The following is a 60948-nucleotide window of genomic DNA, read 5'->3' as shown; positions in this document are numbered from 1 at the left end:
AGATTGAAACATAAGCATATACACACATACTCAGGTTCATAAGAAAATTTCTTAAAGATTTTAGCTTTTTTATTTTTTTTTCCTTAAAGGATAGAACAAAGGCAAAAAGGTATTAATAAAAATACCTTTCGTCTTAGTAAGTATGGCATTAAAACCATTGAGACTGCCAAAAGAAAGGAATGTTTTCAGAAATGTGATCTATCTTGTAATTTCTAGTTACAGTTACATGAGAGCTCTGCAAATCTTTTTTTACAAATTGTTGGTAACGATTTTCTACTTGAGACTATCTTTGACTTAATCCCATTCAACTCATAATTTTCAGTGGGCTTGACTGAGACATACCATCCTTTTAAATTAAAAGAGGGTAAATTTAGATTAGATCTAAGGAAGAATTTCTTCACTGTATGTGTGTGGTGAGGCAGTGGAACAGGTTGCCCAGAGAAGCCGTGGGTGCCCCATCCCTGGCAGTGTTCAAGGCCAGGTTGGATGGGCTTTGAGCAGCCTGGTTTAGTGGGAGATGTCCCTGCTGATGGAAGGGAGGTGAAATTAGATGGGCTTTAAGGTCCCTTCCAGCACACATTATTCTATGATTCTATGATTATATCCTTTTTAGGGAGGAAAAAAAAGCCATCTGAATTGCTCATCAGAATGCCAGTAACATGGGATTTACACTCACATAAAATGTTTAAGACATTGCCTAAGCTGATTTTTCTTCCACTTTTTAGTTGCTTTATTGCCTTAGTTGCTTGTGGGGAAATATCTACAATCATTACTTTTGCTAATAAAACTACTGAGTAACAAAAATAAACTTTTCCATGGTAGCTCCACACAGTCTGAGGTGTCCGTACAAGTGTTTCATAGCTGTCAGCCACTTGGGTGTGGAAACCATGGAAAATACTAGGATGGCATCTGGAGCCAAACTGCGGGTATTTCACTGGTGTCATTTACAGCTCTGAGCGAGTAATAAGAAAGGAGCTGGTCCTCTCAAGGCAGAATCAGCATAGTGGCTGCATTAGTATTTCTGTGGCAGTATACATTTTGTGGGGTACATTTGCTTTTGCCTTGCCTGGCAGTTTGTACTGCATTATCTGTCATGGTAACTTTTCTACAAAATACATGTTCACTGTTGGTAACTCAAACATGCGCTGCTGTTTCAGGAAATAGCAATGCTGTAATTAATAGGCTTAAGGCGTTGTGGCTGCAAGACATGGAACAAAAAATATTCTGTCATTTTGTGCCAGTTTTCCCATGATTGAAAGTGCCACTTACGTGCTGTTTATATTATTAAGCAAGCTATTTATAAAGCAAAATGTAGAGTAACAGCAACATTATGAGCAATATCAGGCTAAAACAACTGAAGATAGTTGTATTTATAGCTGTCTGATAAACACGTCAGCAGAGGGACTGTGATGTGTTTTTGTTTGAAGTTTTGGTTTGGAAAGAAGCAGCTTGAATGAGAGAATGTTTGTGCCTGTGACTACTGGTTGGAAATGAAGAAATCATAAAACAAGTTAGCATGGGGATGATAAAGTAATGATATCATGAATGAGATAGTTTACTACTGGGTAAGAGCCAAGACAAGTAATGACAGCAACAGAGCCTCCTCCATTTCGAAACCCATCAGCAAGCATTTGTTTGCAGTTTCCTTCTTGTGGAACTCAGACATGAGAGATACTGACAGTAAGATTGTCATTTTTTTACACTGCCACCACATGTAGTCCTGGTGTGAAGTACATAACACTTCTTTTTCTGGAGAAGATGCTTTGACTTCCATGTATGCAGCTGCTGATTTCTTCTGAGCTTGCAGATGCTTGCATGAGAAGCAGACGATGGGAGGAAATAGCAGTTAATTAGAGGGATGAGCTGAAGCTCACTTTCATGCCCGAGCCTGGGTTTTTGAAGGAAGGGATGGCTAGAAGGTGTAATTCCCTTCCCAAACCCTTCCCCTCAAGGGCCTCCCAGCTCCAGCTCCCCTGCCATGCTGCTACAAAGGCATGAAGGCATATGCCCACGTGCCTAGGGAAGAACTCCAGGCTGCCCGGCCCTCCTGGCTTCACCCAGCAGGTCAGGGAGCATGGAGAGGGTCTGTGTGTTGTAATGCACCTGTGCCTTCCTTGGAAGCCTTGTGTTTCAGGCTTCCTGACATGTGGCATGGGAACATAGCTTTGCAGTGTGACATAAATGGGACGTGGCCCTCCCAACTGATGGGCCTCAGAGGCACCTTGCTCCCATTTTCCAGGATTGTATCTGCAATGGCCTTATAGGCACGAGCGTGAAAAAAAGAAATAAATAACACTGACAAAGCCTTCCTAGCTTGAGAAGGGGAAATCTAGTGCTACTATATCAAATTAAAAAGTAACAGCACTATGGAAAGTTCTCAGTGTTCTCCTTAAGTGTGGCTGGGAGAAAAGCCAATACAGAAAAGCTTCTTCAGCTCAGTTTTGTGCAAAAAGGCTTTTTTTTTTTTTTTTTTTTTTTTTTTTTTTGTACAAATCTGCCTGTATTTCTGTTTTGCTGTGCTGCTGAAGGAAGTAACATGGTCTAGCACAGTGCTACTGAAAAGCCAGCCTTGCTCTATAATGGTGCAGGGTTTGTAGCACATCAGCAGGAAGTAAGAGTTGGAAGGTGAGTTTTGCCTGAAAACAGCAGAAAAAATGTAAAGCAATTTAATCTCTACACAGTTCATTCCTTTATTCTTCTCACTGTTTTAAAACTGTTAAAAATTCTCCATCCCAACAATTACACTTGCTTGGAGTGTGCTTTTGATCAATTCAGACATGCTCTTCTTCACACTGAAAAGAATTAATTTAATTAATGGTATAAGAAAAAAAATCAAAAATGATTTAAAATTATTATTTTTTAATTATAATTAAAAATGTTATTAAACATAATAGTCCAGTCAGAGACTAGCTAACTAGGTAAACTGGTAATAACTGGTAAACTGCATCATCTACTATCCTGAAATAATATTTCCAAGCACATCATTAAGAACCTATTAAAGAAGGCAAGCAAATGAATGTAAAAGATTCATAACAAGGCAAAATTATGTATGTATTCAGTATTCTCTTGCTTTCCAAAGATGTGGGGGAAGAAACAAAAATTTCTTCTAGAATTTTAAGAATTACTCTTAATTTGCATAAAATTATTTCTTCCAGGGCATAGAGGACCAAAAATATTCATTTGAGAGCATTGCAGAAGACACTGTAGACATGTGTAGGCAAAACAGCTCGTGGCTGCCAGTTACGTTATGGAGATGATGCAGACCTGGGACATGGAGGCATTGTTACTCCGGTTTTGAAACCAAGACAATGTGTCTCTGGACTTGATCTGCCAAAGGGCTTGAACACCTTCAGGTACCAAAAAAGTCACTCCCAGATGGGCCTTTCAGAGGTAGGGCTGCCATAGAGACTCCGTTCTCTCAACTCTTAGCATGTAATCTGAAGAGCTTGGTTGGGAAACCAGGTTCCTGGTGGTTTACGCAGAGCCTCAAAACAGGACCCAGTAGAGTCACATGCTGAGTGAGTAGCTGCTCAGAATTTAGTTTCCTAAAGGTATTGTAATCATTTACTAGGATATAACCTAAGTGCAGTCATCGTACCTGTGGTATGCAGACTGACATATGGCAGACAGCAGCCAGATTCCGGCTCTTACCCACCCCACACCAAGCACACAAGGGAGCAGAAAGCTCTGAGTAACCCCAGGCAGGTTTGGGACTTTGTTTCTGGTTCCTGTAAAGTTCCTGCACAGCACAAAATGCAGGAGTCCAGCCAGAACAGGACCTGCAATTCTGGCCCAGCCCATGGGAGGAACTCCTGAATAGGATGGGAGAAGGTGCAGGGCTGAATAAAGAGTGGTAGGGCTGCAGGTATGTGAGCATGCAGCATTTGTTCCCAGCTCAGGGAAGTGAATGGAGACAGGCCCTCTCCTGCATGTGGGCATGAATCAGTACTGAGTCAGGAGCCACCCATGCCACTGATGCCAAAAGTGGTGCTTGCTGCCACCAGCTTTGCTGTTCAATAGCATTGTGGGGTGTTTCCAATGCACATATACAAGCAGAGCAGAAAAATGTTAACTCATGTAGGAAAATCTTTGGAGGAAACTTTGGAAGAAATGGTTTCTGTGAGGATTACCTTTCAGAGTGTCACCTTACACATGCATTTCTTTTGGATGACTCATCTTGTTTCCTTTCAGCATATGAATCTGTAGGAGTTTACAGCCCTATACAGTCAACTCTAACTCAGGGGGTTAATTGCAGTGGATTAGCTGCATCATGAACCAACTACAATGCATGCAAAAATCATGTTCATGTGGTGCGTGGACCTACAGTTCAGGCAGCTCAAATTCAGGTATTGCTGCACTGCATGATTAATGGTGTCACGTTCTTCCCCTTTCTTTTCTTGCAATTACCCTGCCTTTATGCAAGTTTTTCATAGAGTTCTCTCCCCCACCTCCAGCTCTCTGCTCCCTCTGGTGCTTTCAGTAGCCCCTGGGGTGCCCCTCAGAGGAAGACATAGGGAGAGGGTCCAACAGAGAAGCTAACACTTTAGCAAATAATCTCGGAGCCCTCTGCAAAGTAATCCAACACCCCCTGAGGCTAGGAATTTCCTCTGCACTGGGATTTTAAGGAACGCCTGAGGCTGCATTTCTTTGAGCAGCTGAGCTGCTCTAACAGTCTGCTGCTTTTGAAAGGAGTGCTCTTATCCCCTGTCCCCTTCATTTTGTGGCTGGCCCTTCTTTCCATGGATTTATTTGGCTCATTATCCCAGAAGACAGCAACCTGCTTTCTTTTTCCTAATTATTTTTCCCCTGTGCTAATGAGGTCTGTCAGCTGATGGAGCTGGCAGATAGCACCCGGGTGGGATGGGTGGTGAGGAACAGGGCTGGGGATGCACAGACAGGGTGACCTAGGGCTGAAGCTTGGCCCACAGGGTGGGAGTGCATCCTTCTGCGCTGCTTTGGACTACAACTTGATTACCTCTGAAGGGTCATTCTTTCTGCAGTGATACTCTGGAGCTGTTGCTCCAGGGTGAGACAGGGATGGACCTTAACTAATGGGCAATTTAACACTGAAGGAACGAGCAGTTTTTCCAGCCTTCCTGTCCTAGAGCAGCTAGCTGTGTGGTGGGAGAAGAGCCGGGCCAACACAAGGGAGCAGGCAAGAAAAGCAACCAGGGTGGTGGGACAGGAAAAGAAGACCCTGCCCAGGGCTGGCCCCAGTAAGGCTGAACAACTGGCTCACTGGCAGCTCCCCCCAGCCCCACTTCCCAAAGGAAACCTACTGCTGGCTTTCAAAAGACAATCCTGAGCACCAAAGCACCTGCTTCTGCAGACACTAAGGACTACAAACTCTACATACACATTTCACAGCACAATGAAATCTGCTCCCCACATGCACTTCAGGGTGCCACAGGCACTCTCACCCCATTGCTGCTCCCCTGGCCAGCTGCCCCTGCTGCCCCACAGGTCTGAAGTGTGGGACTGGTTGGGTGAGGGCCGATGGGTGAAATTTGGCTGCAGAGAGGCTGTCCACACCCAGGCTGCCCCAGTGCTTTGCTCGGGGCTAAAGAGGCAGTGGCATGAATGTGATCTTTCTCTCGTCAGCAGATTGGTTGATCTCTGAGGAGCTCTGCCTTTTTGATAACCCCTGCCTCTGCTTATATAATTAGTTATGCAATGGTCAAAGAGCAGCCTTGGATGATGCAGGAAGTGGAGCCTGCTAATGAGAATTGGTGTAGATGTGTGATCGAGTCGAAGAGTCAGCTTTGAGCACAGCCTCCTGGGGCAAAGCGGGCAAGGATTGGTGCCCTGTTAGCATGGCTGGCTTAGGACCTTTGCTGGTGCAGGTATGTTGTTTGACCACCTACTTTGGCAGAAAACATCTTGATTTTTATTTCTTCCTGTGCTGAATACACTAGCTTGAGGGTGGAGCTGTGGATAGGTCCTGGGCCTGCTGTTATCAGTGGTGTGGCATTAGGCTGTGAATTGGTGCAATTTTCTGGAGACAGCGTTGCAGGTGCAGGAGGAGACTAAACCTCCGTGAAGGCGGATGTGTATGTGACTCTTCCCTAGCATGCAATTTTGGGGTGGAGGGTTAATTTGTGCAGCTGGAAGGAAGAGATCTCTAATCTGTGCATCACGTATAGAACAGATTGATAGCAGCTAGCATTTCAAATGTCAGTGATACAACAAGTTTTTTGTTCATGTCTGGCTGTAGGAACAACTGAGTGCATGAGACCATTCATAAGCTGCTTTTGAGGACAGAGTCTCATTATCAAACACAAGCAGTCAAACATTATGAGTCAGTATCTTCTGCCTTCTTCCCCATCTGTCTCCCAAATCAGGAGCAACTTAATCAGAATTTATTAAAATGTAGCACTGGGTTATCATTTGCCTTTTGATTGTAACTTCACATTTTCCCACTTCCCTTCAAAATACAGTGCTTTCCTAAATGGACATGGTGATTGTGACTCAGAGATCTGACCATATAAAAAGAAAAAGTAATGTATTTCCAAGAAAAACATCCAGCCCCACTGGCTTCTGCTTTACAATCAGTCTAAGCAAGTCTCAGAGATATTCCCTCCTAAACACCGCTCGCCCCAGTGCTCTGTGTCTGGGCTTGGAGCAGTCACGGTTATTTGTCCCAGCAGAGGTGACAATGTGGCCTCACATCTATGTCAGAGCAATCCCAGTTGCCTGAGCTCTTCTCCACGTGGAGCCAAAAGAGTTGCCTGACGTTGATGAGGTGGGCTTGGTGAGGGTATCTGTAGGCACTGATTACATTGTGGGGCCCTTTCTACAGGGGACAAGGAGCAGAGACAGGAGCCCTGGTTTGGCTGCCCCCGTGCTGCCAAGGGAGCGCCCCAGAGAGGTGACAGGTGCTGCCTGGTGGGTTGAGCAGGAGAGAAATGCATGATGATAGGTAAATGGTACTCAAAGGGCAGAAAATATGGGAGGATTAAGGCAGAGGTGAAGAGTTCAGGGAAGAGCTGGTGTAGAGGGGACCGGTGCAGCAGCATTGTCACTTTATTATTGCCTTTGCTCTCTGGGGCCCATAATTAACATGCACAGGGAATTGCACACAGTCTGCTGTGCCAACAACACAGCACTGAACCTTGTAACTTGAGCTGCTACAGCATCCCGAAGCTCTTCAAACTCACAAGTGCTGTCTGGGCAGGGGACACCAAGAAGCCCCAGGCAGGTGTCCCCAAGGCCAGAGGTGACTTCTCTGCTGGGCCCAGACTGTGTTTTGGGGGAGGACACTTAGCAGGTGCCAGTCCCAGATGTGCCTCCAAGTTTCCCTAAGCTTCTCCAAGCACAGTGAGGACAGGCAGAAGACAGCTGCCCTTCACAGAGGCTGCTCAGGGAGGATGGTGCTACCTCTTGCTGCCTTGAGACAGGCAGATGCTAGGGCTGTGGTGTTAGGCAGGAGCTGCTGCTGTGCCGTGGCATGTAGTGCTGTTACACAGAGGTGAGCCATGTATAAATCCACGGAGAAAGATTCCCTGGGTGGAGAAACCTTACTGTCCCCTGCGAGCCCATGGCCTGTCCCCTGGCATGGTCTCACAGGGGCTGGGGACCACCATGGATCCATCCCCAGATATAGGACCACTTTGCCCTTCAGCCCCTTGGAGGAGGGTTGTCACAGCCATGGCAGGGAAGGCAGAGGAGCAGGGATGACCACCCCTCCATGCTGGGGCATGGGTGCTGTACCCCCCCACCCCTCATCCTCCTCAGTGGCTGCAGGGTTGGCTCATGGTGGTGCCTGCAGTGATCTGTCTTGCAAGGCAGCGCTGCCCATGGCACAGGGTCCCTCAGTTGCCCAAGGAGGGACACCAGCACCAGAAGCGTGTCTGCCCCATCCTTGCTGCTGGTGAGCCCTCAAAACAGGCCTGTAGAGCTGAGGGGAGTGAGAACAACAGGGGCATCAGGAGGGGTGAGGATGGGTGCTGTGTCTGACGTGGTCTCCTCAGCCTCGCTCTCCATGTCATCCAGGCTCTCACTGACAGAGGGGATGATCTGCACCACCTTCTCCTGGAAGTGAACTTGCTTGCGAGGAGCTGGTGGGGCCTCTGGTTGGGTAGGGACTGCTGGTGGCAGGCTCCTGTCCTTGCTGCCTTTCAGGATGCTCTTCATGTGTCCCAGCAGCGAGCGGTGCTGCTCTCTCTGGGCTCCGTGGAACGTGTATGTCTGCTCGGTGTCACCAGCAATGGTGGAGGCTGCTGTGGTGGCTGTAGGATCCACATATTGGCCCGCCTGGGGATGTGCCTCTTTGTGCTCCGGGCTCTTGCTCCTCTTGCTCAGCAGAAAGTAGGCCAGGGCGGTGAGCACCAGCATGGAGCCTGGGGAGAAGGGCACAGCAGCTGAGGGCTGGCCCAAGGTGAAGTCCTAGCCAAGCAGTGTTTGGTCCAGCTAGCTCAGCATCCCACACATCCCCACCATCTCTGGTCCACTGCCCCCAACAGACCATGTTCCTCCTCCATCTGCACTCCTCCCCACCCCAGCACAAGCTTCTCACCGGGTATGGTGACGTGCCAGACGAGGACGGGATGAAGGAAGCATGCCACCGAGAGCAGTGTGTACCCCAGGAATTTCTGGAAGCTCCCCGGGCGCCTAGCTTGCTTCCAGCAGGCGTGTGCCAGGGAGTCGGGCTCATATCTGGGGAGAGAAACAGAAGTCCTTGTGGGATAAGGCACCGAGTGCATGACAAGATTTGGGCCTAACCATGACCCACCTAAAGGTTCAGACCCTTACTCTAGTTCACCAGGAAACCGGTGTGCAACTGGTGTGTTGGTGAGGGAGGGTAAGTAAAGTCTGAGACCTCCTTGTGGTGGGCAGAGGCCAGGGGCCTCATCTGCCAGAAGTCCGCATCTCAGGTGACCTCTCCTTGGCACGCTTGTGCCTACTATCTGGTAAGGTGTTGCTTCCTAGCTATCAGGGCTTTTGAGTTTATGCTACAAGACAGCAGAAGGGCTCAGCCTCTGAGAAGTGCATAAGTATTTTCTAGATTTTAATTTAAACTTCTGTGCTGTCCCTGGAAGGGAGCTCTGGGGATCTGTCTCTTTCTTCAACCCTGGAGCCTTTCAGGAGTTCACACTGCGTGCTAAGGAGACGCTGCAGACTAGGGTTTGTTGTGCTGACGCTCAGTGGATTATGGCACAAACTCAGGTTAAAACACAGGTTTAATTGGCTGCAGACAAGTCCCCCACTCACCTCCCCCCTGCCTGAGTGTGCTGGCCATGGCAGTAGGGGCAGGACCTTTGGTGTGGCACTTGCAGCTTGGCTAGGTCTGGTGCTGCCTGTAAAGGACGGGTTTCCTTAGAGAGGGCCCACCAAGGCTGGAGAAGACTGCCCAGAGGCTACTCACGTGAAACACATCTCCAGGAACAAACTGATAAAGAAGAAGCCTTCACAGACAGTGACTGCAACCCCTGAAAAACTGAAAGGTGGATCTGTCAGGGGGGCAGGGCTGGGCTGGATCATGCTCTGCAGATGGCAGAAGGAGCATAGGGGTCTGGGATTTACCGCCCAGTTCACAACACAGACTGTGTGCTGGGCTCTGAATGCTCTCTGCCCGGGTTTGTGGAGGAAAGACCAAGACCTTCCACCCAGGAGGGGTCAGCTTGCAGCCAGTATCACTTCTGGCCTGCTTGAGTCTGAAGTAGCACGGGGAGAGGATCACTCTCTCTAACAGGATCAGCTTACTCTTCTGAAACCTAACAAAGATCTCAATTCCCCAAAGCCTTGGATATTGCTCCCTGCTGCTGTTGTAGGCTAGTTTGACACTACATATGGTGGAGGGGTTGAGTGTGGCACCCCTACCAGATCTGTCTAGAAGGGCAAAAATACTCACAGCAGATAGAAAGCCAGGCTTTTGAACTGCCCTTGCTGCAGAGTTTCTACCCCCACGCCGATCAGCACTGGAAGAGAAGGCAGGAAAGATGCTGAGTTCAGTCCCTGACTCCGGTGTCCTGGTGGCTGCCAGCATCCATGCCCCAATTTCTTCTCTGCAGCGCTGGTGACTCATGCTGACACACGAACCCCGGGGTCAGAGCCGAACACTGGCCTCGACGTGCAGCCCAGGAACCCAACCCAGCGTCACTCCTGCCAGGACAGCCTTGCGGCTGCGTGGGCTGGGGAGAGGTGCTCTGAGGATACCAGCTTCTGGCACCTACAAGAGGTGAGCAACGGTGTCCTGTGTCTCTCCCACCCCCAGCTCCAGCACAGCTACTATGGGACTTCTCTCCTACCACCCCATCCATCTGCCCCTCATCCCCACGTTTCTCCTACGCTGGGGAAATCTGCGCCCAGGTCCCCACCATGCCCACCAGTCCAGCACCCCACCTCTCCTGCTGCACCCCACACGTGGCTGTAGGGCAGCAGCAGGTCAGGGGAAACGTGCCAGCTGCATTCACGAAGGGCCGTAGCCATGGCATTAAAATCCTTTGCTAGGCAAACAGAAAAAGCTATAACAGGAGCAGGCAGATTAAAAATGAGGAATGAACATCCCCTCAGTGCCCCAGCCAGCACAGCACACTGGGGGGTCATTTTAAGGGGGATTAAGAGTGTTAGCAAGGCTAAAATCTTCCCTGGACTGGCCGTTAGGGGCCAATAGCTTTATGGGATGGAAGCTTTCCTTCAACATCCTTCAGGAGTATTTACAAAATGGCACAGAAATGAAGTGCCTTGTATCAGCTACAGAGAGCTGGTTCACCACTGATCCTGCTCAATGCATGTTGGCCACGTCCTCAGGAGCCAGTTCGCTTTGACTGTCTGAGCTATGCCTTCGCCCCACATGGAGCAGGGGCCATGCTCACAAGTGGGGAGGCAGGTGCCAGTGATGCTGGGTCCCTCAGCCTATGGGGTGGGTCAGTGCCGAGGGTCTGTGCCTGAGCACACAGTGCTTCTGGCCCAGCCAAGCAAAGCCCCACCAGGATGCTGTCATCATGTTGGTTCCTGTGGTGCCACCTGCAGCTGCTGGTCCCCGAAATGCCAGGGGAACACATGGGACCCACGTGCTGCCCTTCTCCCCAGAGGCTGCCTCTCCAGCCCCAAGAAGAGGCAGGGAAATCAGCCTCATCAGAGAGCTGTGAAGGGACCAAGCTGTGTAATCCTATGTGCAAAGAATTGTCCTTTGCTACCCTGTGATTGAGGAGCCTTTTTTATACTCTCCCCTACAAATGCAGAATTCATTCGTTCATTCCTTTCCTACAGACAAACACAGAATTCAACAGCTTGGCTGTTGTGCTAGAGTCCCTGCTCTGCCTGGGGAGGTTTCCTGATCTTGCACAGCTTCTGCTTTATCCTCAAAGCTCTTTGGGTGAAGTATCTGCAAAAGCAAAGGGTTGTTTCCAAGGTGCTTGTTTGGGCTCGTTGCTGCCTTGATTTGGATCTTCTCCAAACCATGTGGCTGAAGGCACATGATTGGGAATTAAATGGTTGAAAGCCTGAGAATTAAGAAATAAGTAAGAACTCTCTCCCTAGATGTAGAAATCACAAGGCCTAAAATCTCTGAATTACAGATATGCCCCAAACATGGCAGTGATTTGTGAGGCTGTTTGATTATTCCTCACTAACTAGCCATGGACAGCAGGACTGTCTGATGTCTCCCACACAACAAGCCCCATTGCACTCCAGGGTCCTGTGGGAAGAGGGGGTTACATTTTGTGGGCAACCTTCAGTGTTTGCAAGCAGCTTATGGAGTTGGCCAGGCCTTCTCAGGATCAATTAGTGAGGCTGATGCACTCTCCTCTCCCTTTATTACTTTTATTCCAGCAAAGCCTGTGGGATTCTTTTCTGTATGGTTTCCATTTCATGCATAAACCTCATGCACCTCATCAGGCACTAAACACTGCATCAAGCTGTTTTCTTCCCCCCTTGAGACAGACAGGAATAAAACACAGGCACCTCTCATTCCTTTGCTGGCCTTTTGGGAAAACCAGGTGGTACTGGGAATGCATCAGAGTGGAGATATGGAAAAGTACAGAGACCAGCTGTACTCTGTGGTGTGTGATGTCTGTGGTCTGGGAGGCTCAGCTGAGAGGGGACTGTACTGCTCATTTCAAGAACTACAGAGAGATGTAGATGATGCACAGTGAGGAAAATAGAGAAAACATATGAGAGAGATTATATTCCATTAAGACACTTCCAAATTTTAAGCTACTTTCAATTTTTGTGTTCTAGCTTTAGTTTTCTGATTGCAGCAAGCTCGTGTTTTCTCTGAGGAGCTTTAAGAGCGAATATGACCAACATGAGGCTCATGTGGGCCAGAGGGGGATGGGGACGGAGAGGTTTACATTTGCTGGTTAAAGTTGTGTCCTGGCTCCTGTCTGTTGCAGCTTCATCATGATGTGCACTTATCTGCTGGGCGTTTGTACAAACTCCAGAACTCAGACCTCAACCTCTTATCAGCCCTCCAAAGTACACTGCAGAGCACAGACTCCAGCATTACAGCTGGGCTTCAGCTGTCCTTGGAAACCTGTGCTCTCTTCAGCAGACCTTTGTGCTTTCTACTTGGCCCCTGACTTGAGCAAAGTGCAGCTGATAAAGGAAATGCCATGGTAGGAAGGCCTGCTGTGATCTACCCTGTGCTGTCTGAAATCTGAAATTCCCAGAGTCTGACACAGGTACCCCAGACACCTCTCATCAGGAACCTCTGGCTCACACCTCCAGCCTTGAGGCAAACCAAACCCTTTGATCCCTGCTTTGCTGATGGGGAAACTGAGGCAGAGAGTGCTGCCTGCCCTGCCCTGTGACAGCTAGTCAGCAGCAGAGCCAGCACACTGTGCCTGTAGCCTCTGCCCTGCCTGTTCACCACATCCAGCCGGTGGGTGAGATGGTGATGCTGGCACCGCTGCTGTGACCCCAGCTGCTTCCTGAGCTGGGCAGAGAGGGCAGAGGCTGTCCCACCGAGGCTGGGACCTCTCCATCCTGCCTGGCCCCGGGGCACAGAAGAAATCCCAGCACAAGGAGCTCCCCCTGCATTTTTGACTCCCACAGAGCAGCCTGCCTGGCTTGTGCAGCCCTGGGTATTTTGCTTTTCAGTCCCACTCACATCATGCTTGTCCCCCTGCATACAAGTATATAATTTATTTTTTACAAGCATATCATTTACAAGCATATCATTTAGTTTTCTCTCCAATTTGTGCATTAGCTTGTTCTGACACTTACTTGGTGCCTTAAAAGGCAGCAATGAAAAAGAGAGCTTGCTCCTACCTGCTGCAGTGGAGATGCCCAGCAATCGGCAGGCATATTCCAGGGCACTCCAAAACGCCTTGTGCCGCATGGTGAGGAGATGAAGGCGGTGATGCAGGCCAGACAGAAGCTCCCTCCTCAGACCTCCTGCCGTGTGCGGCGCCCAGCCCAGCGCCCAGCGGCAGAGCCTCCCGTGCACGGGGCAGGGTGACCTTTGTGAAGGACCAGCCACCTCCACGGGGCCTCCGGGGGGAGAGCAAGCTGCCACCACTGGGAACCGGTCAGCACTGCTTCCAGGGCTGCGGACACTTGGCTTTTTCCTCCTCGCTTGCCGGGGTTGCTGGCCCGGGGATGATTAATGATTGGTAAGGGGGGGTGCGGCTTTCGGAGCATTTGCACCCAGGGTGCACGCGTGGCCTTTCCTGCTTGGAGGCAGCAGCTTTGGAAGCCCAAGCTGATTACATGCATGTGAAGTCATTAGTGCTGTGCGGCTCCTGGCAGGTTAACCATTTGTGAGGATGGTGGTGCTTGCTTTTGGCAAGAGAGCAGCAGGCTCCTGGCAGATCGTGGGGCTCCCAGGGTGCCCTGGCCCCACTGTCTCCTGCTGCTGATCCCCTGCCATGGGTGCTGCTTGCCAGCCTGTGAGTGGTGCTGTGTCAGGGCAGGTGTGCAACCACAGGAACGAGGAGGTCAGACCTGTTCCCAAGGGTCCTATAGAGCCAGGCTGGCCATGGCAGGAGAGATGTCTATTTGTCTTTTTGGAAACTTCATTATTTCTGTACTGCAGTCACCCAGATGTTCAACAGCCCCACAGCCATTTGCAGTGGGGTTCCACGACTGTCCTGACTCATGGAGTGGGGGCAGAGGAGGAGGGCTGTGCATGTACACTCTGACCTTTTTGTTTTGGCTTTAGTAGGTGGCATCAGGGTCCGTGGCTCGCCTCTTCAGGACACTGCCTCTGGAGAGGGGCAGCCCTTGGCATGAAGACTGGGATGGGACAGTGCTGGCCTGCTCCAGACCCTTGCTACATACAGAGATCATCCCGGCCCCTGTGGGCAGCACGTACGTCTGGTTCCTGCGGGGCTGCAGGCTCACAGGGCAATGAGTCCACCTGCGGGGCCAGTCACTGCAGCCCCTGCCCTCGCCCTGCCTTCTGCCCGTGCAGACTCAGCACCGGCCCCACATGCGGGTGTTCCCCTTTCCTCCCCTCTGCCCACACCATGGCGCCTGTTTGAAGGAAGTAGGGCTTTAGGGATTTCACAGCTGATGGATGACTCAGTGGTGTGCCTGCACTTCCTTTTCAAAAGGGATGGACAGAACAAGGGCACACCAGAGGCGCCACCCCCTTAATCTGAGCAGACCCCGCTGGGGTGTCCCGTTCCCTCCCCAGTGCCTTCAGGGATGCCCCCTGCACTCCTGCTGCCGATGGCTCCAGAAATCACCAAGCTGGCTTAAAAGCCCTGAGACTGTGCAAAGTGTTTGGGTGCCTTTTTCTTTGCTGTCTTCGTATTGCTTTAGTTTGTTTTTTAACATCAATGTGTTGAATTTCAGGTGTTTATTTACAAATGCAAAAGCTAGAAAATGGCTTAGGTACATAGACCATAGGAAGGCAATGAGTCTTTCAGGATTGTGGAGAGCCACTAGCCCAGGCTTGAAGAAACTGCAGCCCAGGGAGGTGTCAGCAGCCGCTGGCTCTGCAGAGAGGGGCTCCCTGCCCACCCTTCTGTGGTCCCTGGCACCTCCCCTGGTAGGAGACCTGCTGCCAGTGCCCATGGTGGAGCACACTGGGCTCGGTCACCCTGGAGGTCTCACCCCGAAACAAAATGACTTTGAGTGCCCTCGACAGCAAGGTTTCCTTTCTTGCCAAGAACAAGCCCCAGGGTTTAAAATAAATGCAAATTTGTGGGCGGGGTGGTAATGGAGGAACAGAATCCATTTGGGAGAGGCATATTAATACATTAACAATTTAAACCTTCCATCATTCCCTTAGCTATTGCCCAACCTCTGTCATGGGATTGGGCTTAATCAGCCTTCCTGAGGGTCCTTGTCCACTGCCCGAGGAGTCTCCTGGCCCAGGTGACTTCTCCACTCGCTATTCAGGGGTGCACTACTGCTTCTTTCACTCAAGTGCCCAGGAGGGGGCATGGCGTGAGCAGGACAGGCATCCCCAGGTGGCTTTGTACCAACTTTCCTCTAGCGGTTCTTTCCCTCCATTTAGGAATTTTTTAACTAGTTCTCCTGTGAAGCATCCTCACATGAACCTGACCTTTCTCAGTAGAGGTGTCTCCGGTCCTTCTGCCTCCTTTCCAGTGGGGAGATGGTACCCTCAGTGAAGCTCTGAGCCATTCGGGGGTTTTTCTGTGCGGCTTTTAGGAGTGAGTTTATGCAGTCGGAAGAGGACTGAGAACTTATGACCTTACAGGGGATTAATAACCTGTAACCAACAGTGCAAAGCCTATGCACCAGCACAGCCTGTTCTGGGAGGCTTGATAGCAGAGGTCCCCACTGCACATTAAGCCACTTTCTTTGCACATAGGCTTGCCATTTGCACACTGGCTGCCAGCCAGGATTCACATTTACAGGCTGCTCCCAATGATGTATGGGTTGAGCTGTAGGGTTTTATGTCAGGGTTTCATAGCAATACTAGTCCCCACCTTCATCTCTCCCACCCCACACTTCGCTTTAGAAATTCAGCAGTGGCACAGCCACCACAGGCGTTCTGTGACCAAGGCCACTGTTCAGCGTCTGTGCCATCGGCAGGCACCTTGGCCTGTGAAACTGCGATGCTGCCAGAGCTCTGCGGCAAGCCGAGCTTCTGTCAGGGGGCCTGGGGGCACCACGGCCTCTGCCTACAGGGTTTTGTGTGCTGTACCTTCAAATATTTGTCCCTGCTGGGAATCAAAGAAGGTTTCTGGTTCGCTTTCCCTCTGCATCACCCCTGGTGGTGTGACGAGGTGACCTGCCTGTGGTGCCCCAGGGCCTGGTGCCACCCTGGGGCAGTGCCACGAGCCATGCAGGATGGCTGGATCCCACCCCCAAAGGATCACTGGCCAAGCTGCCACAGGCTCCATCTCCCTTTTTCCAACTCCTCCATCCCTCTGGCTCCCCCTGCAGAAACGTCTCTAAGACGACCTGTCCCCTAGGGAGACAGCAATGCCTGGCAGCCCTGCAGGAGCCCTGAGGGGTGAGAGGGTGATGGCAAGGGATTGCTTGCCCTAGGGGAGCGTGACACGCCACGCCACGGTGTGCTGCATGTGACACCCGATGGCATTGCCAGCAGGAGCACTGTGCTGACATGAAGAAATGCTCCTGGTTTTGTTATTGCTCCGACACATCTCTGTTCCACACAGGGAAGCCGGGGCACGGAGCAATGCCTGAGCAGCTCAGCCAAGGGCAGCGAATGAATTTGGGACGCCTGCCAGCAAGTCGGCACATCCCAATGGTACCTCCAGTCAGGCAAGTTACTCAGCTAAATTGTAACCTAAATAAACATGATTTGCTCACAGGACATGGGGTAAATGCTAAAAGCTGTGCTGTGATGCTGATGAATAAAATCCTCCTCTGCAGAGTGGGTCTGTAACAGGGCTGATGCCCAGCCTTGGCACCACAGAATGGGCCTGATGCTCTGTTTGTTCCTCTACAGAGAGGAATTGCACCAGGGGGAAATGCAGTAGTGGAAAAGGAGCTCACAAAGGCATCAAATATTCATGTGCAGTATTTCATAAAGATAGATGGAGAAGGAGTGTTTTATCAGCCAGCAGGAGGAGGGAGTACTAGTAAGTCTTAGTGTAAACAAGCTCTGCGCAGGAGGCTCAGCCCACAGACGTTTATCCATCCATCAAAACCGTTTGACTTTTTGCCCTCTTTTCTGGCAAAGGGGACCGGTAACTTCTCCCTGCGTGGGAGCAAACAAGGTGTACGCAGCAGCGATTGACTCACCTGGTGCTTGAGACACACATCAAACAGCCTGCTTGCTGCATTTTGGGGCCCAGCGAGCAATTTATAGAAGGGTTTGCGCAGATAAATAACCAGAGAGATTTATGTAAGGCAACACAAAACACATGTTTTTGGCTACAGAGATGAAGAAATGGATGAGGACTTGCAAGCTGTGTAGCTGAGGTTATTTATGTAAATGTTCCTGTTTGGTAGGATTTATTCTGGGTCTACAGCTTACTTGGCACTGCCTTCAAAAGGCTGCAAAGCAAACAAGCACAGCAGGACCCATCACCTCTTTTACTGGGTTGTCTCAAAGGGGTTCGAGCGTACAGGTTTAAAAGAGATTTGTCACAGTATCCACGGGTGGGGGTACTGAGTACTGCAGGATACTGAGGAACTCTGAGATGACATGAATACCTTTACCTGACACAGTCCTACATGTGTCTTCCCTTTAAGCAGGCACAGCCTTATACCGATTTACTTGGTTTTGGCTACCACATAGGCCTGCCCAGAGCCATATCTGAGGTTTCTCGATGCAGGGCTCTTAGCGATGCTCTCCTCGTGTGAGTCCCCAGGAGGTTTGCTGCTGCTCCCTCAGTACAAGCCCCCTGAGAAGGGGAAGCTGCCCGAGCAGGAGATGTGATGACAGTTGGGAGCAGATTGTGCATTCTTTTTCCTCCCACACCCGCGTGTCTGGTATGCATTTGTCTTCTTTCGTTTACTAGAAACACACTGTGAGGCAGTGTTTGCTTTCGATTGGGAACACTTATTACAAATGAAACATCGGGCGGGGTTGTTGCTCACTAGCCTGCCACGAGCATGATGTGACTGCTGGTTGTCCTACCCCCTCGCTGGCACTGTGCTGCTCATCAACAACAGAATGGCAAAGGTCTGGACTGCCCCTGGGCAGCAGGGTTGATTTTGAGGAATGGCTTCTGAACAGGCTTTGGTGCCAAATAGGAAGTAACTTGTCTCATTTTCTCCTTTGTCTTCCTCAAAGGAAATGTTTGGGTAAAAATGGTCACAGTATGTGTTGAAAATAATATCATTTTCAGAAATTTGCAGCTACGATCTGGTGGCAGATGGACAGGCAGCAGCAGATGATCTTCTCCCGTGAATGTGGTCCAGTTGGGCTTGTGCTGCAGCTCATAGCATACCTTAGAGTCAAAATTGGAGTGAAAAACAGAATAAAGATGTATGAAGTTTTCTTATATCTTTCTCCAACTCCACCACATGCTTTTCTAATAATCTGCAGTTGTTTTTTTTTTTTTTTTTTTTTTTTTAAAAAAAAAGATGAATGACTTTCAGCCTGTGGATTGTTAACAAGCTCTTTGCTTGGACTGCCTCACCTCCGCTGCTGGTTGTTTGGGGAATGTTACAAACCAGTGCTCGTTGCCTTCTTTCAGGATGGCAACTGTTCAGAAAGGAGAAGCATTCTTATTAATTCAAAGGACAAAGCAATAACTTTCTTTGTGGTACAAAGCTTTTGACAGATTGTTCCAGTTAAGAAAAAAGCAACATTTCAGGCACACGGTTATGCAAACAGACCACGTGCCTGAGCACAACGTATTTGTATCTGATCACAAACTTTATTTTGTAACGTGCACTGCCTCAGCTTGCCCAAGTACAACTTGCTGTTGTGCCCTCCAGAAATTTTGTTGTTTTGGGGTTGTCCCAATACTCAAAGCTGTGATCTGGGGCCACAAATAGATACCATCACTCATCTGCTAGCTAACATGCATGTATTTGTTTCTTCCCTGGCCTTTTTCATGGCTCCCAGACTACACCTGGAGGCATGGTGTTTAGGATTTTATAAGCCAAGATAGGCTCCACCTGGGAGAGCCAGGTGCAGGGTGGGCTTGACTGGTTGTGGTGGCCTATGGGAGCACAGCAGGATGCTTAAATATCAATGGCAGGAGGTGGGTAAGGTTTGCTGGGAGATGTCTGGGATTTTTTCACATGGAGGCAGTACCTCTAAACTGCATGCTCTTTGGGAAGTGGGCTTTGAGATGTGAGGGGATAAGTCCTGCTTTCCTACTGCTGCTGTCACTTGATGCCTTGGTTGGAGGTATGGGTGCATGCCCACAATGGCTGCATTGCCTCCTTTTTGCTGCTGGAAGTTCCCATCAAACTGCCCACCTCAAGAGTCTCTTTTTTTCCCCCCCCCCATGCCAAAAGAGCACCTTGCAAGTAGGACCTGGAGATGTCTGGCTCTGAAGGTGAGTGTCCTGTCTAGAGAAGAGTGCTACCCTAGGGTCAGAGCACCTGGCACAGCAGGTGGGAGTCCCCACTGTGCCTGGCTCAGTGGGGAGCCTGGGACTTGGGCAGGCTGCAGTGGGACCCTAGTGGGATCTGGTGACCCCACTGAAAGACTTTTCCTTCTATTAACATGTTTGGTAGGAATGCTAAGTTCAGTGTATCTCATTCCTTCAGCTATTATGACAGAGCAAATGGGGTTTTCATAGGCCTGGTGTCAACTCCCCTGTGTCCCAGGCTGTCCCACGGCAGCGAGGACTGTGCTGGGGCCTTTGGGGCCTGGAGCTGCCCTCCTGTGCTGCAGGTGCAGGCTGTGCTGAATTTGTGCTCAGCAGCCTCATCCTCAGCAGACTTTGTGTAGCTGCTGATCTGTGCAGTTCATGAGTTTTGCTCTCTGAGCAGCAAGGTCAGTGTGCTGCTTACCTGCCCTGGCTGGGATTGCTCCCTAAGCAAACAGCCAGGGCTCGCAGACCACCTGTTAGTCAGCAGCCTGTTCCCATTAGCTGAGTGCTAGCAACCCCCACGCTGAGGAGGCAAATTGCCCCTGTGCCCTCTGATGAGAAGAGCTTTAATTATAAAGAGAACAAAAAGCACTTTCCCCCCAGACTTGGTGGTGCAGGGCTCCCTGGCTTGTTTTGTGTTTTGCTGGCAAATTGAGGGACATGAGCAGGGCTTACAGCCCCTTTCCATGGGGCTGCCAGCTCGCCTGCGGTGCTTGGAGGGGTGCCTGGGCTGGGCCAGTGGGGTGCTGTGGTGAGGAAAGGAGCTGATCCCCCAGCTGCAGATGAAACCCCAGCACTCTGCAGTGGCTCTGCTCTCCTGTGAGGAGCTTTTCCCTTCATGTTGGGGTATCTGAGCCCCTGGAGGAGCTGAGGCTTAGGGTACTGCTTTCATGGCCTGCGAAGGCTGCATCTAAGTAGTGTCGGCAGATAGAAATTTTGCTTACTGCCACTGTTTCAGTGGCTTTAATACCTTCATGGGTTGGTGTGCCAGCATTTTCAGCTAGCAGTTATGAAATAAGTTGTGATAGGATTGTGAATCTCTTGTAGCCTATGACAAAATTTGATTTTAAAAGCCGGATTTTAAACTGTAGTGCAAAATTCAAAGAAAACTTTAAACATTCAGAAAGTCTGGCAGAAAAGGGAGATCTTAGGTGGGAGGTGAAATTATTTTAATGAATTTGAGCTCTCTATATAATGGAATAACTTCAGTTAAAAGTTAAACTTACTTTAGATTCATGGCACTTTGAAAAACTCTCAGCTTTAAGAAGGTAACATCACATGAGAATGATGTGCTATCCTGCTCTAGTCAGAAGCTACCCAACATTAGCTTCCAAAATGTAAAGTGAAGTGTCAGAAAACTATATCTTTTAAGTGACCTAAGCTATGCTGGTGAGATGGACTTGGGGGGGATTAGCTTCTCATTGGCATGAGGAGAAACAGAAATGGAGACAAGGTTTTGTTTGGTGCTCTGTGACCTTGATAAACCAGGCATCACAAATCACTGGTTCTGATCCAGGACTTTGCAACCCTTAACAGGCAGGAGGTGGAAGTGCCCTATCTTTTGAGGAGATCCTCCTGTTTCTTAGTTGCCTGTTAAATTATCAGCTCCCAAAATAGCAATGTATAGTAGCCACATTCATAATTCATAATTAAAACTTCTACTGGTGTTCAGGCCCCACTGTTGCTTTGACCTTTCTGTCCCTCCATGGGCATCTATTTCAAGGGATGTGTGCCCTGCTCCTAGGGGAGAGCCCTGACACTCATCCTATCAAGCTAACAGAAGGTCATACAATAGTCATAAAAATATTATGGATCCCTCCCACATACTTCACCCATGGCCAAACACTGTAACAGGGAACAAGCAGGCTTATAGCAGGGCATCCAATAAATCTGGAGAGGTATTAGGCAGAACTGAAGCTGTACAGCTGTTGGGGTGGAGGGTAGGTACATAAGAAAGGTTATGGAAATGAGCCCTATCTTCCCTGTAGCAGTATGGAAGCAAATCTGTACTTCAGGAATATCTGTAAAAGATGTAAATGTTTCATTTGACAAAAGATATTGCTTGCTATTTATTCATCAGCTGTATTGTGTAGTGATCCCCTAAATTTAGTGAAGTAGGTTTGTAGCAATGCTGTTCTGCTCATTTGCTTTCTCACTAGTGGTTGTATCAGTTAAGGGGCTTATTCCATATCTGACCTATCTCACAATGGTATCTCTCCTGAAGCCCTGTGCTCCTCCTTGCCATGGTCTCACTGCTGCCAGAGGGGCAGGTTTTAGCTTTGTCACCTGGATCCTGGGAGCAGTGCATAATTCAGCCTTTCTGTACAGAGGATCTGCAATGTGTCCTATGGGCTGTCCTTTTGCTGCACAGCTCCAGCCCACCCTCCTGCTGCTTTGTCCTGGGCTCTGCTTGCAGCAATGAGTGGGCCTGCCATACCTGCTGGCATTGCCAGCCCAGCAGGCAGCCAGGGCACATCTCAGCCCCTGTGGCAGGTCTGGGGGGATTGTGACCTTTCTTATGCATCCCCTATCTGCTCTGGGCTGTAGCCTGCTTTTGTCCTGAGATTGGGTGATTTGGGTGAGTTGTACCCTGTGGGGTGACCCTGGTTGCTGCGCTGACTCCTGCAGTGACACTAGCTTTCAGGCTGAGAGCTGATCCTTACAAGCTTGTTTGAAGTACATTTCCACTGAAAGGATGGTCATGGATGTATTTCCCAATGAGTTCTGTGTGTGGTAATTAGCTGGAAGTTGAGGGTGTTGGAAGTGTCTACAGACAATTTACAGTTCTAAGAATTTGGTGTGCTTCTGTCATCAAGGGTTAGAGTGCTCATGTGGGCATTGCATGAACAGTGGAGCAGGCTGCCAGGCTGGGGGTGCTGGAGGTCAGGACCTGTTAAAACTTCATCTTGAAGTAAATTAAAGTGTTGGTAATGTGCTGCAGGGTTAGGGTCACATGCAGTCACTAGATTTTTCTCAGGGTTATTTTGCTGCTCTCACACTGAAACTTTGTATACGGGGGAGGGTATGATGAGACAGGATTCCAACTTTTCCCCTATGAGCCTTTTGGCTAAACGTCAGGGGCTGGGGTGGAGGTGTCAGCCATGCTGTCTGGGAGGAGGGGAGTCTGATTTCCTGCATCTGTATGCTGCTGGGAAGCCCTGGTGCAACTTTGGGGTGCAGTGTGTAAATGAGTGAGTGCTGCAGTGGTTCTGGGTCCAGGCTGGCCTGTGAGAGGGGGTCCCTATGAGCCCTGCTCACCCACAGGCTGGGCATGAGAGGAAGATGGACTGTGAGGAAGCAGCTTCCCCAGGGAAGTGCCTGCAGGGACAGAAACCCAAAGCTCCTGGAGCAGAGCCAGGCATTGATGAAGAAAAAAAAGCTAACTTCCCATTGTGGAGCTCATAGTACAGGAAGCGTGGCCGCCTGGGATGTGTAAATGTAGGCATGCTAACTCAGTGCTGCGCTTGTTTGAGAACTCCCCAGATCCAGGGTCTCTCTGTTAAGGTTGGTGGTGGTAGTGGGGAGTGGACTGGTCCTATGGCTTCTTCCACTCCATCCCCCCAGTGTGCTCCCAGTATGTAGGTGAAGGGCAGTGGTATAAAATAACTGGCATGAGCTTTCACCTGGTTCCTTTGGCTTTCCACATGGCCTGGGATGGTCAGCATGGTTCTGTGCCAGTTTTCACAGGGGTATAAGCTATTGCTTCAAACTTCTGTGAAGCAGTTTGGTGTAGCCAAGTGAGAAAAGATATTGGGATGTGTCAATGTCAAATACTATTAGACTGTCACTCACAGCTGTGATCTCTAACTGCTTATGGTGCAATATGCACACAGCACTTGGCATGGACTTGCTGGTGGTAGGAGTCTGCTGGGTGGAAATTGCTTGAAGAACCCATATGGCTCCTTAGGCTTTATTTGGCTATTCCAACAAGAGGTCTGTGCCTTTAGGAAGGTGGTGCCAGAGATGTTCCAAGCAGATTTAAGTAAATAGCTTTCTTGCATGAAGAAAACATCTGGAGTAGAAATCCAGAAGACCCCAGCTGCAGAAGTAACATCTAGGATATATGCAAAGTGTTCTGCTTTTATTTCCAAGAGTCTTTTGTCGTGGTAATTGTTATTCAAGTGTTTTTTTCTCACCATGCTTTGAGGAGTGGCTCAATGCAAAACACTGTCCTTCCAAATAAAGGAGCAGCTATGTGTGCTAGCTGGGTTGCTTGGTTTTCTGTTCCAGGAAAAGGGGGACCCTAGTGCTCAGCTGTTCCTAAAACATTGCTGCTGAAAAAAAAACTAAAAGACACAGCAGGACTTTTGAAGCAGACAACTGTGGGGTTGAGATCTTTTCCCTCACACAGCTCAGTACCTGTGTGTTCACAGCTGGCAAGGCAAGGTCTCAGCTGTGCTCAAACTCAGCCCTGGTGAGTGGCCTTGTGGCAGGGGTGGGCCAGTGAGAGCCAGGAGGAGCTGGGTCCAGCCAGGACTGGCAGGGAGCTAATTACTGCTCAGGTTAGGCTCACTGTTTGCAAAATTAGGGATCAAAGGGATGTTATCTGTAAGGCTTGTGAAGCTCAGATTAGAACCTGTCCCACCTTAGTCTATGATGTTGCAGCATTGTCCTGTGAAACCTCAATGAAACACAGCAGCTGATGTGCTGATGGCAGAAGATGTGTGATGCTCAGTTGTGAAGGCTTGTTTCACTTACTGCTGAAAAGCTGCCAGTCTCCCTTCCTGGACTAGTATCCCCCTGGGAATCAGAAACACTGGTTTATGTATTGGCCTGAGTGCCTGTTGGTTTTGTCAGCCCAGAGCCCTCATGCTGCTCTGTCGTGTTCAGCTGGAGGAGAGCAGAAGTGGGTGAGGTGACATTGCCCAGACCTCTCTTTTGGGCAGCACCCAGAGATGCAGGCAGCTCTACACTGAAATGAAGCTCTTGGTAGCAGACTGAGCATATCAAGCACTCAGTGCCCTGGCAGCACTTCTGAAAGCCAAACTCGGAGTGAATGACAAAGTGTTTTTCCGTTCCCTGGAAAGTGCATGCTCCCAAACTGCTTTCCTTGCTGCCCTTCTATTCACTGCGTGTGGAAGATTTGTTTATGTTAGGCTGTGTAAGAAATATCTACGTGTTATCTCAGAGCTAGGCAGATAAATCCCAGGGAAGATTTACTTGAGTGTAAATCAAAGGTTTTGTTTTCTTGGATAGTTCTTTAGTGTCTTGAGTTGAAATCCATCATGTTATCCCTGCAGCACTCCAACATTTTAGGGGAATTTGGAAACTTTGCCATCTACCACAGTTTGTAACAAGACTGGAAGTAGTGAACATATTGCTGTCTTTTCTACTCCTAGAGCTTCTGCTCTGCTGTCTTCCATGAAACTTATTAATAATGTTTAAAGAGCTCTGAAGCCCAGATGAGAACTGTGTAAATGAGATATAACCCAAATCCATGACAGGCACCCCTAGTTGTGTGAACAGATTCTGTAGCAGCCCTGAGCTAAACCTGTTTAACTGTATGCAACTGATGTGCTCAAGGATGTATTAAACCAGCTTTTCTGTATAGGAGCAGGAAAACATGCCCATGGCTGCTGTACTTTACTGTATTTTCCAAAGTGTTTCAGGCAGGAGTTATAAGGACTTTGATTTAAATCAATGTAAAATGCAATTGTTCCCAAATTTCTTGCTGAAGTGCTAGATTTTCCTGCATTTTATCATTTACTTATAGGTACCAGACAGTGTGCTGTGCCACTCCATCTGCACCTGACATTTGAGGAGGTTTTTGGGAGCCACAAGCTTCCTACATGCTCAGATTTCTTACCTGGGTAGAAAGAACAAGGAGCTGTTTCTTGTCCTCCTACCTTGTAGGTACATCTGTGCAGGTAATGCTTTAGAAATGGGTGATGCTTGTATCTCCAGCTTCTGCTTTTTAAATATGCCTGTAAGCAGAATATAGGTCTCAGTACATTCCCAGCTGGAGATGGGCAGTCCAAGAAATGCTGCCAGAACTCTGGAGATTCACCAGAACAGTATGGGTCTGGGTTATGTAGAGAGTTGAGCAGGATCAGTTCTGCGTGTTGACAGACGGTTTATGGTTTGTGTATAGCAGCTTGGCTTCCTGGGCTGATCCTTGTGTTCAGTGTGATTTGGAGGCATTCCTGTTGAGAAATTGAGTCCTGCCTCCAATGCTGCATCCATAGGGCAAGCTGTAGGCTTGCTGCTGTCTGCTTTTGCCAGCAACATGAGCACCTCTCAGGCAATCACACATATACAAGTCAAATCATTTTCAAGTATAACCAAATAGTTGGTAGTTGTTGGTGCAACCCTTCAGACTGAAAAGTGAAGTGGCCCTGAGGCTGAGCTCTGCATCTGGCTGTTGGGCTGGGGTGAAGCTGAGTGCATGGGGCTGGTCTGGAGGAGAGGGGAACTGAGATTCTCAGCCAAAGGTGCTAACTAGGATCACAGGGAAGGATGGAAAACCAGGTGCAGGATCAAGAGTGGTGTTTTCATGGTGTGATTCCAGCAACAGGGCAGAGAGCTTAAGAGATAAAAGGTTAATTAGCTAGAGCCCCGGGTGTTGTTTGGTATGTGCCTTGTGTTAGGAAACCAGCATCTTTAAGGAAGAATCTTCCTTTGGGATTTAAATGCTGGGTTCAAATAGCAGTCAGGACAAGGAGAAGTTGTTTCCCATGTCACATCAAACTGGAAATGGCAAGATATCCAAACCAATTGGATTCTTGCACTGTCAGGTGCAGAAGGCTGAGAATTGCTAGCCAATACTTTCCTAAGCTGTTTAATTCAAGTTGCTGGTGTGTAAAGCTGCTGCCTTCATTTTTACTCAGAATCCCTAAGGATCACCTTCTCTTCTTTTTGGCTTGGGGATCATCAAAAGCAGAGCTCAAATGGCCAGTCCTCTTGCACAGCACCTTTGAAACGAGGCAGCTTTCTCAGGATTTGTGCAGCTGCAGGCCACCAGACACTCACAGATTTTTTTTTTTTTTTTTTGCTTTTGTCCGTGTTTTGGGCTCCAGCATCAGAGCTAGACAGTATTGTTCCTGCACTGCTGCTGGAGGTTTTCTGTCTTGGTGCTGATGCTGACAAGGTTTCCTGTTGGCATGAGACTCCAGCAATCAGCACTTGCCTTTGCATCACGAAGTATCCTGTCAGTGTATTGCTGGTGCTTATAAAGGATATAGCTTGCAGAAGTGAACTCGTCAGGAGTTTAAGGTGCCCTTTTCTACGCTGATGGGATTGCCCAGGGATTTAATGTCTTCTAAGCCCCTTAACAAAATGAGTCTGCTGCATTTGTCTCAATTGCACATGAGTATATTTGGGGGGCACTGTTAGTGTCCATTATCAGACAAATCTTCTTCCAGGGAATTCCCTTTTCTGTGATGCAAGTCTGTCTCAGAAGTCAATAGCAATTCAGACAGCTCCTATGAGCAAGTTCAAATTAGTTAACTTATGTTCAGATTAAAACATCTTTGGCAACTTTCTGGAAAGTCTGGATAAACAAGACATCTAAAATCTGTTATGGAGACACTACTTTGTCAAAGTTTTCTTGGAAGCAAGTTAATTCTGGACAAGAAGCAGCTTTGAACTCATTAATTTAATATTTTAGTGTTAAATGGGGTGAAAATGTTTCCCATGCCAGAAGGAGTACAGAATCAGTTTTGCTCAGAGCAGAAATACATTTCTTTTGGTTCTACCTGAGACACAGACAGTGTGGCCGTATGCCTACTTCAGTTTGTTACTGTTAAGGGATCCAGCATGTTATTACCTTATTTTGTTCTTCAGGGTTCATTCAGTTTCCACTGTGGACTAGGGGGTGATAACTTCAGAGCCTTACATTCTGCTTTTCATGTTGTTTTTCAGAGCCATTTTCTGTCCAGATCTCCCTGGCACAGCTCTGTGCTTTGTTTCTTTTCACCTAGTTCCAGGTAATCTCTAGCAGACATCAGATGAACAGAGCATTTCAGAATTCTGCCTTTTTGGAAAGGCCCTGCTATTACAATCTAATGTAAAATTCACTGCTCTAATCCAGTCTTCGCTTCCACAGGCTGATTCATCTGTTTCTGGAGTCACCTGCACAGATGCTGCTCCCCTGGATGTCCTCTTGCATGGTTATAAGACCTAAAAAACTATTTGCACTTAAAACTGGATGACATGACATGGCCTGATGTTTTAGTTGTGTCAGTCTTAAAACCAGATTCCCATCTTGAACCTGCCAAAAACTGAAGAGGATAGATAGTATTCCAGCTGATGGCAGAGGCAGGAGGGGGCTGGGATAGAAAGCTTGCTGCTCTCTCCAGCACTTGTGATTAGCAGTGTTCATGAACAAATACCTGCAGCCTTTTTGCAGACCCTGTATGAGAAGCTGAGGATTTCATTAAATCTGTAATTCTTTGCATATCTACGACTGTGCAGAAGCAAACATGAGATTTCCAGGGATTCCCAGTTCTTGGAAGCATTTACTTACAGGGTAAGATCCATTTGAAGGAAAAATGTCCTGTTGTCTGATATTTCTTTGAATTCTGGGAAAGATGTAGTGCTTTGTAAATGTCTTAAACCACTTGTGAGACACCCCCCCCCCTCCCCCCCCCATAAGCAATTCCACTGCCAGGGCTAATCCACAGCCCCTTTCTCAGCCCCCATTTGAGTTTTCCTGGTCTTCCCTTTCCTTCTGGCTTTTTTAGCTAATCTCCTATTCAGCCTGTCTCTGTGTAGTTGTCACTTTGGCCCATCTATTGATTTTTGATGTTAATTTCTCCAAAGCAGTGGACAGAGCTTGAGTGTATAGAATTTTCTAGGGAATTTTAGAGCTCAAAAATTGCTGTCTTGAGACTCCTTTTTGAATGCCATGCTATTTGTTGTCCTCACTAATGCTTTATCCCTTCCAGATGTTTTCTCAGACTTCTTCCCCTAGGAGGTGCTCTGAGATAATTTCCCAGTGTTGATAAACTGGTGAGTGTTCTCTGAGTTTGTTCCTGAAATCCTTGTTTAAACCACACCAGGAGAGCATGCTAGTTTTTTTGATGTTTTTTTTTTTTTTTCTGCTATAATCTAATACTTGACAGCTGAGACTCTCACCATGAACAGAATCTGTTCAGCTTAGTTATTTTGTAATCAAAGCCTGGGAAGGAGAAAAAAGAAAAAAACTCACTGGAAAGAGTCGAAGTTGCATCCTGGGCCTGCTAAAACAAAGAATAGTATAATGCATTTTTTAAACTGTAAATCTGAGCAAATATCCTTTCAGAATGTGCTCTGGGATTGATGCTTGGCAGAAGATCATGACTGAAGACAGGGATATATTTGGCCCCAGTTAGGATTTCCCTTCGTTTTGTAGCCAAGTGCAAAACCACCATCCAGCTGCATTACTAGATATAGCACTGACCTTTTTACCTTATTGGACTGTAGTTTGACTCTTAATTGAAATTGCTCTATAATTACACCTTATGTCCCAATGGATGCTTCTGTCTCATAAAACCAACACAGCATATTGGAACAATCTGCTTGCAAGTGATACAGAGCAGGCTAAGAGGAATGACTGCCTCTCATCTTCAATGGTGGTGGCTCCTCCTGGATGCTTTTCCATAGCAGCTCTGGAAGGAGATGTACACCTGGGTTTTACACAGGTCAGGGAGGTTGTGGCTGGTTCCAGGGGAGTCAGTTCTTCACTTCAGCTGACTGTCCAGAACATTCCCATGAAAGAAAAGCAAAGCCCCAAGGCTGTTGGAAAAATTTCCTTGAGATCTTATGGCAGGAAGAAGTTGTCTGTGGAAATAGCATGGTCCTTCAAACCTGCAGTGAAACTAGAACAGATGGCATGTGCAGAAACACCCCAATGCTGAGTGGCAGGAATGTGGGGCTTCCTGGCTCCAGCACTGGCATCTTTGTCCTGGCCATGTTTCAACCGCGTAATAAGGAAAGTACTTGATTTCCATCAGCCTCACTGCTGCCTCCCTTGCAAAAACTTCCTGTGGGACAGTAAGTGCCAGCTGCATGTTTAGCTATACTCCTGATCAAGTTCCAGGAGAATGAGGGCATAAATGTACTGCTAGGTTTAACATGTTCACTCTTGCCTCCTCTGGTTCTGATGCCTTCTTATTGAAATAAACTGCAACTTTCACCAAAAGTCTCAGCGAACTTTGTGGCAAAGAATATAGTGGGATTTCTGTGGAAGATCACTTGCATTTGCTCTCTGTACCTTGATGTTCTGCCTAGGAAAGGGGATGCAGTAGTGTTTTTGTAATACTGATGGCTGCAGGCTGTGTCAGCAGGGAGTGGATGGGCTCTGGCTGATTTGGCAGTCAGGTGTGAGTAAGGTAATGCTTCCCACCTAATGAGCAAGATTAAGATGAGTATTAAAAAAGAGAAGCTTCTGTAGCTGAAATAATATCCGTAAAATACAACACAAATGCTATAGTAGTGAGCCAATTCTGCAGTATAGTAGAGCTGAAGCAGTAGTCATTTGGCATGATGCATGCAAAAACTCAAGTCAATTATTCCTTCCTGAACTGTCCAAACTACCTTTAATGGTTTTGAGTAATGGCATATCTGTCAGTCTTGCCTGGACTACTCCTTGGTCGAGGATCTCTTTCTTCCTATCCATCTGTGTTCACTTTTGGTCAGATTCATCCAGTTTTACCTGCTCTGGGCCTTCTTTCTCTCACAGATTCTGCTTTATACATGCCTGAGAGCTGCACAAACAGTCTGTACCTCTCTAGGAAAGTTACCTGTCCCAGGAGGGATTTGCCAGTGCTGAAGATGGGTTATCCATCATGATCAAAATGTGTTATGGAGACAAGTGTGGAGTCCTGGGGACTTGCCTGAGAAGTTGGGTAATTGGTTGCATGTGAAGCTGCTTAATCACTGTCAACTTGTGTGTTGAGTGGATGAAAAGAGTCTTGTGGTGGTTTGGGGCTGTCTGGAGGGGATGTGCAGTGCTGCAGAGCAGTTGGAGTGATGCTGTTATGTTCAGTGTGAATTATGCTGGTTAAGTCATAGGAATATGGTGTAAAGACTGTATCCATGTCCCAAAACACATGCACATGCTCAAGATGGCACAGGACTGAGGGACAGATAGGTAGACATTTGTCATTAGTGTTCATCTGGGGGGAGTGTGAATGAGCTATGATGACCTCACATCAGGTGAGCACCTAAAACCAGGTGGAAGAAACTGGGCTTCGATTTCTCAGCATGGCAACTCTTGTCCTTTAGTTGTTTTATCTGTAAATTGGGGTAATTTTGCCCTACCCTCACAGGAGCATATTAAATTTAGTGTTTGGGGGGCACTGAGACTGAACAGTGGTGAGCAGGATATGTGAAGGGAGGTGAAAGTAAGAGCACTGTGCAGACAGCAAGGCTTAGGAGCTCATGCTGAGCAATGGAGTTTGAAAGAAAATAGTGAGAAGCTGTTAAATGAGTCCTGTCCTTCCTGTGTGCTGACTGAGGCTGGGATCTTGTGGAGCAATAGTCCATGAACTGTATTTTAATGCTAGCTACACTGGAAGTTTCTATGTTATAATGGTTGTTTTGGCTTTCATTCAGTATAGCTCAAGTGGGGATGGGTATAAATACTGTCATGAGGCACCTAAGGAGGATGCTGGGCACATGGGAGATGCAATTGAAGCTCTGTGCATGCTGACCTGTCTGAGCAGCTTTCCTCTTCAGCTGGGTTGCTGTGAGTATATTTTGTGAGCACAGGGATAGTGACCAAGAGTAATCTTTGTAAGAAATGGCAAGCCTAGAATGATGGGTATTATCTTTGTCTGAAGAACTTGTGGAGCCTGATGGCAAACTGCCATTTTGCCATTTGATGGAAATAATTTCCCTGAAACTATTTGCAACTACCTGGTAATCAGCTTTCTCCATCTCATGTCATGCCATCTGGAAATGCCCAAAGCCTGGCTATTAACAACTGGGTTTCAGCTCAGCAGGAAGACTTTGGGCTCTTGATTTGCTAATCAAAGAAGCAGGCAGATGCTGCTGCTGTTGGGGCTTCTGGTGTGAAATAGAGCATGCTTACATCTGAGGGCAGCATTACTGTGTGGGGCACTCCACCTCCCAGCAGCCTACTATTCACCCTCCTGTGCATGAAAAGTAGGCTGTGTACACTCATGAATCAAGCATGGATGGGTAGCTCTCCCCTTCCACTTGAGATTGTTTGTTTGGGGTTGTCCAAGGGGCTTGGGGAATGCAGTACTTGGCTCCCACAGTGGGCTGGTACCAAACACCCCTGCAGGCAGTTTGAAAGCTCCAGGGAAAGCTTTCCTGTCCAGAGCATTAGCTTTTTTTTTTTTTTTTTTTTTTTTTTTTAGATGGCAGAAAGGAGTTCAGAAGTTTCAATGTTTAAGGAAAACCTATAGCAAAACCTGCCTGCCAAATTTAAGCACTACTTTGCCCAGGAGCTATCTGTTCAGTGTGGGACCATGTCCCCAGCAAAACCCCAGCCCCAGCTTGCACTGATGTGAACCCTTCCCATCTTCCTGTTCCAGAGTTTCCTGGTGCTTGGCTGACCCTGTGCTGCTGCCCCCATAAACTTTCTTTTTTCAAGTAGTGAGGCTTAAAACAAAATCCAAGATTCCCATTTCCTTTCCTGAACACTTACTCTGGACAAAGCATCCTACATATTAAGAGGTAGGATGAAAATCACAAGACTTTGACACCAAAGAATTCTTCTCAAGTTTGGCCCAAGCTTCAGGTTTTTGAGAACTAATTTTCATTGGTCATCCTAGGGGAGTGCTTCTAAACAAATATGTTTTTACACTGATGTTTACAATAAGATGGAGTAGCCAGAAAATCTGAAACCAGAGAAGAAATTGGTCAGTGTCTTTGCCAATGGAGAAGTTCAAGTAAATAAAGAGCATCTGTTATGAAAATATCTTTTGAGAGGTGTTGTCCAGTCCAGGCTCTCGAAGGCTATTAGCACCGATGTTGAGAACTCCTGGCTTATCCTTAGTTTGTTTCAACTTGTTCACATGCATTGAAGTGAGAAATGGACAGTTTCACAAAGCCTTTTATTCATCGCTATACATGCTTCATATTACAGCTTTCTGTACAGACAATTACTTTGTCTTGATGTTACTGCTTTTTGTTTGCTAATAGTCAGAGTTTGCCAAAAATTGATGCCTTTCTGGGGCCTTTGCTGCAGACTGTTGTTTTCTTTGTAATTACCACTGATTCAGCAAAGCTCTTCTAATTTTTTGTATATCAGACCAGCTTTTGACTTTAGGGGTATGCCCTTACATTTACCTTGAAGTCTGCAGTTTACTGGATTGTGGCCTAATCTGGGAACAATCTTCAACACAGGTGGTTCTGAATAATTAAGATATCATTTGTCAGTCACCAAATGAAGTACTAGCCTGTTTAGGGTTGCATCTCAGCAATGTTGACGCCTGTAGCTTTCTGAGGCATTCAGCTCCCCACAGGACCAGCTCTGAGCACAAGCACTTGCTTATCAGACAGCCTTCTCACTGGCATGGATGTGAACTTCTCTTGAGACTTGGAGCCTGTCCCAGAAAGAGTCATACGGACAATGGGGATGTGTTAATCTGTGAACAATTGGTCTGGTAAAACCAGATTAGGCTCCCAGACAGCTCTTCTGTTCATTGTTCAGCCACATGGCATTCAGCATGTGCAACCACAACTGGTGATTTAAATACTCATTTGCCTTGTAATGAGCATGCCACTTACCTTCAGAGAGATTCACTTTTTTTAAATTTTACTAGCTCTCAAGATTTCTGAAATGTAGGAAACTCTCTTTAAAATGTTTTTCATTCCATGCTCAAGACAGAAGAGCCTTTTAGCCTTGTGATGAAGATGCCATTGCGTTATTTGAAATTGTTTTCTACTTTTATGTGGTTAATACTACTTTACAAGATAATATGGAAAATTCAGAGGTCATGTTGCTGCTAAGTCAGCACATTAAGTGCATGTTAAGATGTGCATTTAGCGCATGGGGAATGTGAGTTCTGCATGACCATCGTGCCAAAAGGAGATGGTAAATCCTTCAGAGCAGGGAGAAGTTCTGGTTTAGAAATAAATACAGCAAAAGCCTTCTATATTACTATGTGCTTCATGCTTTACCATAGTAAACAATTTACGTTATAAGCAATAGGCATATGCTCAGAGAACTCCCCTTCCTCAGTCCGAGTTTCCATCACTGCAGGCAATGTACTCCACCTTCCTGCGTGTAGAAGGGGGGAAAAGATGGTGAGAAGGGGGAGGTATCTCTGCTCTTTTCCAATTGCTTCTTGCAAATGCAATGCTAAACGTTGTCAGTGTGCAGGAGGACAGTTCTGGGAGTACAGCAACCCATCAGAAAATCCTGTTAGAAGTTTTCCACCAAAACTCATCAAGTTTCCCAAGGAGCCTGTAGGAGGGTCTGGCAGGCAGGTAACAAAGATGATTCCTAGCAAAAAGGTTTATAATACTGGCAAATGGGAGTTTTGAAGCTAATCACCAACATCTTGGTTTATGACCTGACTATGGACTTCAAATGTATGCAAAAATAACAAAAACCTCCCTTTGCTGGCAGGGATTCCTCAACTTCTTTAGAAATGTCTCTGTTCTGCATACTTATCTACTGTATCTTGGATAAGACTTTTCTTATCACCTTGCCTTACATGGTGTGGAAGCAGGAGAGCTGCATCCTTGGGAACACTATTTTTCTGTTCTTCTGAGATCATTGCAGAAATATAAGTGCATTTTTTTATTATGGCTGAATTCTCCTTGTGAAAGTGAGTGGGCATTTCATTAGCTTAACTATTGTGGAAAATCAATATATGTGTATGTTTTATGCTGGCTAGCTTGATAAGATATCTTCCCTTATTTTATAAACCTGATCTCCTTGGACCATTGTTAATTGTATGTGTCATGTTAATTGTTTCATAGTTCTGACTGAGCTTTCTGCTTTGGGCTGTGTATGGGGTCTACCTGGGTAGCTGTAATACAATTTAAGCTCAGTTTGTCCTCACTGTGAGCCTTCAATGGATCAGATGTTTACTGGCAAGTATCCAACACTCAGAAAACATCAATGCAAATGAAAGGAGTTCTGCATAACTCCAGAAAATACTTAATTTAGTAAGTCTGGCCACCAAATTCTTTGCTCTTCTATGGCTGCATGCTTTTCAATCATACTGAACTGTGGAGGGTGTTGGTGGAGAAACAGCAGCCAGACAGCAGAATGGCCACTAGTCTTCAAAGAAGGGAAGATATAAGCTGCTTCCAAATTTTCTTCACATCTAAGTCTGTGAATGGTCTCCTTGTCCTCTCCAGTGGCATTTTAGGAACTTATGACCAGTGACCGAGGACTTTTCTGTAAAACCCAAAGTGGCGTACTGACAGCCTGGACTAGTACAAGTTTATTGGACTAGCCATATAACAATGCTCTGGAAATTCCTTTCAACAACAACATTTTGTGGTCTAGATGATATTGCTGACAGAATATCCAGAGGTCTTGGTCAGCTGGGAAATGATTAAGATTTTTTTAAAGGTGTTTTTTTATATTGGTTGTTCTCAAATGAAACACAGATGCAAGACTGCTTGAGCTATAAATCTGGCCTCAATCATTCATTTCAACATCATACTGTGCAGAACGGCCTCCACTTAAGTCATTTCCAAATGACTGAACTTCACATTTTATTCTGTTATTGTCATCAACCTCAGCAGATGTCATAATCAAGGAAGAGCCACTAATGAGAAGCTGCTGGTAAATTTGACATGTCTCAGTCACTTCCACGTGAATACCTGGAGAGCAGACTGCATCTACAACTGCCCACATGAATCAAAAACAAAACTAAGAGTGAGTGGGTACGTTAGCTGCTCTTTCAGACTGCTCTGTGTAATCAATGTAGCCTAGTCAGGATATAGGCAGGAGACAACCTGACTTGTGGGAAAGGTGAACCTTTTGGGCCAGATGACCTCCTGAGGTGAGGTCCTTTCCAATGTTAACCATTCCAGGTTTATGATTCCACAATTACCCTGCAACTAGAGCTGGAGAGATACTTCTTACACTAAACTGACTATGCTGAGCAGTGATCCTCTTATAACCCAACTTCAGTCTAAGATATTTTTCATACAACTCAGTACATCATTGAGTAGTATAAAGTATGAATATCTTGCTGCTCCATTAGATCTTTTCTTTTAAAATGTTTATCAACTTGACAAGAGATTGTTCTCTTGCTGTAAGTGGTGCAGTCACTGGCTGTTTCCACTAACTCTTTACACAGCAGGCATTTTCCAGATACTGACGTGGCTAAACACACTTGTGTCTGCATGTTTCCTAACAGATTTTTCTCACTGATTGAATTTGAGTAAAGCAATGAAGAGATAGTAAGGAAATGTGTGCAACATTTCTCTTGATCCATGTTTTCATCCCAGCTGTTCTTCTAATAGTGATGTCTGAGAGAATTTTGGACATGGCACTGTTGAATCAACTGTGACCTCCAGTGAATGACAGCCCATGCCTGATATGCAGAGCCAAACTTTTTCAGGCTAAGGGCTGTCCTTAGCCTCCTTCCAAAGTACAGGTTCCCTCTGTTTGGATCCTTGTCATGGAAAAAGCAAAGATCCAGGTCTGAACAGCCAAATATTTTGGACCAAAATATAATTCAAGGGCCCATTGTACTTTATGATCATATGGGGAGGTAGTTGTGAAACTGAAAGCTGTTTGCAAACAATTTACTGAACCATGAACCAGAGGCTAAATTACCATCTGGCCTCTTTGTGAGGCTTCCCCTTTCTGCTGGTCTGCAAGTTCTTGCACATGCGAAGATTTACGTTGTTGATGGAGAGTGATTTTTGAGCCTGTGGCCAATGCTAATTTTGTGAGGAAATAAATTTTGGGTTTTGTTTCACTCTGAAATGAAGGTAATGTATTAAAGTCAAGTAAGGTCACACAATCACAAACCATGCCATGTGCCACAAAAAAAAAAAAAAAGGCAGGCAGGCACAAAGCCTCAGCATTAAATTACTTGCACTGGGTAGCCAGTGTTAAGAGCAGTTTGGCAATCACCTGGTGCTCTGGTCCCTTGGGAGAAGTTACACTGGGCTCTATTAAATTAAGAAGGATAAATCCCTAAAATCCACCCAGAGGAAGCTTGTAAACAGGGAAGTGAATGGTTGAAAAAATGCTGAAAAGCTGTTCACCAGTTCTAACTATTTAACTGACACTGCAGTAGGAGAAGATGATTGGATGTGTTAGAAGTCTGGATTGAATCCAGACCTCTGGGATGATTTTCTGTGACGGTTTTTGATTAATTATAAGAACCACATGAAAAAAAAGGCACAAACTTCACCCTGTTCTGTTTAATTTTTTTTTTCCCCAGTGTGTAAGTCCTTCTTTAAAGGTTGCCCTCTATGTAACACATCCTGTGTCATTTTGCTAAGCTATGACTCTAAGAAGTGGCTGAAATTTACAGCTTTGGTTAGTCACAGGCTCTAGAAGTGTTTATTTCTCTCAGTTGCTCTTGCTGTGTAATGAATGTAACTGAGTACTCTCAGACTCTAGCCCTGGACTCTGGCAGCCTGATTCTTTCCAAGAAATAGCACATCAGTTACACCATGCTGGTAACATGAATTAGGTCCTTCTGCTTATTACGGAACAGTAACTTGCAGACTGAGGAGGAGAGGCTAGAATCAAAGTCACACAAGGTCATTTCTGGCTAAACTGAAAATAAACCCATGTTTTAAAGGCAACTTGAGAAAATTGCAGCCACTTATCTGTATTGGCTTGCAGAAAGGAGCTGTCTGCCTGTTTGAATGCAGTGGTTGCAAAATGGGAGGTTCCTTTTCCATAAGCAAGTCATTTGTTTCAGTGAGTTAAAATTCCCTCTCTGAATAAAGATCTGAGACTGCTGGCAGTTGCTGTGATTAGTACCACGTTTCACACAGCTCAGTGTTTCTTGTGGACATGGGGCTGCTGTGCATGAAGGATCGTGGATCTTCGGGAGATCTTAGAGGCATTTATTTTCTGTGAGAAAACTGAATGTGGTTTGTGGGAAGAGGAAAAGCCTCCATTAATACAAGACACATGTTTGGTAAATGACTAATACAGCAATTAAATTCCAATTAACTGTGCTTCTGTTTATCAAGACTGATTAGCAAGTGTTTACTGCAAAGTATTCAGTTCACGCTCCCATCATGTTCTAGATGATAGCTGGGTGGTGAAGACTTGTTTCAAACCCTGTGGAGCCTTTTCCTGGGGAGGAGTGAAGCTGAGGCACTATGCCCTGGCTTCTTGCTGTGTGCTGGGCTCCCTGCTTGCTGCCCCAGCACCTGCAGGCAGCACAGCTCTCGCTGCAGGAGCTGGTATTTTTGCCAGCCTTATGCTGTTGGAGCCGAAGCTTCTGCTGCTGCTGCCTTCCTCAGACCAATGTATGCATTTTCCTTAATAAAACGTGGAATTCTTCTGTTCTGCCTGTGTTCAGGGGTGACAGGTGACTCGTTCACTTTTACTGGCATAAGCTGGGAGATAATTTGTTCACATTGTAATTGTTCTTTGATATTTTCAGTCTGGAGAGTGGTTCATCAGCCTCTTTTGACTGCCCACAGCATTACCTTACAGGCTTCCTTTGCAGCAAAGTTTCACAGAAGGGGCTTGAAACCACCTGCTGCTAGGGCAGGTGGGGCTTGGTGGTGGCCTGAGCTGAAGACTATGTGCTGCACCAACCCTGGTGCACATGCTGGGTAATGGGATTTACTAGGAATTTGGTGCCCTATGAAAGTGTAAGTTACTTCCTTCTAAAAACCCTCTAAAAATATCCTTTGGGGAGCTTTACTGAACGCAAAATTATAGCCCTTAGGAGACTGCTGCTTGAATTAAAATATAAAACTTTGCTATTCCCCCCAGGCCGCTTGGCACCCAGGTGGTGATGCAGTATACAAGATACACTCCCATTGCCCAGAAACTGAATATATATATATATATATATGTATATTTCATTCAGCAGAATGGAAAAAGAAAAACAGAGAATGAGGTATTAGGGACTTGTATGCTGTTGTGTGAACGATTACTTGGCATTGGAGCAAAGCCCAGTAACCCCATCAACTCTGATTCGCAACTGGAAAGCAAGCAGGAGGGTCAAGTTCGTTACATGGGGAATTCAGCTCAAGTGTCAGCTTCAATCCAGCAGGGAGATGCTGAGGAAGAGTGAAGGCAATGTAATTAGCTCCAAGTATAGAAGTTACCATCCATTAGAGGAGGGAGCTCATAATTTCCTACAATGAACTGAAGTAAGGCTGGAGCTGAAATAGGGAGGAAATCGGGGGTGGAGGATTTTCTGGCTTTTGAGGTTTTATGAACCTTGCAAACTGTTTTATGGGTTCACAAAGCCAGTTGAGTCTGAACTTTTTTTTGTTGTTGTAATTTAAACCCTTTTCTTTCCAGAGCCATTCTGGTTACTAATAAAAATAATGTCAAGCAATGAATTAAAGCCCAAGCTCTCCTGCAAAGAATAGAACATCCTATCAACCTCTGAGCAACAGAAAGCACATGCGCTACCTTTATTCACTGGTTGGTGTGCTGGCTGCAATGTTTGTAGTCACACCCTTATTTTCAGTAGCTTTCATTCTTTTCATTTTCTTTATTTTTATTTTTTTTTTAACTTGTGTTTTCTAAGGAAACAAATGTTATGAAACTCTTCCCTCTGTACCTGCATGAGTTTCATTTGATCTCCTCTATCCAATCCATTTTACTGTGGCAACTAATTTAATCTAAATTTACATTTTCTTTTAGAGGTAAATGTACTCCAGTATATTTTGTGAAAGTGTTAAGAGAGAGGGGAGAAGACCTCGCTAATGATTCCAGTGAAGGTAAAGATCTTCAGGGAACTAAACTGATGAAGCTTTATAAACTTACAGAACCCTTACACACACAAAAAAAAAAAGGGGGGGGGGAGGGTTGTGAAGAGGGCTCAGGGGAGACTCCATGATTCAATTTCATGAGAAACTTGTAACTACAGCAACTGAAGTCTGTAGGAAATTCAGTGTTAGCCTGTGGAGCTCTATGTGTATCTGCTTTGCTGAATGTCTCTGTAAAGCAGTATGTAACCCTAAACATCTGTGAACAAATCAAACTGACAATCCAGGCAGCAGTGAAACTAAATCAGTATGTTTGTTATTCCACAGCTAGTCATAAGAGAAACATGGAGCTTGTTTCACAAATTGAAACATCCCAAATTATCAGCAGGCCTGTGACCATTCCAGGTTCTTGCTTTTTATTGGTAGTTACTGAAGCCAAACAGGACCAGACTGAGTCTGTTACTTCATCTCTGCTTGGCTGGAAATGCTGCTGTGGTCTGATTGTGCTCCTAGAAATGACAGGCTTGGCTTTGCCTGGGAGGATGCTGGACCTGGAGGCAGGGTTTTGTGAGCTGATCCTACCACTTATGGGATGAGCTCCCTTTGGAGTGTCCAGCAAGCTGTGCAGTCCAGGAAGAAAGACATGAAAGAAATAAAAATGTGAATGTTCTGGAGGGAGCTCTGCATAATGTTGTTTTCATAGCCAAATTTTCAGACAATTGCAATTATTTTAATAGTAAATTTAGGAGGGAGGAGAGAAAATAAAAAATGTGAATATTTTAAGGAGGGGGTTGAGTTGTTTCTTGCCAGTATGTCTGTTCTGTACAAGCTGGGCTGTGGTAGCAAGCAGCTACTATTGAAAGATCATCCTCAGTTTTTCGTCCTCTAAACTCCTGTGTTCCTGGTAAACACTGTCTCATGATCTAGCCATGATCAAGTGTATATTTTCATGACCTAATGATGTGCTTCAGAGATTTTACACCACCAATTTTTCTGCACTGGGGTGCGTGTGTGCCCTGCTGGAGTGGGGATGGCCTCCTGTGGGCATCTGCGATGATATGGTGGATTGGGTCGATGCACAGAAATATTGCACATAGGCTTTGCCTTCCCTGTATCTTGCTATCAAACAGCACAAGCAGCCAGACTCTGGGACTTCATAACCAGATGTCTGACCGTCTTGTAATAACAATTTTAGCTGTTTGTGGTTACCACTGTTGGAGGTACTTGCCCAGGGCCATGTGTGTTCTGCAGGGCACTGCCCACATTACTCCACAGCCAAAACAGATGCGTGCTAGGGAGTGGAAATGGAAGACAGTCTCTCTTTGACATTGACCAGTTTCCTGGTACATGGCTACCTGGAAAATTGGAAATGGTCAATGGTAGCCTCTGAGTGTCCACCAGCTGGTGTGATGTTGGGGTGCTCGGTTCTGATGTCCTCTTTGTGCCACCGGTGTAAACGATGCTCCACGCCATGGTGTGTGGTGGTCACGCAGCTTTTACCTTTGTACAGAAGCTGAATAGTGCCCTAAAAACCACAGCACAGAACAGAGCCTGGCTGTTGGTGTGAGCTGACTCCTGAGTGAGCCCCCTATACCCTGGGAAGAGGGGCAGCTCCAACAGAGGCCAGTTTCCTGTGTGGCAAAAGCACGAGGGTAAGTAGGCAATGTTGCAGGCAGTTGTCCTGTCCGCAGGCTGCTCTAGCCAAAATCAAAAAAAAGCAGCTGTCAAATGAGCAAGACCAGCAAGGGGGGGATTTTGCTGCTTTGCTCAGGCTACTCTGGGGGAGGAAGGAAGGGAGGGGGTGAGGAAGCTGGGCTTGATCCATCGCAGGCTACCTGCATTCCTTCTCCAGGGCGGGTGCTTCACAGCACAATTCCCTTATGCTCTCTTATCAGCAATGGGAAGGTGTTTTATTACTGGGTTGCTGCTGGCTGCTCACCAACCACCTCTGAGGCAGGAATTGTCACTCAAGCTAAATTAAAGAGTACTTGAGTACATACAGGAGAAGGAAAAACAGACTGTCAGGAACTGAATCCAGAACTCCTGATGCTTGGAGCTGCCTCGGCAACACGAGTCTTTTCCCCCACCCCTAACCAAGTGCCCTTCTTGTGGTTGGAGCCTGGGTTTCCAGAGTTGCCTGAAGGAATCAGTCACCAATTTGCTTTAGACTGAAATATGTAGTGTTAAAATTCAGGGTTTCTGGGATTTCATCTGACTTCATTGCTGATTCTTTGTATGCTCTCCGGCACATCAGTTGACTTGCATGAGGTATCCTGCTCCACACAATAATCCCGCTCACAGCTCAGTGATGCTGCAGGCTGTAGAGAAGATACAGAGTTTTTCAGGCTTGGATGGGACAAACTGTAGAGGCTAGAGCAGTGTTATTTCTGTGGGCATTAAAACATCTGATGTGGCAAGGTTTTGGGAGCCCATTTGCAGAAAGGACATCTCAGGCACTTCCGAAGCAGCCCTTAACAAAAATTTAATATAAAGACTGTCTTTTGTGGGAATTTTAATCTACAGCTTCTGCTTTCCTTCAGGATGAGGACATATGGGCCTGGCAAGGAAACAGCCAATTTGGCAGCTTGGCAAGCCTTGGCTGTCAGTGGAAACAGATTGCATGGTCTGCACTGGGGTTCGGGCTGGGAAGGAATGGGGTCTGACTGTGCAGCAGGGGCTTGGGAGCACCACAGGGGGGGCGTTAAGGAGTGGGGTGCCTGTAGTGCTGTTGAGACTCAGACAGCTTATATTCTGCCTGTTGTAGCCCCACTAGAGCATGTATTTATCGTCTCATGGGCAGGGATGCTGAACTGGATTCCCTCGAGCCATTATTTTGCCTTGTCTCATCCTGTGTGCTGTGGAGCTGGTACCTGCAGGAGACAGGTCTGCATGCTTCATGGAGAAAGCTTCCTCTGAAGGGGGAAAAAGTTGAAGGTTTGGTATCCTTCCCCACAGCTTTAAATTTTAGGATTCATGGGAAAATGTGTAATTATAGCGTTATGTCAGCAAATGCTAATAAATATTGATGCAGAAAACAGTATTTTCTGCCAAAAAAAAAATCTCAAGAACATTTTATTTATATATGTTTTTGTCAAAATCAGCAACCTGGAAAATAAACAATTAGAGAGAGAGAGAGAACTGCACGTAGGGTAAGAAGATGTGGGGAATTGTGGATGGCCTACTGGGGGGGATTCATTAAAGTCCCTGGAGAGGGTGGCCAGATGAGGTCCCTGCTGGATTCTCTGCCACTACAGAGTCTCTGAGGCAGGCAGAGGAAGCCTACTCTCCACCCCAAATTTTCCTGCCTCCTGGCATTGACTAACCCAAAGCTTTGTAGGCAGTCATTTAAATACTTGTGGCTTTCAAGTGCTTGTTCTCGATAACCCTCAGTGAACTGCTTTGGTGAACCAGCCCCAACTTTGACCCATGTCCCTGAACCACAGGCACGCCAGCCGCCATCTGTCTGCAGCATGGAAGGGTCCTGGAAATGGGACGCTGAGGGCTGGGGCTGCCTTGCCTCGCTGCTTTCCCCCCTGAGGCACCAAACCACTCCGCTGGCAGTGGGGGCTGCAGAGGCTGAAGGGTGATGTATTGCCGGAGCATAGATAGGAATTTTATGAACGTTGGCTATCAGGCTTTCAGTGCATTTGGTGAGCAGTTTAATACCACAGGATAAATATCCAGGGACGATATCTATCATCACGACAAACCCTCTCTGAACTCCCCCAGCCCGTGTTCCCTGTTAGCAGTGTTGGGCTCCTATTATTATTCAAGCCCGTGCTCAGCCCCTGATCTGTTTTCAATTTGCTGATAATGATGTCGTTTATTTTTTGGTCCTGGTACAACCGCAAATCAAACTGGCTCCCTGAAATCGTCTTGCTCTGTCTCTTTCACCGGCGATACGCTACTCTGAGCAGCGTTTTCATCTGACTTGCATGTATGCATACGCAGCGAAGGAGCAGGATGGAATGGCTGGGATGATTTTTGTCTCTGTCAAGACTGCTTCTCAATTCCATGTTATTATGGTTGATTATGGTGTTTTGTAATGTGCCAAGTCTGGACTATGAACAGACCACAGACAGCATGAGGATTGAAAGGCCTTTGGCAGGGGGACTGGAAAAGGCTGCTGGAGCAGCGGAGGCAAGAGCAAGGTAAAGGTGAGAGGCAGGCAGGTTTTCAATGAAATCAGGAATTTGCACTCCCTCAAGGGGATATGCCAGGGTGGAAAGAGAAACCAGTGTCTTCTGCTGCATGAATGCATGAAACAGAGCTGTCCAAGAGTCCTATTGTTGGACTGTGCAGGAAGAAAGGGAACCAACAGGTCTGAGAAGCTTGGTGTTCAGAACCAACCTATAGTGTCTTTTGGGCGTAGAAGAAGGTGTGTTAGACATGTGCATTCATGGTCATTTGCATGTATGTTACATATTTATCAATTTTCATGTGTTAAACATAATAATGTTATTTGTGCTCAGCAGCCACAGGAAGGTGCAGGTGACCCAAGGATGGAATTTGTCCCCCCCAAGGTCAGTTTAGCCTCCCTGCAGGTGAAGAAGCCAGAGATGTTGAGTTTTTCCTATGGCTAAAGTTAACATGAAAAGTCACAGATTCGTTACAGTCTTGCAGTGCTGGAATGAGCCTGCAGAAAACTCCTTCATCACTCTGCACTTAGGCAAGAGGGTTATTTCTAGACAATGCTTATGGTTGTTTGCCTAAGTTATTAATAAAAATTCCTGCTTAGGTAACCTGCTGCAATGTTTAATTATGTCAATAGTCAGAAAACTTTCTTAATGTCCCCTTTAAATCCACCTTGCCTCAAGTAAAACTGTTTTTCTTTCACTCTCGGTGAACATGGACAGCAATTGATCACCATTTTCCTGACCTTTTAAATGTGAGGAGATTGGTATTACGTCTCTCCTTAGTCTTCTCTTTCGTAGACTAAACAAATCTACTTCCTTCATCTATTCTTCCTGGGCCATATTTTCTATGCCTCAATCATTCTTGTTACTGTCCTTTGGACTCTTTCCAGTTCTCTACATCTCTCTTTGATTGTGGTGCCCCAAAATGAACACAGTATTCCAGGCAAGTGAAATCATTGCTCTGGTGTTATATACACATAATACTTTTGATAATACATCTTAGGAGTCAATTTGTCTTGTTTGCAATAACACCACACTGTAGTCTCATTGAGTTTATGACTCAATCATTTTATACACTGCAGTTGCCTGTTCAGTCAGTGCGTAGCTAATGATCAATCCTCTCTCCTGTTTCTGCACTTGATCTCTCCTTGTGATGGTGGTACAATATACCCGAACTTACTACGTTTCCTGTTGGTTAGGACCATCTCTCCAATTATCAGGGCTCTTTTTCTAGTTTGATCCTTTGAGGAGTGGCAGACTTTCATTTTGCAGTCCTTTGCAGAGCTTATAACTGAGTTCTTTGGCTGATATTCAGAAAGCTAGGAGAGAGCTGTTTGTTCACTAGGGACTAGAAAAATGGCTGAGATTTATAATAGACAATAGATACATATATATAGACAATAGATACATTTTCCCCATTCACTTGCACATCAGCATTTAAGTAGCTCCCAGTTGTGGTGTCCTTTCATTCCTGAGTTATTAAAATCATTAGCTTATTTTTCCAGTTGTGTTGCAGTTGTTCACTAGACATCATGTAAAAATGAATGCTCATGTCTTATTGCTGTTTCCTCAAAGATTTATCTTTCCATTCCTTGTCTCATTGGTAGTATAGACGTATTTTGGGGCTCAAAATTAGATCAGTTTTCCATGTTATTTCTATTTAGGGGAAAAGCTAATTTTTTATTTGAGAAGCAGCTACTATAAAGGAGTTCCTGAAGCCTTCGGAGAAGGTACTTAAGGACTGTGGTCTGAGACAAGAAGTCCATGCAGATCTTCAATTTGGCGTTCTTGTTTCTGTTGCACACTGTTCCATTCACAGTGAGTGTCTGCCCCAGGAAAATCCAGTTACCTGAAATTCCTCTTCCTATGTGTCACAGGATTTCCTCGTGTGCAGCCTCCTAGTATAATTTCTTCTTAATCTCTCTTGGTCCCATACTAAAAACATTCCTTCCCAGGCTGTGCATTTATTTAACAGATGATAATGGAATTCACAAAAATAGTGGGAAAGTGGGAAGTCATTTAATTTCAGATGATGGAAAAGGGATTTCCTTCTTCTCATCCTTACAAATTGCTCACTACAGGCTAAGTTGCTCCAGCAGGCTCTGTGAGCATCACGTGATGCAGACCCCATTCCTGCAACATATTCTCCTGGCAGTGTGCTGACTGACACTGCTCTGGCCAGCAATTGCAGCAAGGTCCCTGTCTGTCCAGCTGTCGAAGGAGTATTTGAGCGTTTTCAGTGAATCAGCTTTAATAGCCCCACCATTTCATCTGTGCAAGGTCATTAGTCCCCAGGTAACTATCGAGAAAAGCTAATCACCTCCTGTCTGCTGAGCCATATATCCTCATTTTCAGTCTCATGTCTGTGCTGGAGTCAGTCTGCAGCTTTCCCATGATGTGGTCATCAGATCACGTGGGGAATGCTGTCAGCTCTCCAGTGCTTCTAAGATGATGATGTTGGTTTTTTTTATTATTTATTTTTTTCTTTTCTGAAAGGTGCTCCCTCCCACCTAGATTTTATCTGCCTGCACATAGAAGCTTCTGGGAAAAATCCTCTGACCAGGATGTCAGTGTAGTGTAAGGAGCAGAGTGGTTCTGGATGGCATTATGGACATTATGATCCCATTACACTTTGACCTAGATTATGAGGGTCTGTGTTCAGGGTCTGCCCAGATGTTGACAGCAAGCTCTGGTTTCCCAGCTTTCTGCCACACCACAGACAGGGTGCAGGCAGCTGAGGGTGTCAAGGAGTGGTCGGGGTGATTCCCAGGGCAGCAAGAAACCCCAGAGCATCTCCAGCTGCTTAGGGCAGAGGCAGTTTTCCTGGATCTCTGCTTGCACAGGGGTAAAACTGCAGTGTACCATGGAGGCACAGAGACAATTTTTTGTCCCTTGGATTAGCAGCTAGATGTGAAGGGATTACCATTCAAAAGGATGAAGGAAACACTGGTGGAATAGAGTCAGAGGCTGCCCTGTAAATTTAGGAGATCTGCATGCCATCAGAGGGCCCATGTGCTGCCCTCATCTCAAATATTTCTCTTCCACTTTCTCTGCTGTTTGGGAGTTTCTAAACATCCTTTCCCATGGGGGGGACTCACTTGCTCCTCTGCTGTGGCAGAGCACAAGGAGGTTTCGTGACTTGTCTCTGGGTCATGGCTGAATGTCTGATACCCAATTTGGTGGCAGTCATCTTTACATATAAATAGTCTATCTCTGGAGCACTTTCCTGATAGAGTGTCATCTGCACAGCTTTTGTTCCTCCCTTCTGGTCCTATGGATCTCAGATTTTTCCTGCTCTGTGGCAGCCTTCATCAGAAATGATGAGTGCCTTTACTCATCCCTTGTATGTTTACACACTTGCCAGCCTAAGAAGCACATGGATCCCTCAAGTGATCCTGTGCAATATATCTGGCTTTCTGCCTTGCCTGGTTTTGCCTTCTCAAGCAGCAGTGGAGTTTGGTCATCCACTGGATTTGATCGACAAGTGGAAGGAACACAGTCCAGGATGGTGTGGCTTTTGTTACTCTCATGTCTAAAGATGTCTCAGCTTGTGCATAGCTGAGACAGCTCATGTTGCCCCAGTAACTGAGCTACTCCATCTTGGCTCCTCTTCCTCCTTCAGGGGCAGAGCAATGCAAGCAGCTCCCTTTCCCTGCCAAGGGACATCCATCCTGGGATTTGTATGTGTAAAGCAATTGTTATCTGTCCTGCCTAATCGCTGCAAACCACAGGGGCACTGGGGTGGGGAGCCTGTTGTACTTGTCAAGATGAATTAGGAGGATGTCAGGAAGATCTCTGTTCATAATAAGGAGAAAGAGGCAGACTGGGAAACATTGGACAAAAAAAAAAAAAAAAAAAAAAGGAACAATCAAGGAGAAAAACTAGTTTTGGGCAGGGATACTCAGCTTGGCTGCCTTCCCTGTGGGCTTGTTCCATTAACATTTGGATGTTCAACAAAAGCTGTCTTTGCAGAGGTAAGGAGATAAGCAGAAATGCACTGATGTTTAGTTTAAAAGTAGCAAAGCTCCAGGTTTCAAGTACTTTCTGGCTGTTTGCTTCCTCCCCTCTCTAAGAAATGTTCTGGCTTTGCTGTATCAAAATATGTGAGTGAGCCTGGGACAAGCCTGTGTTCCTGGTGCACACGTGGTACTGCTCCCCTCATCTGATCTCATCCAGATGTTTTTTTACAAGTTATTATTAGTAGTATTGAACTATGCTACTATTAATAACTTGGAAGTAGTCTCGCTCCTCTGAAGAGCAACTGGATGCAAAATGAACACCTCCTTTATTTTCTAGTGCTGGCTTCTTTCTTCACCTATTTACCTTCCTAATATTAAAAGACTGTTCTCAAAGCAAGGATGATATATCTGAGCCCTTTGTCTATCTGAGCTGACTCTTGAAGGTTGCTGCATGCTCAGTCAACTGAAATCAGTGTGTTGATTTCTTTGAGTTGATGTCAGTGTTCAACATCTCACAGAAGTGAACCTTCTCTTTGGTTATCCTGCCTGGTTTGCAGTATGCACAGTAGCTTGGCTTCACTCAGTGTGCAGAGATCCATTGTCTGGTCCTCAGCACAAGCAGGGAATGTGCTTACATTATTCTTCTTAAATACAGGTTTCACCGACTGCAAAAGGCTGCTGCTGAGCTTTTGTTGCAAGATTTGGGACGTGTCTGGAGGGATATTGCTTCTTCCAAAGAGACTAGCTACCACTGGAAGGTTTGCTGCAGAGGAAATGCTGCTGGATTTATTGCTTTGCAAAGACCAATTGTGGCATCGTGTCTGAAGTCACGAGGGGAGGCAGGATGCAAATGTCAGTCTGATTTTGCAGATTAGGCCTCTCCATGGCAGAGCTGAGATGGGTCCAGTGCTTAGCATTGATCAAGTTATCATTTTCAAACTTTTGGAAATGTATTTCAACACTTAAATTAATGACCTGACTATTCAGTTTTACAGAGCATTGGCAACTCCTTTTGACTAAAAGCTGGTACCTTGAAGTTGAGTGCCTATATGACTGCAACCATCTGCTACCAATCTTTATGGAGAAACCAAACATGAGCCAAGCCTCTAGAGACCGTTCTACGTGGTGCTATGAGAAGTGGACTTGATGATCTGGCAAGTCCTTTCCAGGCCTGCATTCCTCTGGTTTTGAAGCTGGAAACATGAAACTGGGTGATTCCTGAGGACCCTATTAGTTTTGGCTTTACATGGTAGCACGTATCTCCTGAGAACCATTCACAACATGAGAAATCTTTCCTTTTTCTTAATGATAAAACCTAAACACTTTTCTCAGCAGTGATTTAATGAGTAGAATATTCCCATTGTCAAGGTCTGATGCTAATAATAGACAGGCAGCTGGCAGTTTGAAAAGCAGTCAGCACAATATTCGTTATATAAAAGCTAAATCATTTTAACTTGGAAAAAAAAGTGCTCATTACAGGGTCAGGTTGTAAGTATTGGCAGTAAATGCAACCTACTTACAAGATGTTTTCAACGCTATTGTGGTATAAACATGTAGTATAAAATGGTGCACCTGATGTGAAATGAATTTATATGCACAAAAAACAGAGGTAGGAAGAGAGAACTTGATGGAGGGTAGGAGCAAATTAGTGATGGGAAAAAGGAGTAACAAAAAAGGGGGAAAGGGGGATTTTTTAGTAAGAGATAGTTCTGCAAGTTTAGAATAAGGTAGCAGTTATATTTGGTGCTTTGTATTATTAATTTAAAAATTCACTAAGAACAAGGTCCTTACAGGTGGTTTGGCTGGCTCAGAGGGCCAGGTGCACAACTGAGTAGTGTTATATGTCCATTAATATCCTTGTTATTTGTTCTTTGGAGTAATCAACTCAGCCAGATTGATAACAGTCACATCCCAGAGTCTGGGGAAGCTGAGAAGTTACATCTTGAGGTATTTCTTAATTACCATGGCCACCCTTGGGTTTGGGTCATTTATATTCCAGTAGTTTCTCAGGGCTAATTCTCAGTGCTCAGTTCATTCCTGGCAACCCCAAATCCCAGATTTGTTTCCATTCTGTTATCTCTAGCCTCTCAGGTTCTGAGACGTAAGAGCACAGTCTCCATGGGGAGCCCAGTAACTCCAGTGCATGGGATCTAGACTAGAAAGAATTTCCACCAGAGCAGGAAGTTCCCTGGCATTTTCCACTGCTACTTACTGCCTGAAATAAAACAAGAAAAGCAGATAGAGTCTGCACAGCATCCCTTCTTCAAAGATGTGTCCTGCTGTCTAATAGTCATGCTAAAGCAGTCCCAGGTGGGGATTCGTTCATTAAACCATTCTCCAGATGAGCACTGGAGAAAGGCTCAGCAATTCAAAGATCCATTCTGTTCTTGCAAATGGGCAAAGGACAGGAGCCACAGAAAGCTCAAAGTGTAAAAATGCAATACATTAGAACAACAATAGGGCTACTGTTAGGGTTAAGAATTATTGACTAGTCCCAAATTAAACAATCCCGCCCCACCCTCCAAATCCCCACATTGGGAAAGAAACAGTGGAAAATATCATATTGGAAAAGGCTGTTTGAGGCAGAACAAGAAATATAGATATCTGTCTGGATTTATTAACAGGAAAACTGTTTGTGCAGCAGCACTGTCTTGTTTACAAACATATGAGAATCGGAGGGAATGTTTAGAGAGACACAACAAAAGCAACCTCTGGAAAGACTGTACGTAATCTCTTACAAAGGGTAGTTTTGCAGTAGAATAATTTTCAGCACTTAATAAATCTTTCTATTTTGAAAATAATAGTAATGATCAATCCTTAAAAGGAACAAGTTTCAAATTTAGCCAATGCAAAAGATATAAGTGATTCTTCATTCTAGAGAGGATCATAGAAAGGCTTGGGGTGTGAAGGGACATTAAAGGTCACCTAGTTCCAAACCATAGCCCTATCAGCAGAGGCATTTCCACCTTGGACATGTGTTATGCAGTAATACAGTGCATCTCTAAGGCTTCCTTGTGCCCATTTGTATCTCTGGAGTGGTAACACCGCACTTACCATCACTGGGAACAGGCTTTTTTTAGCTGCTGTATGTGCACACATTTCCAGAGTTTAGTTGTACAGTTCGGAAGTGAAACATAAATTACAGCAGAGGCAGAGAGCAATTGACAGGTATGGGGAAAAGGGAGAAAGGACCTATTGTGTGAGAAGCAGACAGCTCTGCTGACCTGAAAATATATAATTCTGTGAAAGCACAAACCAGAGGGGCTGTGGAATTTGTTCTCAATTCACCATGAAAACCCTGGGCTGGGGCGACCATCCATTTGATGCGGGTGGTCCTTAATGCGTGTCATAATTTACACTTAAGGCATATGCGATCCCTTGAAATTCCCTTCTTAGGAGGACCATAAAAACAGTGCTGCATATGGAGCTCACTGGAGGTTTCTGCAAAGCTCACCCATTGTCAGACATAAACACATCCTATTATTCTAGTTTAGGTCAGAGTTCAATGACTCCCCAAGCTTAGTTCAGTTCTGAGCTGATCCCACTGCAATCCGGGTGGGCAAAAGAGAAGCATTTCTAACGCAGCTACTTTTCCTTTGGCTGCTCTGCTTAGCAATCGGAAGCAAACCTGACTCCTCAGGCTGCAGGTTAATGCACAGCTTATCAGTGAAATCATCCTTGCTCATCCTCAGGCTGTTTTCTGTAGGATTTTGCAGGCATTAATGAAGATTCCTGTTTCTGTATAGGAGATCCTAGGACTATCGTTAGCCTCATCTTTAAGAACAGGAATCGGAAGTGAAAGGACTTCATGTGGGGAATCCTTGTTAGCACAAGAAATAGATCACAGATGTGCCGTTGCCTGTCTGCTGCCAAGGCAGAGCCCGGCCCCTCACTGCACCCTGTGGAGCTTGGCCCCCCGCTTGGGCCCAGATGTCAGCACCATGCTGCTGCTGCTCTAATTGTCCTCTGCTCCTGCACAGCCACTGCCCCAGGGGCTCCTCAGGGGGCTGGGTGGGCCTGTCCCCTTTCCCCTGGTCCTTGCTCCCATCTCTAGTGAGCAATTGGGGTGAACAGTAATGCACCTGGTTGGTGCAGCATGGCAGCTCCTTAAGGCTGAGGTACTGCTTGCTCCCTGAACACCAAATATGCTTTCCCTGCTGTTTGTTTCTTGCTTGTGAGAGTGGGAGAGGAGACACCTGGCTTGGGGAGCTCTACAAAGGGCGTTCTGCAAAAATGTCCTCCCTCCACACTTACACCCCTTGGGGACTGTGTCTTCAGGGACAATGGCCTGAGGGCTGTTGGTGCCCAGCGCCAGAGGGTTATGGATGGATATGGAGGAATCCATTTTCTGCTGATATGAATGAGATGAAAGTGCAGAGAGGCCTTGGCCATATGAGGTGGGGAGGAGGCACAGTGTCCTGCCCCTGGGAAACGAATGCTGAAGTACATTTACTTAGTGCCTTGGCTCAGCTGACAGGAGGTATTGCCACTACTTTGGTCTTTGTGGCTATGCGGAGAGAGGGATTTCCCCACAAGAACAGGTGAGAAACAGTTTGGCCTGGTTTGGAAACAGCTGCAGTTTGAATACTTCAGTGCTAAACAAAGCAGTAAAGAAAAAATTAAAAAAAAAAGACCACCTATTTGTTTAACCTGAACTCCCAATGTGCATCAGTAAGCTTGACTGCTTGAGGACTGAATTATTTGCATAACTTGAGCATCAAGTCTGTGGTGGCCTGCCTTCTTCGTGGGAGTGCCATCCATTACACCTCTAAGAGTAAGCCCATCATTATTAGCAATGTCTGCTGTTTATTTGTAGTTGAAGCAGGGGGATGTGTGCCTCCCCACCTACAGCACAGCCCATCCATGGGGTTCTCCAGCCCCTTTTGTGTTTTTAGGGACCTTTTCCTGCCCAGCTGCCTACTAACAGTCTGCTTTTGCTGTCTGAAATATTGCCCCATCCTTTACTAGAAGGTTCCTGTGTTGACTGAAATATTAAGGAGTCCAAACAACATGCGTGGAAGTTTGTTTATTTGTAGGGTCACATATTCATGCCTGGTTTAGGCTCTTAATTCTGAGGAATTTCAACTATTTTCCTGAAAAAACTGGGGACGTTTATGGCCCTGGTGGGAAGAGAAGGCCTGCAGTGGAGATCAGGCTCATCTGCCTGGTGCAACGTGACCAAGGGGCCATAAGGGCTATTGTCTGTGTGACACCTAAATACATAGTGGCACAAAGTGCTGTATCCTGGTAACACATACAGAGGTCTACAGGGAAGAGAAAATGAGTGGAAACTGGGATGGACCCTCAAGAGCTTAATGCGAAAGGGGGTGAAATGGCACATGGTCACTAGAGGGGTTAGTGGAGAAACACATGGGAGAGTTGTAAGACAGTACATGCAGAGGAAAGTGAGCCTCTTGCATCGTGAGGTTGTTATATTTAAACCCATTGTGGCAGTGATTAATGTTCAGCTTAGACCTCAGTGGCAGCTGGGCCTCTCTCAGGAAGCCGGCCTGGTCGATGTGGCAGAGGAGGAGCAGGGGCACCAGGGCCGCCAGAGGCTGGTGCTGTGGGGCACCTCCTCGTGTCCTTCCTCTGTGGTTAGCAGCGGTGGCTCCCTGACAGCAACCACAGCACAGCCACTGCCCACAGCACGGGGAATGGTAGCAGCAGCCCTGGTGCCAGTGCTTGCCGTTAGGAAGCTTCCATCTAGATCTTGGGAAGCATCTGGGCTTCCTGTAACTGTGGGGTTTCAGCACCATCATGTCAGGCAATGAGTCTGCAGTCAGGCTGCAAACTTCATACCTGCTACCAGGAGCACGGAAGTGGAGACGCTCAGCACGGGCTAAGCATCAGTTTCTGAAGCCCTTAGTCTCTATGAGCAGCTGGTACAACAAGCTGTATCAATCTGTTTCAAAGAACCAGGTCCAGAGGAAATATATTGTTTTGAAACAGACAAATAAATTGGTAGCAGCAGAAAACTGTGGTGTTCATTGAGATTATGAAGACTGGAGCCCAGGACCCGGCAAAGATCAACATCCCCTCATGCTGAGGACTGTAGGGGCCCAAATAAACTCAGAACTGTTTCCTCTTGAAGCTGTGGAGAGATGACTGAAGCTCATTATCCAGTGTAGTTCATTATTTGGTACAGAACTGAAGTAGGATAAAGGGCTTGTTCTGTTTGGTGCTGTGAAGTCACGGTCCTGCTGTAGGCAGGACACTGCAGATGTGCACTAGGAAGAGTGGCTCATGATGCTGCCAACTGTTCAGTTCCATCCTGCATCTGGTATCCCTTGTCTAGGTGCTGAGGGTGTTGGTTTTGCAAGTTCTTTGCTGTTAACGTTATTTCAGTGTTGTTTTATTTTGTTGACATTTTCTACCACTCCCCCCTCCCCCCCCCAAAAAAAAAGTTTTCATTAGAAAATGCCATAACCTTTCCCAAATTTGTAGTGTTGAATCATGTTTGAGTTTGTGTGCTTTGCAATCAAAACTTTAAGAGGGTACAGTTACTAAATAAAATAAAATAAAATAAAATAAAAAGAAAGAATAGAAAAAGGAAAAGAAAAGCCAACAACTAATATTGGAGAGGGTGTAGATGTTTTCAGAAGAAAGATTAGCTATTGCTTCTGAAAATTGATTTTCTGGCAAGTGATTATATTACAGCCATTTTTCATTAAAAAATAATCTACTGACCAGCTGTAGCACACTCATGTACTGAGAGGAGAAAGGAGGAGACCTCCATGTGCTGCAGTTTGCCTGGGATAGTCAGAAGGTGGGAGGGGAAACCATAGTCCAGAGTCTTTCCTGAGCGCTGGTGCAGGCAGCGCGTGCAGCAGTAGGGGGATCAGACACTGGGGGTGTCCCACCAGATTAACCATGTGGCCACATGATGAGCAACTACATTGGCCCCTGGGCCCCCAACAGCATGCTTGGTGCCCCTGGAAGGCTGCAGGGACACAAACCCCACAGCCCCTGGTCTGCTGGGCTGAAGTTTAGATGTTTGTCTCTCTTGGGGGGAAAATCTGGGGAAGTGCTTAAAAAACATTGAACTATGGAGAGCATACCTGCAGCCCCTGAGCCCTCCAGTGACCCTTTGGAAATCACTATGACCATGCACAGGCTTGAAATTATGGCGCAACCTGCAGACACATGATGGAAGGTAATGTAGAGGTGACTTATGATACACAGTAGCATCAAAATAACTGCTGGCTAATGCTGCAGAGCACAGTTGCACAGCTGTGAAAGCTCCTGATCTGTGTGCGATACCCAGGCACTAAAAAGCAGCTGCAATCCCTGTAGCATGCTGCCAGAGCTAAGCCACTGGATCTCATGATCCAGCCTGGAGGCTTGTCAGGTCAGGATCAGCATTACAGCAATGGGACTGAATAAATGGTAGCTTTCTGTTTTCTGAAGTCGTTGCTTTACATTTGATTTCTTTTTCTATAGCCCTTTCTCCTTGTCTCTCCAAATTAAAGTGAGCACATGTAGCTAAGGGTGCTAAGATAATTATCTGCTCCTCTGATCATCCCAGAGCTAGGGGATACTCCATCCCATTTTTCTACGCAGGAGTTTTCCTTGTTACATGCGGTGGTGTTTTATCTTACGCTGTAAGCAACTGGAGCTCTTTGGGCTCAGAAGAGAGGCAACAGGCTTGCAGGAGAAACTTTAAAAACAAAAACAAAACAGCTTAAACACTGCAGTGTTTCCAGCTCTGCTACTCTATGTTTGTAAGCTAACTGGTGTTTGCCTAGTGTATGTAGCAATTGCTGTGTTAACAGGCTACTGCTGTCACAGAGCCCGTGACTATGCCATGATTATTAGAAAGAGAGAACTGAAGAGGGCAGTTTGTAAACTCACTCTTTATTTGCTATCCTCTCTTAGAAATCAGAAGGGTATGAATTTCTGCTGCCTCTTTGTCTGTAAAGCATGGGCATGGGCGGCCCATTCTAACAGCATGGGAGGTTGAGCCAGCCTTGCTGTGGTGACTGGTGCTAAACCTTGGCAAGCAGCCGGTTTGAGAGCTGGGGTTAAGGCAGCTGGACCCTGCCTTGCAACTAATAGCAAACTGTGCTAGGCTTTAGCCTTACATTGCAGTGTCAGTGTGTGCAAAGTCTCAGCCTACTACAGAAGGTACCACTTAATTCCACTGTTGCACATGTGGGGTACTGTAGTAGTGGTACCAGCATAATAATAAACACTTGTATTGCTGGTTTACATTTTGCAACTGGGAAAATATTCCACTGCTTCTTTGTGACATCTTTATCAGACTGGTGAATCTATTAAAGGAGGGAAATACTGAAATTTGAGTGTGACAAAAGCTGAGAAGCCACGTTCGTGCTATTCCCCACACTCAGATGCTCTCCACAAATATTCCTGCGAGTAAAACTCTGGCCACAAGAATGCTTGCAGAAAGCTGAGAGCTTCCTATCAGCACTCCAGGAGCTTGTACCATGGCCAGCTGCCCCCTGTGCTGTTTGCTTCATTGAGGGTGGATGGGTGCAAAGAAGGGGAGCTGAATCCAGCAATGTCATGGTAAGAATTATTTTGCTTCCATATACTGTTATGCTCCATCAATCTTCTTGGTGTTGTTGGCAGAGCATGCCGAGTGAATGTGTGTCCTTTGGCTATACGCAGTGGTTGAATGTTGGCATTGCACTACCAGCATGTAATCAGGTAATTGACTTGCAGCCCACCTCCCACTACAGAGGCATGCTGCCAGCCACCCTTATTGGGTTACAGGAGGTGCGGGCTGGGCACCCGAATTTCCCTAGGATGGCTTTAACCATGCAGCTCCAAAGCTGGAGGTGCAAGCTGGATCCCGGTGGGACAACCTGGTTCTCCCCTGCCCAAGCTGCCCCTGCCACATGCCAAGGTGGGTGGGTGCACACCGCACAGCCTCAGTGTGCAGACCCAGGTGGTTCAAAAGCAGGCTGAGCGATGCCTGTGGGTGATCGTGGTGAGCAGCTGGGAGCAGCTTGCTGGCTGCCCTCACCTGAGACATCCCCCTTCTGCTGTGTTTTATTTACAGTGACTTAGATAAAATAATCCTCTAATAAAACTAAATCAAAGCACATGTGGGACAGTAAACTGGAAGAAATGGAGACAAGCCTATGTGATTTACTGAACTAGAAGGTACAGCTAATGAATAGCAAGATCCAGCATAAAATGGGAGTGAAATTTCATTTATAAAAGGAGAGGACTAAGGTGGTGGAGGGAAGTAGGACCAATCCTTTGAACAATGTGTTTGGAGTCATTCAGGGCAAGAATCTGATTTTCTCCATAGCACACCTGGCTACTGAGTTCAGCTCTGCTCTACAGTTTCCTACAAACATTCTGGTGGTGAAGCTGATTTCAGATTTGCTAGCACTTGGTGCATTTCAAATTTGGCCAGACTCTTGAGATGGCTTTGCTAGTCAGTGCATCTGAAACTACCAGGTGTCTCTTCTAGTGTGGGTGACCTGCAGGGGATCCCTGTGGCTGGCAGCTTTCTGTGTAGGAGTCAGCGCTTCGTTCCGGGAGGTGTCAGCACCCCAGAGCACTCCTGCCTCCTCTGGGGCTCTCACTTGTGTTTGCTGTCATAACCTTGTGAGGCAGTGGCTTTGTCTTTCTGCACCTGTACAGTGTCAAGCACAAAAGGGGTCCTGGTGTGTGGCTGGTGTGCCTATCTGCCATCATAGTAAGAATAAGCATAGGAAAGAAGCTTGTGATATTTGTCAGGGAAAAACACAATAATCTGCTCTGATTTTTGGCATTTGGCTATATACATCACTGGAAATTTTGCAAAAAGCCAGCCAAAGGAGTTGTATAAACTGCCATAAATGTAAACCAGATACTGTCAGTTTAGGGCATTTGTAGTGGTGATGTAAACTGAGCCAGAAATGCTGAGCCTTGGGTCCAGGAGACAGCCAAAATGCAGCCAAAAGCTTTTTCCCCATGTTTAATTTAGTACAGGTGTGACTGGATAGGTACCAAGCCATGGTCCTGGTCACGCTCTGTGCAAGGAAAACTTAGAGGAAAGTGACTGGAGACTCCTGGTGAGAAGTCACAGTACTTTAACTAAGCTTTATGAAGAGAAGACAAAAGCGGGTGACCGGATGGTTTCTGGAAAGCCTGCCCCATGGCCTCATGCATTATGCTTATCCAGGTGTATGCCTGTGAAGCATTGTGCAAGTAGATGTGAGTTCAACCTGCCCAAGCAGACAGGAACCCATGCAAACATGAGGTGATAAACCTCTCCAAGGTTCAGCTTGATGCCTCCAGGTCCCTGGGCAGTGACACTGGGGAGGTGCCCCAGGTAAGGGGTCACTCTGCCTCTCTGGGGTTTTATATTTTTACTTAAATATTATGTCTGAACGCCCTCAGAGATCAGGCTGGAACGGGCTTTGGGCCTGATTTATGCATTTGCCTTGCACTGTGGTTGGTGCAGTGCATGTGGCTGGGTGGGGTTTAAGTTCCTTTATTAAAAGGCTTTGCAGATGTGCTTCATGCAGAGCATAAAGGTGACCAGATCCTGGTTTACAGGAGCTGCCAAGGGAGAAAGCTGGATGCTAGAGTGCTTCTCTTGGAGGTGTGGTCCAAGCAGATCCAGGGGCTGGAAGCTGCAGACAGACAAATCCAGCATGGAAATAAGGTGCAGATTTTTTGACAGTTAAGAGAATTAACTACTGAAATAATTTACTGGAGGCTGTACAGGGTTCTCCATCACATGTAGTCTTTAAATCAAGACCAGGTGTCTCTAAATTGCATCTTTCCTCAGCAGAAGGATGGGTTTGTCCCACCACAGGGGATCATAATCTCTGACCAGTGCGATGCCAGGTACTAGATTGTAACATTTCCTTCTGGACTTGAAGACCCATGGATCCTGTGGACAGAAAGAGCTGTGTATTCCTTAACAGGGAATGGCACTCACATACACTGAGAACATCTGGGAAAACCTGGCAGATCTATGAGAAAAAGGGACTGGAGTTACCTCTAGCAGTTTGTGGGAGAAGAATATCTTCCTACGTGTAAAACCTAGAGGCTGGATAGAGGCCAGGCAGGGCAGCTGCCTCCTGGGGTCTAACTCTGTTAACAGCCTAAAGAAGGACAGAGTTGAGGAATAATGGTGTACGCTGAGTGCCTGCTGCTCTGGTACTGGATGGGATTGGGAGAAGTGATAGATTTTAAATGTGGGCTCCTGTACTGGCATTTGTGCCAGGAGCTGCCGTGGTGCTGCAAGGCGATGGGGTGAAAAACACGGCTCCTTCTGGAAAATGTGTGTGTGACAGTGTGGGTGGGGAAGGGAAAAGAGGAAAGGAAGCAGAGCTCCGAGGTGCACTCAGCTGAGGATGGAGTTTACATGTAGGGTTTCACTTTCATCAGTGGTGTCCAAACCAGCTTGGAAGATAGGCATTCAGGAAAGTGTGTGTATATGTGTTCCCCTAGACTGCAAAGGAGCTTGGATGCTGCAGGAAATTTATTAAATTCAGACACACTAAGTGAAGCAGTTTTGGAGAGAAAATAAAAACAGCAAAGACAAAAAAGAACCCATCCCTGCCAGAAGATGAGGCTTTTCAGGGCAATCTAATGTGAGCTGCAAAAGCCACTTAGTCAGCAGTCCTGGTTCCAGTGGCACTGTGTCCTGGAGAGGTGACACCATGCAAACAGAGCTGCGCGGCAGGTGTGAGGTGTCGGTGCACAAATAGCTGCCATGCTCACCAGCAGTGGCAAACCTCTGCAGCTCACACTGTGCAGCCAGCACTGTAGCTATGGTGCTCTTGTTCATCCCTACAAATTGTGCATGTCCTTCCAAGCTGATTGTTTCTTCCTTGGCTGGCTGGGGATGTCCATAAAACCCAAGATAAATCAGTCTGATTTAGTGAGCAATCTCTCACCTAACTACCTCTCCCCATCGCAGCCATCACGCTGGCAGGCTTTGTTGACAGATGATGCTGTATTTAGCAGACAGATTCCTGACATTTACAGCCTCTGCCTTGGTTCCACTAGAGACAGCGTGCATGGCAACACAACCCGACCCCACCAGGTTTCTGGCTCGGCTCATCACCATTAGCAGAGGCAGCCGCCAAAATCTCTGCACCTCGCAGAGCACCTTGCAGTGTGAATGCTGCAGCATGCTTACAGATGGGGAAACTGAGTCACAGCAAAACGCAGCCTGGTTCTGGGATGCTTCTTCAGAAACACTCATGTTGCATATGTGTCCACAAGCTCTCTGAAACTGGGGCTGTGTTGGAGAGCACATGTTGTCCCCATGTTGCCCTTGCACATGAAGGGAAGCAAGTGCTTTGCCAGCATGGCTGGGGGCCAGCAGGCAGAGAACTGCCAAGCATCTGCAAGTGCTGTTCTGGAGATGCTGCGGTTCCCCTCACCCCATGGGCAGTGGATGTGTGCTGCTCACTACAGCTGGTTGTTGATCCCCCTTCTGTGTTCATGCAGGGAAGCCAGCTGTGGTTTCCCCTGGTACTCACACCTTCCACGTGGGGACCTTCCTTTGGCTGGGAGTCAGGACAGGTGGAAATAGCAGGAAGGATGCCTGGGGATTCATTCAAGGGACCCTCTGCGTTAAGGACATGAATGCTCTTTCCTCCTCCAAGGAGACTGTGGCAGCTCAAGTGCAGTGTGGCAATGAGCAACATTGCGCAGAATTTTCTAATGTATATAGGCCAAAACCAATTGACTTGAGAATAGATTTTTATATGACTTGTCTCAAGAGCAGGACTCATAATATTTTAAAATGGCAGATGTGTTATAGTGTTTTCATTCTGTTTACATGGCTGGGAAAGTGACCCATCTTACTTTTCATAGCTACCATCTGTTGGTCGAATTCATTCCAGCGCAATCAACCAAGACATAGGCTTTTTAAATGTTTTTTTTTTCTTCTTCTTTTTTCATTTGTTTTGTTCTGGTTTTAATTATTATTGTCTCTGGGAATCTAATTCCAAGCTTTCGGATCAGTGAGTAGGACAAATGTTTCTCTCGTTCTTACAGTGGTTGCTTGAAAGGGCTAAATGACAGTACAAAATATTCCATCTTTCTGCTTGCTTGCATGTTTTTCAAAAAAATAAACCAACCAAAACCGAACCTTTGAACAGGTGAGCACTCAGTCAAAGTGGTGGAATGATTGATTTGAAGCCTTCTCACAATGCTTTGTCCAGGTCAACAGAGGACACTAATTAAAAGATCCATATCAACATGGCTCAGGTTTCAGGCAAATTGAGAACTGAAGAACGCCAAGAGCCTCTTGAAAAAGAGAGAGAGCGCATATTATTGCCTAAAGTAAAGCTTCTTCCACAAATTCCCCAACAATAAGATCGTATCCAGCCCATTCTTTTTAAGTAATGATTTGTTTTGCTTATTTTTATCAACAGTTCCTGCTTCTGAACTGTAATCTTGTTTTGAAGGGAGCAGAAACAGAGCAGATTTCCAGGGCTGGCAGCAGAGAGGTGGGCTGTGCTGCTTCTGCATGTCTTTGCACCTTCTGCATTTAATGCAAGTCCAGCTCTGATGCAATGGCTCTTGCTATTGGGAGAGCACCTTTCTCCAAGGACAGACTGCTCTCCTGCAGCTCCCCAGTGGTGCTGGTGGCCCAAGGCCCTTAGCCCCTAGCTAGTGCTGCAGCTGCTGCTGGGGTTTCTTCAGCATTTTCCCATCTGCGGACAGCCTGTTCCTGAGTAGCAAGCTGTGCAC

General features: G+C 46.4%; 1 protein-coding gene and 1 long non-coding RNA gene across 2 annotated transcripts; one reads left to right on the top strand and one right to left on the bottom strand.

The window, feature by feature from the left end:
- Positions 1–6343: 6343 nt before the first annotated feature.
- TMEM72 (transmembrane protein 72) lies at positions 6344–13642 on the bottom strand. The gene is made up of 5 exons (XM_084525891.1): positions 13213–13642; positions 9851–9917; positions 9365–9436; positions 8516–8655; positions 6344–8339 (listed from the first exon to the last, which is right to left on the bottom strand). Exons 1-5 carry the CDS (start codon positions 13280–13282, stop codon positions 7879–7881), a joined length of 810 nt encoding a protein of 269 aa, XP_084382017.1. The 5' UTR covers positions 13283–13642; the 3' UTR covers positions 6344–7878.
- Positions 13643–19051: 5409 nt separating this feature from the next.
- Positions 19052–29505, top strand: LOC311439768. The gene is made up of 5 exons (XR_014694984.1): positions 19052–19346; positions 27246–27310; positions 27430–27852; positions 28271–28334; positions 28448–29505. It is a non-coding gene; the product is annotated as an uncharacterized lncRNA (long non-coding RNA).
- The last annotated feature ends 31443 nt before the right edge of the window (positions 29506–60948 follow it).

Source organism: Aythya ferina (genome assembly GCF_964211825.1).
Source record: "Aythya ferina genome assembly, chromosome: 7".
Taxonomy (NCBI): domain Eukaryota; kingdom Metazoa; phylum Chordata; class Aves; order Anseriformes; family Anatidae; genus Aythya; species Aythya ferina.
Note: the sequence above shows the minus strand (reverse complement) of the source record. Positions and strands in the feature narration are given on the sequence as shown.

Bases quoted from the DNA above. Each gene is read 5' to 3' on its own strand.
- TMEM72 (XM_084525891.1), bottom strand. From the start codon at position 13,282: ATGCGGCACAAGGCGTTTTGGAGTGCCCTGGAATATGCCTGCCGATTG. The intron at 9,918-13,212 runs GTAGGAGCAAGC...CTTCTCTTCCAG, and splicing joins GGGCATCTCCACTGCAGCAG to TGCTGATCGGCGTGGGGGTA. The intron at 9,437-9,850 runs GTGAGTATTTTT...TCCACCTTTCAG, and splicing joins AGCCTGGCTTTCTATCTGCT to TTTTTCAGGGGTTGCAGTCA.